At 42.3% G+C, this 72,089-nt stretch overlaps 2 long non-coding RNA genes across 2 annotated transcripts; one reads left to right on the top strand and one right to left on the bottom strand.

The window, feature by feature from the left end:
• The first annotated feature begins 19,858 nt into the window (after positions 1-19,858).
• On the top strand, positions 19,859-21,383 carry LOC134342971 (uncharacterized). The gene is made up of 3 exons (XR_010017142.1): positions 19,859-20,016; positions 20,840-20,914; positions 21,037-21,383. It is a non-coding gene; the product is annotated as an uncharacterized LOC134342971 (long non-coding RNA).
• Positions 21,384-30,793: 9,410 nt separating this feature from the next.
• On the bottom strand, positions 30,794-65,374 carry LOC134342980 (uncharacterized). Its single transcript, XR_010017143.1, has 3 exons — positions 65,346-65,374; positions 35,648-35,727; positions 30,794-30,833 (listed from the first exon to the last, which is right to left on the bottom strand). It is a non-coding gene; the product is annotated as an uncharacterized LOC134342980 (long non-coding RNA).
• Between the last annotated feature and the right edge of the window lie 6,715 nt (positions 65,375-72,089).

The raw sequence follows: 72,089 nt of genomic DNA, 5'->3' as shown, positions 1-72,089 counted from the left end.
TTTCCAGACATCCCCAAAAAATAGGTCCTCTTTCCCCTATAGACATGTTGACACATCTTCTGTGGTTAAATGTGAGTTTATATTTAAGAGTAAAAAAGAGGTGAGAGTAGATATCAGACTGCTGGAAAGTGACACTGGAGAGGTAGTAATGGGGGACCAGTTAGCCTGCCTTTAGTTGTTGAGAAGTTGTTAGAGTCCATTACTAAGGAGGAGGATTGGGGGTATTTGGAGGCACATGATAAAGTAGGCTAAAGTCAGCATGGCTTCCTTAAGTGGAAGTCTTACCTACCAAATCCGTTGGAATTCTTTGAGGAAATAACAGTTAAGATAAACAAAGAAGAGTCATCGGATGTTGTGTACTTGGATTTTTAGAAGGTCTTTGACAAGGTGCCACACACGAGGCTGCTAAACAAGATAAGAGCCCTTGGTATTACAGAGAAGATATTAGCACACATAGAAGATTGGCTAACTGGCAGGAGGCAAAGAGTGGAAAGAGGGCCTTATCTGGTTGGCTGCCAGTGACTAGCAGTGTTCTGCAGCGGTCAGTATTGCCACCACTTCTTTTCATGTTGTTTGTCAATGATTTGGATGACAGGCTTGATTACTTTGCGGCCAAGTTTGCAGATGATATGGAGATAAGTGGAGGGGCAGGTGGTGTTGAGGAAGCAGAGAGACTGCAGAAGGACTTAGACAGATTGGGAGAACGAGTAAATAAGTGGTAGGTGGAATATAGTGTAGGGATGTGTATAATCATGCACTTTGGTAGAAGGAGTAAAGGTGTAGACTATTTTCTAAACAGGGAGACAATTCAAAAATCAGAGGTGCAAAGGGTCTTGAGAGTCTTGTGCAAGATACCTTAAAGGTTAACTTCGAGTTTGAATCAGTAATAATGAAGGTAAATGCAATGCTAGCGTTCATTTCGAGAGGACAAGAATATAAGAGCAAGGATGTGATGCTGAGGCATTATAAGGCATTGCTCAGATCACACTTTGTGTATTGTGAGCAGTTCTGGGTGACTTATCTAAAAAAGGATGTGCTGGCATTGGAGAGGGTCCAGAGGAGGTTCACAAGAATGATTCCAGGAATGAAAGGGTTAACATAGGAGAAGCATTAAGTGGCTCTGCGCTTGTCTTTGCTGGAGTTTAGAAGAATGAGGGGGGATCTTATTGAAAGCTATCAAATATTAAAAAGCCTAGAAAGAATGGGTGTGGGGAGGCTGTTTCCAATTGTGGCGAGGCAAGAACCAAAGGGCACAGTATGAGAATAGAAGGATGTATCTTTAGATCAGAGATGAGGAAGAATTTATTTAGCCAAACGGTTGTGAATCTGTGGAATTCATTGCTATGGATGGCTGTGGAGGCCAAGTCATTAAGTATATTTAAAACAGATGCTGCTAGATTCTTGATTAGTCTGGGTGTTAAAAGTTACAGGAGAAGGTGGGAGAGCGGGGTTGAGAGGGATAATAAATCAGCCATGATGGAATGGCAGAGCAGACTCAGTGGTCTGAATGGCCTACTTCTGCTTTTATGTCTTATGGTCTTCTGGGCATTCCTACTGGTTCCCCACCACTCTTCCCTCATTTTATTCCGTGCTTCCCTTTCCTCTCCTATCAAATTCCATCATCCTCAGTGCATTTTCACTGACGCCTATCACTTCTGATATCATTCCTTCTCTCCCCCACCCCTCTCACCTTGATTCACTTTTCACCTGCCAGCTCTTGCCCTCCACCATTAATACTGACAATCTCCCTGCTCTCTTTCAGTGCAGAGGAAGGGTTTCAACACAAAATGTTATATGTCCATTGCCTCTACAAATGCTTCCTGACCTGTTGAGTTTCTCCAGGATTTGTGTGATTTTCTTGAACAAGTATAGTGTAGTGTTTTTACTTCCTTAAGTTTCCCTTCGATATTACAATTTACTTTCTCTCTTAACAATGTTGACATTTTGATTGTTGGGCTCTATTAAATGTTACAATATCAATAATACCTACCTTGTTTGCTTCCTTCAGCCCTCTGCTCTTTAACAGACTCCCTTATAAATTTTCTAAAGAAGAGAACAGCTTGGTGTATTAACCTGTCTATTACCTCCACAGGGGCAGATTGAGTTACCATAGGTGCTTATAGCTTTTACAATCTTGATCATATTTGAACAAAGTTATGGTCTGGCAAAAATGTACTGAGAAAATAGGGGTACCGGCTGCTAAGAACATGAAAAACATTTATGTGCTGTTAATGTGACTGACACTCATCGAGTCAGAGTCATTGAGTCATAGAAAAGTACAGCACAGAAATACGACCTTCATCCCATCTTGTCTGTGCCGAACCATTTAAAGTGACTACTCCCACCAACCCACTCCGGGACCATAGCCCTCCATACCCCTTCCATTCATGTACCTATCCAAACTTCTCTAAAAGGTTGAAATCGAGCTCATATGCACCACTTGCACTAGCAGCTCATTCCATACTCTCACGACCCTCTGAGTGAAGAAGTTTCCACTCATGTTACCCCTTAAACTTTTCACCTTTCACTTTAACTCCAGTTGTAGTCCCACCCAAGCGGTGGAAAAAGCCTGATTACATTTACCCTGTCTACCCCTCATAATTTTCTATACCTCTATCAAATCTCCTTTCAATCTTCTACATACCAAGGAATAAATTTTTTGTCATTTCATTTTCCCAGTCAATGATTCACATATGTCATTGTAACATTGAGTGCATCTTTCACCTAAATTTCTTTCAGGCTTCTTTTAGTAAAGGTCTATCATTAATCTCTCCAGTAGATTTCTCCTAACCACAATAGCTGGAAGGCAATTTAGTTGTCCCTGTCGCTGAAAAATTTTCACAAGGGAACTTGATGAAGTTGCTGATTCCCAATGACGTTGCTGGCTACAGTTCAATACCATAACAGGTGATTCTCCCCATTTTCTGTATGACATGCTGGAAACCTTCCAGTTTTACCAAGGTTGGCTGTACTCAGAAAATCTGCTCACTTGCACCTGCTACGCAACAACTTCCAAAAGCATTTCTTGACTTCAAATTAATTAGGAATGATTTTAAAAAGGGAGAGGCTCCACCATGAGCTTGTAAATTGAAGCATTTTGTGGAGATTCTGGAGTGTTCTGCACCATTGAACTAACTAGAATGGAGGCACCTTTTTAACAATGCCTGAGTTCCATAGTGGTTAGTATAATGCTTACAGTGTCAGCTGTAAGATTGGGGTTCAATTCCCACTCTATCTGTACAGAGCTTGTAGGTTCTCCCTGTAACCATGTGGCTTTCCTCTGGGTTTCTCCCACTTTCCAAAGATGTATGAGTTAGGGTTAGTAAGTTCTGGTCATGCTAAGTTGGCAGCAGAAGCATGGAGACACTTATGGTCTGTCCACAGAACATCTCAAACTAGGTTGGTCATTGATACAAATAATGGATTTCACTGGATGTTTTGATGTTTCAATGTACACATTGCAAATAAAGTTAATCTAAATATCCATCTTCTTTTCACAGGGTCCTGTGGGGAAATTAAAATTAGTTTGTGCTGTTTTATGGCACAAACCATGACACTTATAGAGTTGGCCCCATTGACACAACTCTGTCTATGCTACTAAATCCTCTCCTATTGCAAAGTGTAAGCCTGGCTTTCAACTCAGCGTACATTGTGCCACTGCAACCAAAGAGTTATTAAAAAGGCGTCCATCCGGGGACCAGCAGGATATCATCGCTTTTAACACTAGCATGAGATTCTCCTTAGCTTGATGAAACAATACAACATGTGGTCAAATCCAGAACTCACAGATAAATTTGCTGGAAATTTTCTCGAGAGCTTCTAGGAATACTACAACACCACTAACACATCGCCCACTTTACTGAAAAGCTTAATGCCTAAGGACATTGCAGATTTGTGGAAATTGTAGATTCCGCATTCATATGAAAGTGATACAAGTGACGATGAACTGGCTGGAGATGTTTCAGCATGCGGTCCTACTCTAAAGCAATCAGTAGGACCTGATGCCAAAGATGGATCAGGTCATGTACTGGGGCCACAATTTCCTCAGTTCAGGGTCAAGAGTCAGCAAAACATTTTCAGTTCTGGGCCATCACTTCCTGGTTCTCATAGAAGATTGTTCTTTTTGACTGAGGAAGAGACACACATGGTTGTTATAGGAGGTACTAGCCAACAAATTACGAAATAGATTTTGAAGTATAAGAAGATTTTTATGTAGTTTAAGCTATTTGCTCCCTTCAGAAACTGATTTGTCTTTTGCAAATTACCAATATTACTAATCCACTTCTCTGTCTATCTTGTGTGCAACTAATTTGTTGGTGTTCCATACCTCTGTTGTCACCTCTCCTCCCCTTCAAACAAAACAGAGAATTCATTTGGATTGTGTGTATCTGTATACTGCTGGGAGACTGTATCATCAATCGCCAGACATTGTTGCCCAGGGTCTTGGGCTATATATAGGTTTATTTTTTTGAGTGAATATGCTTCTTTGCTCGCTATTTTGAATTATGTTACTTGCTATTTTTGTATGTTTGCTTGCTATTTTGAACGTTTTGCACTTTGGCTTCAGCTGTATCTATGTATGGTTTGAATGATAATTAAACTTGATTTGACTTGATTTTGACCATTCACACCACCGCATATTATCCTCCAGCATCTCCTGGTTTCAGCTGACCCTGACTGGGGGGTTAAGCAGTACTACACCTTGCCCAAGGGTGACCAGCAGGCTAGCGGCGGGACGGATTGCCTTATACCTCCTATGGCAGAAACGTATCTCCACCCTACCACCCAGGTGCCACCTTTTCACCCCTCCTTTTTCAACTTCCTCCCAGTCCCCTATTAACCGCTTACATCCCATCCTCCATCTGGTTCAATCTACCCATTACCCCCTTATTCTACATATCGCCTGACTCACCACCTGCTCTCACCTCTTTATACTGGCTGTACACTCTCAGTCTGAAACAGCAGTGATCTCTCTGCCTCAAACACGTTTCAGACTGTTGCACTTGTACCCAAGCTTCATCTGGGTCTTTCTGTTCAAACAAAGATAACATTTAATGAGTATACCTTTCCAGACAACAAGTTAAAATGTGTAGGTTAGCCTCATGGGAGCAGGATGAATTTCCAAGAGTGTTTTAGTGATCTACTCTATGCCACATTGTTTTAAAAGGAATTGATGTCAAGGATCGAATACTTTACTCTCTCCACTCTGGATGTCTGCACTAATTTATGTTCTATGTGTCAGATTTGTTTTGAACAATATTGTAGATTTGATGCTATTACTCCCATAAAGATTATGCCATGTGACAAATTATTCTCTGTTATGCTTGTAGAAAGTTAACTCCCTCATTACTTAAGTGTATCACAGTCCGAGGATTCTGCAACGGACTTCACTGGAGGTTAAAAACCTACTTTGCACACATAAATTTCAATCTGTTTAATAGGATAACATTTATGGAATGTTTGCATATATTGCAGTAATAGAAAATCAGATATGGAATAGAAGGGTAGTGTAAGGGGGAGATTAGAGTGCAGAATGAGCAATCTTTTGTCTTCTGTCCCTCTCCTCCAGTAGTAGTACAAAAATATCATTAGGCATCAATGAAAATCTACAAGAAAACTCATCTTGCATATTCAAGAGTCCACAATGTAACATTGAAATGACAAATAAATTGTCCATTGATAGAAATGAATTAATGACAGGAAAAAAATTGAAAGAAACAGGTGCCTCCGTATTCAGATCCAGCTGATGTAAATTGTCTCCAGAATGGGACCTCATACACTCTATTTCAGTTTCATTGTGCTATCTACTGTAAATATTCATCTTTTATGCCCTTCTTTATCTCATACAGAAAGAAAGGTTAACTGTTGCAGTATTCTTCCAAAGCTCAGCAAATGGCAGGTCTTAATATTGTCCTACAACCCCTGCTATATTTATTAATGAGGCTGCCATCTAAATAAAGGAAAGAATCTTAATTGCTTGATCAAATGGGCCCAATTAAGGTAGCAATATTGGGGAATGCAGTAGGCATTAGTTACTAAGCCATTGTAGAGCTGCATTCACACATTTGCCTCTGTTGAGTGAGTTAAATGACTCCCATATAGAAAAAATATTAAAACAGTTAATATAATGCCTGGTCTTCCTGTTGACATTTGAAAAAAGATCGATATATATCAATACATTAATTGAATACAAATACAAATACACAAATCAGAGACTTTTTATGAACTTATACAGAAATAGGCTTGGTAGAGGTGTGTGTGCTTGTCTGTTAAGCACACATTTTGGAAAGTGAACTGAGGAAAAGAACTTGCAAGCAACTAATGGCTTGAATAGATGTTTCAACTTTTATGTTCGAAAATCTCAGTTTAATAGTGAAGTCTATTAATTGGTCTTTTATTGAAAGAAAGAAGGGTCTGCTCCAATATGGTAATGATGTGATGGAAAGAACTAAAAGTGGCAATATACCCCGATGAATGAATATTTGTTCAAATGTTACCAAGCGACTAAACTTTAATTGCCATTTGTTGCATTTGAGCCACCTTAACATTGCTTATAGCTGTATTTTTGAATGTTTATAAAGCCTTCTCCTGCAGTTCAAGTGAGCCAGTGTAAGATTACAACTATCAACACGTACTATGCAATAAACACTAATAAAAGGAAGTTCTGGAAGAAGATGAAAAAAAGGCAGCTATGACTGAACATGCCTCTGGCAATAACCAGTAAAGTTATCATTCATCTTCACAAAATGTGCCACGTGCCTTGTACACCTGACTGTCTATCTGCAGCTGGCTGAACAAAGCTGGACGAGCTCAGGCAGAGACTAAGGCACATACACTTGTTCTATTGCCGCAGGTGTACGCTATAAGCTTCATGTTTTGTCAGATGCTGGGTGGAGGCTCCTGAGAGTTGCATTTTTTTGCCACATTACCTATGCTGCAGGCCCGTTGTTTTAAACAACATACTTTCATCAAGCAAAATTGGGGAACGATTGCAAACTGGTCCATAAAGTAGGTTAATTTTTATCCCCTCATGTTCTCGATAATGGACATTAGCATTGCCCTGTTTTAAACCATCTGCCGTGATTGCTGATCTGCAGAAAGGACAGATGATATAATCACCTGGGTAAAGCTACTGCAGGTCAGGGCCTGCAATAGCATTAAGTTATTTTTCTCAATGACGGAGGCACTTGCCTGTGGCAGGTGCAGGAGAAGGTAGGGCAATGAATTTTCTTAAAAGCTGCCTACTTGCAGGAGTTGTTGAGACAAGTTTCAAGTCTGGGAAGCTGTTTGTTTTCCAGTCTATCTTTAGAAGAAGCTCAATGCCTATCTAGCATTTTTCTGTCTAAAATGATAAAATAATTTTTGTGAAACCTCTTCTAGAAGTACAACAGCTTACAAAAATAAGACATTCCCTTCACATTTCTCATGATATGTAATCTAAATCAAAGTGTTTTTCCCAGCAAAATAAATGAATTAAAATCTTCTCCATATGAACCCTGGTTAATAAACCTGCGAAATAAAAGTTAACAAGAAATCAAAACTTATAGAATAAATGATTAACAATTCCAAATCATTGCTGGTTAAGGTCTAAATCTGCTTTGAAAGCTTATTGCTGAACACCGAACACTCACGGGGTACTATAAATGGAGGTCTTTACAATATGCCCCAGTATCTATGTAAACAAGCAAGTCAGTTCGTGTCAGAATTGCTGAGCACTAACTCTAATCAAAAAAGAATGGTTCATTGTGAACAAGTTGCACAGGTACTTAAAACAATGAAATAAAATTTCAAATTTAATGAATTCTGTTCTTAAATCCCAGTACTTTTCGCACACATTTTAACCAGAAAATGCCTGTGTTCATTATTTATTGAAAAATTAATATACCAAATGTACTAATGTAGCCTATATATGAGAAGCTATTTGAAAGTGAAGAGCAGTATTTACAGTTTCCGGCTGGTTGGGAGATGAGAAGAGTCACTTGTTTCTGCTGTTGAATTATTTTCTTATTCATTGGTCCTACTGCAAACGTCAGCCTGTTCATTTTAAACACGTCCTTCCTGGATAGTATCAAGAGGCAGCGGCAGCTAACACATGTGGCTGTATTTTTAATGTACTGGAGACATTTTAAAATAGTAGCCACTCTTTATTGATTCCCGTTTAAGTTTTGTTCTATTAGAGCTGCTACCTCACAGCACCAAGAGCTTGGGCGTGACTTTGACTTTGCCTGAGTCTCTATAGAGCTTGTATGTACTACCTCAGAGTCTCCACCAGCTTCCTTTCACATTCCAAGGACACGCACATTGGTAATTTAATTGGCCACTGTAGATATTTCTATTGTGTAGGTGAGTAGTAAAATAGGTGAGGAGCTGATGGAAATCTGGGGAATAGGTGCAAGATAGTTGGCTTGGTGTCATTGTGCTGAAGGACCTGTTCCATGTCAAATCACTCTATGACTCTGAATATATGAATAGGATTCTAATGAAGTCACAAGGCTTAAATTGCTATTTCCTGCAAACTGAAAGGAGAGGAGTTTTTCTCTAGGCTCTACAGGAAAGCATTAGGTGTCCCCTTCTGGCAGCCCAGTCCTCTCAGCTGGGGATCCTTTCCTGCTGCATATCATGGGTGCCAGTGTCAGTCCCCTAGGGTATCATGGGTGACATTATTTTAATGGATGGGTGGCCCTAACCCTTCAACTTGCCAAGTATTTTGGTAAGGGAGTTGGAAAACAGCATGTCTGTTGGACAGGTCTCCCTGCTTACATAACTGGATGGTGGAACAGTTTAAATCTTCCTTTGCCCACTTCCAATCCATAATTAATACTGAGCTCACGTGTTTTTAATCCTTAAGAAACTGATGTAGCAGGCTCCGTGATGGAACAGTACCAAGGGAAGAGACCACAAACTGCTAGTAAGAGGTTAAATGCTTTAATTTTTCTTCAGTCATTTCTACTAAACCTGTATTCTTCTTCATATCCAAAAGAATTTGTTGGTTGGTTGTGTAGCTAGCTATTAATATATAGCATATTTAGTGGTACCTATTGGGGATAAATTTCAAGGTAACATCTAAAATCAAAATGAATTCGATGTTTCTAAAAAATTTTTCATCAATTACAATTCATATAAAGAGATTCCTCCAATATCTAGCTTCACTACCTAAATAATAATTTTAATGTCAGCATCTGCACATGAGCCCCTGGAAATAATTGTTATTGATAGTTTTACAAACCTCCATCAAATTTCCCATGGTCTTTTGAACACAGCTAACAAATTCAGTGATTTTTCTGATTATGTTCGCAGAGAGGTCACAGTCATAAGAAAAAGCTGCTCATTAGTGCAGCAATGACAAAAGTAAGTTTTGTTTCTGAAAAGTCCTGGAGAAGTTACCATTGCAAAATGTAATGGTGACCAGTCTCAATGGAAAGAATAGCAAAAACATGTTTAATATGCATCAGAGCTGCAGAAATCCACATTCAATATCACAAGGCTCTAGGATATCAGATTGGGTACTTCCGGAGTGGAAAGAAGATTGAAGGAGACTTGATCAAGTGAGCATCCTATCTCCTTAGCAGAGGTATCCTTCACGTAGGGCATAGGTTTAGGTTAAGGAGTAAAAGAGTTGAGGGGATTTGATTTTTTTTTCCCACTTTGACCATGGTTGAAATTTGGGCCACGATGCATGGTGGAATGTTAGAGAGAATGACCCTCTGTTTAGAAGTATCTAGATAGGCACTTGAATCACCACAGCTTGGAAAGCACAAGCCAAGTGCAGGAAAATGGAAATGGCATTGAAAGGTACCTGTTGGCAAACATGGACATGGTGGGGTTGCTTTCATGATATATAACTCTATAACTAAGAGGAGAATAATTGGGATTCACAATATTGCTTCTCTTGAAGTTGGCATGGACCCCATGGACCTACTGATCTCATTTTCTGGTGTAATAATTATAAGATTGTCATGGTGAGGATAATCATGCTTAGGCCATTTTTTCTTCTACTGATCATGACCTTCTTCTGACACCATTACTGAATCCTTCAATCAATACTTCCTTAGTGTTTCTTTTCAGTTCCTTGTCTCCACCCCTTCCTTAGCCTGTTGTCCCAGTTTCTATCCTTAAACTTCTACAAGCAACAATAATCATTCTCCCACCCCCGCTGACCTGGACCCTTCTCAAGGTTCTAATTAGTAACAGGCTCCAACTGACTCTCCCAATCTTTTAAGCTGGACTATGTTTTCTCATTTTGATTTCTGATAGTTTTGATTCTGTTAAGTTACTTATTAGGTTTGCTTTGCCATTAGATGAGATTTTCTATAATTTTCTTGTCAACCTGCTTTCTATCCGTTCATCCATTTTGCTCCTCTTAATGTAAACTCTGTTAAGAACCCCACACATTAAATCTCCTTTGCCTCAAAGTGATGTTTGTTGAGACATTAAAGTCTTCCAATCCACTTGACATTGCCTGACTGTATTTAAAACAAGTGCATATGCAGTTTCCTCCTTCTGATTTAAAGTTGTTTAATTCAAATTATTGTGCTGAAGGCAACATTGAATTATCCGAAGTACCCAGCCTGGTATAAATTTCGGGTTTCCATTACCTTTACCCTGAGGACATGTGCCCATATCACCTTCTCTGAGACAAGTTCGTGTCATTCATATTTTCTAGCATCTGTACAGACTCACAGCAAGATTAATTTAGATGTCAGTATGTGAAATCCTGTAACAACCTGCATCAAGCTTATATCCACAGGGAAGTAAATAAAAGTGAAGTTGCAGTTACATTTTTTTCAACATTAATTTGAGTTACTATTTTGCACAGAATCATCATAAAAGTGGCAAATGGATTATTTTTGCATCTTATTAATTTGGGTCCAGTGTAATAGTGGCGTAGATAAACTGACAAAATATGCGCCATTGTAATACCTCATTAATTTATTAGAATGTTACAGCAGTGAAAAGAAAGGAAATTATAGATCAAGCGACTTCGGAAATTGCTTACTGCAGTGTTTAATTTTCTGAGACCTTTACTTTGTTCCACTGGTTGTGTTTGCCAAAAACAATTGAAGGTTCATTATAGGAGTTTGCCCTCCATTAAAAGTGAAGTCATTTGTAATTATGCCGGATCTTCACCAACCCACATAGTATTGTTACTTTTACCTTAAAACAAATACATTGGAACGCCGTGTGTGGCCGCGTGTGTCCGCATGTGTCCTGGCTTACTGTTCCAAGATTGTTTTCTTTTAAAACCCTTATAAGTAATTATAGGAATCTAGTCTATAGAAATTTGGTCATTATATCATTGCTATTTGTGGAAGCGTGCTGCATGTAAATTGTTTCCCACACTTTTTACTTCAAAATACCAAACACACTTCAAAAATGCATCACTGCTTTTGTAACAGATTCTAGTTAATTGAGTTAATCAGGACCAGTACATTTTGGCCCAATTAAGCAAATGCCAAAATTAGCTGAAGTTTCATGGAAATGATTAAAAAGGTATAAAAAAAGACAAATTGTCATTTAACTGAGTAACAAATTATGTATTTAAATGAAATATAAAACAAATTAGAACACTATCAATATCATTACAGTACTATAAGATAAAAGTTTATTTATCTCAAAGGAAATTATTGATGCTAGGTTGTTCAGTCAAAAATATATACATTAAAATACAAAATGAAAGCACTGAGGTATAAAAAAATATAAAATATGATTTAAAAAGTCATAGTGCAAAACACGGATGTGTAATGAAACCACGTACTTGTATACTTAAATTGTGTATTGGTTCCTGATATTTATTGACAGTGGAATTAATTCAGAGTATGCTGGCGTGTTCTTTCAATTGACTGTAAGTGAACAAAATCAGTGCAGACAACTTGTGCGGATAATGGTCTGCCTTCGTACAACACTTTTTGATGTTTTGATGAGCCTCCAACTCTTCATTTTCATTGTAGCATTCAAGATAGTTGTTTATACCTTCAAATTCTTCAGAGTTCCTAACTTGCTAAAGTTGTTTCATTTTCACTCCTGGCCGTTTCTGGCATTTCCTAACCTGAATGCTTGAAACCGCAGTGAGCACACAGCTCTGAATCGTCTTGCTACTTATTTCTTGCCAACTAAAAAACAAACACACAAGTGATGCTGTTAAAATCTGTTCACTCTAAGCACAGTATTGTTTATTATGACCACACGACATGCACATGACTGACGCTAGTTAGAAACTATTTGGCAACAGTCACCTGTCTTAATTAAGCAGCATGGTGTCCCAAATAAATGAAGGGGATCCTGGCTATTTTCTTGATTTGTTTTTGTTGTTTAGGAGTTGTCTAAATGGCTGCCCCAGTTAACTGATGGCCTAATTAACCGGAATAAAATGTACATTGATCAGCAATTGAATATTCTACTCTTATTTTCTGAACTCCATATAGCCATTGAGCTCCTCTTTGACATCTATGCAAATGAAGCCTTCCATATTTCTACTGGAGTAAAGCATCACAATTTTCAAAGAAAACGGAATCCTACTCCAGAGCTGCCCGGTGCATTTACTATATAACACGAGGAGGTCCTTTTTAGCATTGCTGCAATTCCAATTCAATATCCATTGTGAATACAAAAATTAAAATACTGCATTTCTCCTTCCTCATTTCAACACATATGAATTCTCAGCCATTGACAAAAACAAAAGATTTTGTCCCATGTTACTTCTTCAGCTTCTCCCACTTTCTCCAAACCTGAGGGATAGCCATGGGCACTTGCGTGGGCCTCAGCTGTGCCTGCTTCTTTGTTAGTTATGTAGGATAGTCTATGTTCAAAGCCTTCCCCAGTTATACTCCTCAGTTCTTCCTCTGCTGCATTGACAACTGCATTGGCACTGCTTCAAGCACCCATGCTGATCTCCTCAAATTTATTAATTTTGCCTCTAACTTCCACCTTACCCTTAAGTTTACTTGGTCCGTCTCTGACACCTCTCTCTCCTTTCTTGGCCTCTCTGCCTCCATCTTTGGAGACAAACTGTCAAATGTCATCTTAGACCATAAGACCATAAGACAAAGGAGCAGAAGTTGGCCATTCGGCCCATCGAGTCTGCTCCACCATTTTATCATGAGCTGATCCATTCTCCCATTTAATCTCACTCCCCCGCCTTCTCACCATAACCTTTGATGCCCTGGCTACTCAGATACCTATCAATCTCTGCCTTAAATACACCCAATAACTTGACCTCCACTGCTGCCCACAGCAACAAATTCACAGATTCACCACGCTCCGGCTAAAAAAATTTCTTCGCATCTCTGTTTTGCATGGGTGCCCTTCAATCCTTAAATCATGCCCCGTCATACTAGATTCCCCCACCATGGGAAACAACTTTGCCACATCCACTCTGTCCACGCCTTTCAACATTCGAAATGCTTCTATGAGGTCCCCCCTCATTCTTCTAAACTCCAAGGAGTACAGTCCAAGAGCGGTCAAACGTTCCTCATATGTTAACCCTCTCATTCCCGGAATCATCTAGTGAATCTTCTCTGAACCCTCTCCAACATCAGCACATCCTTTCTTAAATAAGGAGACCAAAACTGCACACTGTACTCCGTGAGGTCTTAACAGTGCCTTATAGAGCCTCAACATCACATCCCTGCTCCTATACTCTATTCCTCTAGAAATGAATGCCAACATTGCATTCACCTTCTTCACCACTGACTCAACCTGGAGGTTAACCTTAACGGTATCCTGCACGAGGACTCCCAAGTCCCGTTTCATCTCAGAACTTTGAATTCTCTCCCCATTTAAATAATAGTCTGCCCGTTTATTTCTTCTGCCAAAGTGCATAACCATACACTTTCCAACATTGTATTTCATTTGCCACGTCTTTGCTCATTCTCCCAATCTATCCAAGTCTCTCTGCAGACTCTCTGTTTCCTCAGCACTCCTGGCCCCTCCACCCATCTTCGTATCATCAGCAAACTTAGCCACAAAGCCGTCTATTCCGTAATCCAAATCGTTGATGTACAATGTAAAAAGAAGCAGCCCCAACACGGACCCCTGTGGAACACCACTGGTAATCGGCAGCCAACCAGAATGGGATCACTTTGTTCCCACTCTCTGTTTCCTGCCAATCAGCCAACGCTCTATCCACGTATGTAACTTTCCCATAATTCTATGGGCTCTTATCTTGTTTAGCAGCCTCATGTGCGGCACCTTGTCAAAGGCATTATGAATATCCAAATACACAACATCCACTGCATCTCCCTTGTCTAGCCTATTTGTAATTTCCTCAAAAAATTGCAATGGGTTTGTCAGGAAGGATTTTCCTTTAAGGAAACCATACTGAGTTCTGCCTATCTTGTCATATGCCTCCAGGTACTCTGTAACCTCATCCTTGACAATTGACTCCAACAACTTCCCAACCACCGCTGTCAAGCTAACAGGTCTATAATTTCCTTTTTGCTTCCTTGCCCTCTTCTTAAATAGCGGAATGACATTTGCAATCTTCCAGTCCTCCGGAACCATGCCAAAATCGATTGACTCTTGAAAGATCATCACTAATGCCTCTGCAATCTCCACAGATACTTCCTTCAGAACACGAGGGTGCATTCCATCTGGTCCGGGAGATTTATCTACCCTTAGACCATTCAGCTTCCTGAGTACTTTCTCTGTCATAATTGTGACTGCGCACACTTCTCTTCCCTGACACCCCTGAGTGCTCCGGTACACTGCTGATGTCTTCCTCAGTGAAGACTGATGTAAAATACTTGTTCAGTTCCTCCGCCATCTCCTTATCTCCCATTACAATTTCTCCAGCATCATTTTCTATCGGTCCTATATCTACTCTCACCTGTCTTTTACTCTTTATACACTTGAAAAAGCTTTTAGCATCCCCTTTGATATTATTTGCTAGCTTCCTTTCATAGTTCATCGTTTCCCTCTTAATGAACTTTTTCGTTTCCTTTTATAAGCTTTTAAAAACTTCCCAATCCTCTGTCTTCCCACTAATTTTTGCTTCCCTGTATGCCCTCTCCTTTGCTTTAACTTTGGCTTTGACTTGTCTTGTCAGCCATGGTGCATCCTTTTTCCATTTGAAAATTTCTTCTTTTTTGGAATATATCTGCCTTGCAGTTTCCTCATTTCTTGCATAAACTCCAGCCACTGCTGCTCTGCCGTCTTTCCCGCCAGTGTCTCTTTCCAGTCAACTTTGGCCAGTTCCTCTCTCATGCCACTGTAATTTCCTTCACTCCACTGAAATACTGACACATCGGATTTCAGCTTCTCTTTCTCAAATTTCACAGTGAACTCAATCATGTTTTGATCACTGCCACACACATCAAAGTTGCTGGTGAAGGTGGCAGGCCAGGCAGCATCTTTAGGAAGAGGTACAGGCGACGTTTCGGGCCGAGACCCTTCGTCAGGACTAACTGAAAGATGAGCTAGTAAGAGATTTGAAAATGGGCGGGGGAGGGGGAGGGAGAGGGGGAGATCCATTTTTGTACCTCTTCCTAGAGATGCTGCCTGGCCTGCTGCGTTCACCAGCAACTTTGATGAGTGTGGCTTGAATTTCCAGCATCTGCAGATTTCCTCGTGTTTGCGATGTTATGATCACTGTCTCCTAAGGGTTTCTTCACCTCAATCTCTCTAATCACCTCTGGTTCATTACACAATACCCAATCCAGTACAGCAACAACAACAAGCTGTTCTAAAAAGCCACCTCGTAGACTTTGTACAAATTCTCTCTCTTGAGATCCAGTGCCGACATGATTTTCCTAATCCACTCGCATGCTAAAATCCCCCACAATTATCATAACACTGCCCTTCTGACAAGCCTTTTCTATTTCCTGTTGTGTAACTTGTAGTCCACATCACTGCAGCTCTTTGGAGGCCTGTATATAACTGCCACCAGGGTCCTTTTACCCCTGTGATTTCTTAGCTCAACCCATAAAGATTCTTTACCCTCCAATCCTATGTCACCTCTTTCTAATGATTTAATATCATTTCTTACCAATAAAGCCACACCACTCCCTCTGCCTACCTGTCTATCCTTCCGATACACTGTGTATCGTTGGATATTCAGCTCCCGGAGACATGCATCCTTTAGCCACGTCTCAGTGATGGCCACAATATCATACCTGCCAATCTGTAGCTGTACGACAAGATCATCCACCTTATTCCTTATGCTGCGTGGATTTAAGCATAGCACCTTAAGTCCAGTATTTGGTACTTTTTGCTTTGATTGCGCTGTGACTTTATTGCATCTTGCCTGCCTGTCCATCCTGACATCTTTACTGCTCACTGTCTTAGATTTTTTTCTGTTTTTCCCCCTCCTCCGCTCTATCATTCCATTTCCCATCCCCCTGCCAAATTAGCTTAAACCCTCCCTAACAGATCTATTAAACCTTCCCACCAGGATATTGGTCCCCTTCAGGTTCAGGTGTAACCTGTCCTTTTTGAACAGGTCGTACTTCCCCCAGAAGAAATCCCAATGATCCAAGAATCTGAAGCCCTGCCCCCTACACCAGTCTCTCAGCCACACGTTCATCTGCCTGATCCTACTATTCTTGCCCTCGCTAGTACGTGGCACAGGTAGCAATCCTGAGATTACTACCCTGGAGGTCCTGCTTCTCAGCTTCTTTCCTAACTCCCCGAAATCTCTCTTCAGGACCTCCTCCCTTATCCTATCTATGTCATTGGCACCAACATGTACCAAGACAACTGACTGCTTGCCCTCTCCCTTCAGAATATTCAGGACCCGATCCGAGACATCCCGTAATCTGGCACATGGGAGGCAACACACTAAGTGGGTATCTCCATCAGGCTCACAGAATCTCATGTCTATTCCACTGACTATGGAATCGCCTATGACTACCACATTCCTCTTCTCCCTCCTTCCCTCCTGCACAACAGCGCCAGGCTCAGTGCCAGAGACCTGGTCACCATGGCCATCCCCTGTCAGGACATCCCCCTCAACAGCATCCAAAACAAGATTCCTGTTGCTGACGGGGACAGCCACAGGGGTGCTCTCCACTATCTGGGCATTTTCCTTCCCTCTCCTGATAGTCACCCAGTTTTCTGACCCCTGTAGCCTAGGGATGACTACCTTTCTGTAGCTCCTGTCTATCACCTCTTCACTTTCCCTAATAAGCAGTAGGTCACATGGTGTGAGCAGATTTATCTGCAGCTTAATGTGAAAAAGACTAAGGAGCTGGTGGTAGACCCGAGGAGAGCTAAGGTACTGGTGACCCCTGTTTCCATCCAAGGGGTCAGTGTGATCATGGTGGAGGATTACAATTACCTGGGGATACAAATTGACAATAAACTGGACTGGTCAAAGGACACTGAGGCTGTCTACAAGAAGGGTCAGAGCCATCTCTATTTCCTGAGGAGACTGAGGTCCTTTAACATCTGCCGGATGATGCTGAGGATGTTCTATGAGTCTGTGGTGGCCAATGCTATCATGTTTGCTGTTGTGTGCTGGGGCAGCAGGCTGAGGGTTACAGACACCAACAGAATCTACAAACTCATTCGTAAGGCCAATGATGTTGTGGGGATGGAACTGGACTCTCTCACGGTGGTGTCTGAAAAGAGGATGCTGTCTAAGTTGCATGCCATCTTGGTCAATGTCTCCCATCCACTACATAACGTACTGAGTGGGCACAGGAGTACATTCAGCCAAAGACTCATTCCACCGAGGTGCAGCACAGAGCGCCATAGGAAGTCATTCCTGCCTGTGGCCATCAAACTTTACAACTTCTCCCTTGGAGGGTCAGACACCCTGAGCCAATAGGCTGGTCCTGGACTTATTTCATAATTTACTGGCATAATTTACATATTACTATTTAAATATTTATGGTTCTATTACTATTTATTATTTATGGTGCAACTGTAACGAAAACCATTTTCCCCTGGGATTAATAAAGTATGACTATGACTATGTCATTAAGTTGCAGCTCCAAATCCCTAACATGGTCTCTGAGGAGCTGCATCTCGGTGCACCTGGCGCAGATGTGGCCATCAGGGAGGCTGGAGGTCTCCCAGGATTCCCACATCTGACACCCTGAAGAAAGCACTAACCCTACAGACATGATACCTAATTCTACAGGAATTAAGCAAGGAAAAAATACGTCTACTCACTCACTTAGCTCACCAAATACATGAACTTTTAAAACCCTTAGCTCGTACCGTTACCCTGCTCTTCCTCTGACTGTCTGGGTTGATTCGCCAAGGGGGAAACGAAGAGTTGGTGCCTCGCTCTCGCCTCTTCCCGTTACTGCCTAAGCCTGTTGAGCCAAAGCCCTACACTCTGCTGTCACTCACTGCACTGCCTGCTCCGACTGCTGCCTACTGTATAGGGTGGTCTCCTTTTCAAACACTCCGCGTTGTCCTGACTACATCACGCACCTGTGCAGTCTCATCCTTCTTGTACTCGAAGAAGTTTTTTTAAAAACTGCCTTCCTTCAGATTTTAGCTCTCACACCGCTCTTCTTGTCCCGATCCAAAACACTTTTATAAACCTACTGATTCCCATGGTTATCTCAACTATACCTCTTCCCACTCTATCTCCTGTAAAAATGCTATTCCCTTTTCTCAGTTTTTTCACCTCTGCTGTATTAGTTCCCAGGATGGGGCTTTCAATTCCAGAACATTGAGATGTTCTCCTCCTTTCAAGAATGGGGTTTCTCTCCCTCTAGTATTGATGCTACCCTTACCCACATCTCTTCCATTTCTTGAACATCCATGCTCACCCCATCTTCCCATTGACGTAACAGCGATAGAGTCCCTCTTGTCCTTACCTAAAACCCCATCAGCCTCTGCATCCAACACATTATCCTCCACAACTTCCACCATCTCCAAAGGGATTCTACCACTAAACACATCTTTACCTCACCCTCCTCCGTTTTCTGCACTATTGCTCCCTCTGTAGTTCCCTTGTCCATTCATCCTTCTCTACAAGTTCCACTCAAGTACCTACCCCTGCAAGTGGCCTAAGTGCTACACCTCCCCATACACCTCCTCCCTCCCCTCCATTCAGTGTCCCAAACAAGTCCTTCTAGGTAAGGCAACACCTCAGCTGCGAATTTTCTGTGGTCAACTATTGTGTCTGGTGCTCCCAATGCAGCCTCCTCTATATTGGTGAGGCCCGTTGAAATTGGGAGGACTGCTTCATCAAGCACCTCCACACCATCCACCACAATTGGGACTTCACAGTGGCCAAACATTTTAATTCTCATCCCCATTCCCATTCTGACATGTTGATCCATGGCCTCCTCTTGTGGCAAGATGAGGCCGCCCTCAGGGTGGAGGAGCAACACCTTATATTCTATATGGGTACCCTCCAGCCTGATGCCATGATTATTGATTTCTCCTTCCGGTGGACAAATTACGCCCCTACACCCCGCCTATTCTATTCCCCACTCTGACCTTTCACTTCCTCTCACCCACCAAATACTTCCCCCGGGTCTCCCCTCCTTCCCTTTCTCCTATTGTTCACTCTCCCCTCCTATCAGATTCTTCTCCAGCCCTTGACCTTTCCCTCCCACCTGGCTTCTCTTATCACCTGCCCCAGCTTTTTATTCAGACATCTTCCTCCTTCCTTCTCGGTCCTGATGAAGGGTCTCACCCAAAACGTTGACTGCTTACTCTTTTCCATAGATGCTGCCTGACCTGCTGAACCCCTCCAGCATTTTGCATCTGTTGTTTTTAGCAGATGTGTTTTTTATTAAACATGACATATTCATACTTGTTGAGATACTGCTCTTTCCTTTTAAAAGCTCCTCACATCTGCCAGTAATTAAAACATTTATCAGTGGCTAGATGCCAGGTTTGCTTTCTGTAAATGCAGAGAACATCTGTTCATAAGGCTGGAAATATAGAAAATAAACTTTCACAATGAAGGAAAGAAACTCTGGTGCATTACTTGCTAATGGACATTGCCTGTGAGTTAAGGCACAAGCAAGTCTGTTCGATAAAACCAACGCAACTGGTTTATCCACCCAAAACATCACAGCTGGATATCTTCTCCTTCTTGCTAAAGACGTGGTAAGATTATAATATTCCGAGTGCACTGGAAAGGAACAAATACTATTCACATTGTGTAATTTAGAGATTTATTGCGCAGAGCTTGTACAAGGGCATGAGAATCGTCTCTTGAGTATTTCCGGAGATTTCTCGATCCAAAAACACAATGATTGAGTCATAAAAGTAGAATTCTGTTTGCAACATATTTCAGTGTCATTTGTTTTATTTCTGTCCACCTACCATACACTTTCATAGCAAGCTGACCCTTTGTTAGTCAAGCAAAAGTCAATCAGCAGAGAGTTGTAGACATAAAATGAAAAAAAAAGACTTGCATTTATATGGCAACTCTCATTGTAAACTTTATATCCTTTGCATTATTTTATGTATGTGTATTGCATTCTGAAAATGACCATGTCCCACTTGTGGTTACATTGATTTAAGTGGCCAAGTCATCAAGGATAGCATCTTCTGTTCTTCTTCAACCACCTAAACTGGGATCTGTACCATTCCCTCGAGACAGAAAGCTATGGTTCAGTTTATTGACTCGGCCAAGATACTCCACCTTGAGGTTCAGTACTCCACACAATACTGCCTGAGATGGCTCTCAGATTTTATTTGTTTCTTAAATCTTCAGAGTTAAAACCACAACACACTGACCAATCGATTAAGCATTAGTCAGCAGGTAATTAAGTAGCCATCATTCTTATTCAACTTCTAATCATTATGTTGATACTATGAGGGTGATAAGGGGAAAGAGTCAATGGTAGAGGCACAGTCTTTCCAAAGAAACTAACTTAACTGTTGGGTGTCTCAGTCCAACATTTTGACTTGTTTTGCATTGCAGTCAATCACTTCAGCTGAACTTGCTTCTGAGGCATGGATGAGCATATAATACTATTTCCTGGAGTCTTGGCTAAAAGTAAGTTATGTTTGAAACTTCTCATTTAAGCATACACAGTTTTTAAATAAACTTCTTCCTATGTGGTTGGGGAAATAACAGGAAAGGTTGTTGACAGATTACTTTCTACTGTATCCCTTCAGGACCATGTCTGCAGCCAAGACTTTCTTGCCTGGTGCAGAAAACGAACTGCTGGAGGAACTCAGTGGGTCAGTTTGTGAAGGGAAAGGAATTGTCAGCTATTCAGATTGAGAGTGCATCAGGACCTGCATTATACTCCAGCATCTGCACTCCCTTGCATCTCCGTTTTCTTGCCTGATGACATCTTACCCTGCTTTCTCCTCCGGTTGTGCTGAAGAGAGAATTCATTTTCAATCTCTTCTGATTTATGCTGTTCCTGTAACAGACACTTGACTTGCTACAAAGGATCACTGGTTGAAAAGCACTGCACAAAAGCGTATTACTGCAAATCTGATGTGCAAGCAGGAAACAATGGAAATATTTAATAGATGTAGAGCATTAACATTTGTGGCTCTAATTAAAAATCATTGACAATAAAGTTTACCTCATGATTTTTCTCTACAGGTGCTTAACACTTCCATTATTTTATATTCTCATTTAACAAATACTTTCTCCTTTAAAATTTGTTAACATTTGAACTAATACAGATACAACAGACAACAAACAAGATTCTTCAAAAGTACCTGCCAAGCACCTTGGTTATCGGCTGATGATTGTAATACCGCGGACAGAACCTGCAGTGAGGGAAGTTAATTAGCCCACTTCGTAGTAGGTATGATTGTGTACTATATAGAATGAGTTTCACCTTCAAGAATGGCCGCAGTTTTTAAATGAACAACAAAGCCAACCAGTTAGAAGCAAAGATCAGCCATGTCTCTTTTCTACTAGTGTGTTATTAGATATCAATTTTATCGATGAAGTTTTGTATTCAGCTTGATGTCTTTTCCCCATTGCTCAAACAACTCATAAATTAACGTAACATCCAATTAAGGTTTGATTCTCTGCAATCAAGGAATGTTCCACCTTTAGTTCAGGGCTCTGGCAATACCCTGAAGCTGGTCCCCTTCCAGAGTTCAATGTTTTAAAATATAGTTCATTTTCTAGACCACCATCCTAGCTTATGTGCTCATCGAGAAAGAATTGGCCATGCATGTACAGTATCCCCTCCTCTCCTACAACTCTCTCGGTCATCTTATAATGAATGGTTAGTTGCATTAGGTGCTAGTGGCCTGCCCGTGGCTGTGGATCACACCCCAGTCTGATTCACCGTATTCAAGGGGACAGAAATCTGTTTCAGAAGCTCCATACCAGCAAAGGAACCTTCTCAGGTCCAAAGCAGAAGAAGAAAGTAAACAATAAAGCTTCTTACAATATACAGTATAAACAATGTTTTACAATTGCAAGGTGTTGTATGCAAGCATTTCAAAGGTTCAAAGGTCCAATTCAATGTCAGAGAAATGTATACAATATACATCCTGAAATGCATTCTCTTCGCAAACATCCACAAAAACAGAAATGCCCCAAAGAATGAACGACAGTTAAATGTGAGAACCCCAAAGTCTCCCCCAGCTCCCCCCTCCCGTGTGTAAGCGACAGCAAGCAACAATCCCCTTCCCCCCCAGCAAAAAAAAGCTCACCCGCTACCAAGCACAAGCATAAGCTAGGCTATAGCAAAGACACAGACTTGCAGTTACCCCAAAGAATATCGCATTTCCTCCAGCATTTGACAAACCACAGGTTATCTCTCTCGCTAGTAAGGGAGGGGGAGGTGTTCCCCATTTTCACAGCAAGCGGGAGGCATAACGATAACCTACTGGTTTACAATGTTAAAACATCCGTTTGTTGCTTTTTACAAGCTCTGAGCCTGAAGATTACAAAGATCTCAGGTCTTTGGGCCCACAGCAAAAGATTTTCTGGCCTCCCCGACGACACACGAGTCTCCTGCCATGACACCAACCCTTGATCCACCCGTCTTCAGAGTCCCGGAATCCTAGGCTTTCGAATACGAGCTGGAATCTCAGCCCAAACCTTTGGCGTGCTGAACAACAAAGGCCGTTCCTGAAACCCTGAGAAGGGGTCTCATTCCCGAAAAGAACCGAAGTCAGCGTGTAACTTCAGGTCAGGGTCTTCAAAAGAACCTTGAAAGGGAAAAATAAAGATATTAAAGACAGAAATAGAGCTGTTTCCAATGATGCAAGCAAAGGAGTTGCCGTTTAGCACCATCTTAACTTCGCCTTTCACACTTCATATTTAACACCTTACTGAGAGAGATAGTCAAATTAAAAACAAATGACAGGTAACTATTTCCTCTTCTCCCAACTTTTCCTGTATCTTACAACTGGTTTCTTATGACAATGATAAGTCTCAACCTTTTTCCATTGATTAGCTGCAAGAATGGGCTGTGTCCTGGAAGTTAGGTACTCACCTCCCACAGTCTCTGCCTCAGAGACAGAAGGCACAGTCTCAGAATACAAGGACGTCCCTTTGTAACTGAGATGAGAAGGAATTTCTTTCACAGTAGTGTGGTGAATCCGTGGAATTCATTGTGGAGGCCAAGTTATAGGATATATTTAAAGTGGAGGTTGATATTAGTACAATGGATTCTGGTTAATTGGGCCACCAATTAATCAGGACAGCTGCTTATTTGGGATAATTCTTAAAATTTAATCAATAAAATAGCCAGGCTTCCCTTTCTTTATTTGTGGCACTATGCAGCTTAATTAGGGCAGGTGACTGTTGCTGAACAGTTTCTAATTAGCACCAATCGTGTGCATTTGTGTGGCCATTAGACGCTATACCCTGCTTAGAGTGATCAGTTTTAAAATAGCATCACTTGTATGAGTCTGTGTTAAAAAAGTAGTATTGGTAGTGTTCTAAATTGTTCTGTATTTTATTCAAATGTATAATTTATTACACAATTAAATGGTTGTTTATACCTTTTAACAATTTCCATGAAACTTTGGCTAATTGTGGCAGCAGCTTAACTGAGCCAAAATGTAGTGGTCCCAGTATGTTCCAATGAACTGAAAAATACGCTATACTCATTAGTCAGGATGTCAAAGGTTACAGGAGAAGCAGGTGATCAAGATTGAAAGGAATAATAAATCAGCTATGATGGAATGCTGGAGCAGACTCAATGGACTGAATGGCCTAATTCTGCTCCTATCCTTTATGGTCTTATGGTCATACTGGGTGCACGGTGCTCAAACTATATTAAAATGAGATAGAACACTACACCTGACAAAAATAAGACATCAAGACTTTTATAGCTTAGCATTTAGTATGTGAACAACACACACAAAATGCTGGAGGAACTCAGCAGGACAGGCAGCATCTGTGGAAAAAAGTACAGTCGACATTTCGGGCCGAAACATTGACTGTACTATTTTTTCCATAGATGTTGCATGACCTGCTGAGTTCCTCGAGCATTTTGTGTGTTTTGTTCGAGTTTCCACCATCTCAAGATTTGCTCTTGTTTGTGATTTAGTATGTGAATTTCACTTCCCCTGGTTTTGAAACTATTTTGTCTCCAATACTTTTCAGCGCTGAGAAAAGTTTATTAGCCTGAATCTAAATTTCAATTCAGCAACTACAGGTACTGTGTGACCTGCTAGAAAATTTCAATCCTTTCTGGTCTTATCAGAGTTTTCTGATATCTGCAGAATTTTGCTTTTATGTTACTCTCTTGGTACAGGTCAAAAGCATTAATGTTATGTAGATATGTGCCTGGCTTGAAGTTATGCAAAGACTTGGAGTGTTATCAATGAGTCAGGTCTGAAATTCTTTCTCTACACAAGGTTTTAACTGGGCCAATGAAATTGAAATTTCTTTGAAAATACTTTGAAATTCAGATCCTCAAATTGAATCTCAAAGTTCGAAGTAGATCTATTATCAAAGTTTGTATATTGTATGTCCTCATATACCATGCTGAGATTCCGTTTCCTTTAGGCACTCACAGTTCAAAGTTCAAAGTAAATTTGTTATCAAAATACATATATCTCATCATATACAACCCTTCTTGAGGGCATACTCAATAAATCCATAATTAAATAATAAGCATAATCAGTGAGAGACGCCACAAAAATCGGCATTCAACCAGTATGCAAAAAACAACAAACTTTGTAAATACAAAAAGAAATAAAGAATAATAATCAATAAATAAGCACTAAATATCAAGAACATGAGATGAAGAGTCCCTAAAAGTGAGTCCATAGGTTGTGGGAATGTCTCAATGATGATGCAAGTGATATGGAGTGCAGATAGTCCCTTTGGTTCAAGAGGAGAGGTAATAGGTGACAGATAATGGTTGAGGGATAATAATTATTCCTGAACCTGCTGGTGTGAGCCCTGAGGCTCCTGTATCTTCTTCCTGATGGTAGCAGCATGACATGGGTGGTGGGGGTCCCTGGTGATGGATGCTGCTGTCCTGAAACAACGCTTCATGTAGATGTGCTCAATGCTGGGGAGGGATTTACCTGTGATGGACTGGGCCATATCCACTACGTTTTGCAGGATTTTCCATTCAAGGGCATTGGTGATTCTATACCAGGCTGTGATGCACCCAGTCAATATACACTCCACTACACATCTATCGAAGTTTGTCAAAGTTTTAGATGTCATGCCAGATCTTTGCAAACTCCTAAGGAAGTATAGGGGCTGCTGTGCTTTCTTAGTAATTCCACTTACCGCTGAGCCCAGGACAGGTATAACAACACTGAGGAATTTAAAGTTGCTGACCCTTCCCATCTCTAATCCTCCAATTAGGACTGGATCATGGACCTCTGGTTTCCCTCCCTTGAAGTCAATAATCAGCTCCTTGTATTTGCTGACGTTGAGTAAGAGGTTGTTATAGAAACATAGAAAACCTACAGCACAATACAGGCCCTTCGACCCACAGAGCTGTACCGAACATGTCCCTACCTTAGAACTACCTAGGCTTTACCCATAGCCCTCTATTTTTCTAAGCTCCATGTAGCCATCCAGGACTCTCTTAAAAGACCCTATCGTTTCCGCCTCCACCACCGTTGCCGGCAGCCCATTCCTCGCACTCACCACTCTCTGCGTAAAAAACTTACTCCGACATCTCCTCTCAACCTACTTCCAAGCACCTTAAAACTATGGCCTCTCGTGCTAGCCATTCCAGCCCTGGGGAAAAGCCTCTGAGGACCCACGCGACCTATGCAAACATCCCACCTCTCCCGGAAATTCCGGGAGTCTCCCGCATATTAATAGTGGCTCCCTGATGCCCGCAAAGTATATACAATGTCACAGAAATCAATTTTTTTGAGAGCGAGCGAGAGAGCACGAGAGAGAAAGCAAAAGAGAAAGCACGAGAGTGACCACGAGAGAGTGCGAGAGCAAGCAAGCGAGAGAGAGGGAGGGAGAGAGAGAGAGAGGAAGAGAGCACGAGAGCGAGCACGAGAGAGAGCGAGCGAGAGAGCGAGAGCAAGCAAGCAAGAGCGCGTGAGCGAGAGAAAGCAAGCGAGAGTGAGAGAGAGAAAGTGCGAGAGCGACCACGAGAGAGAGCGAGCGAGAGAGAAAGCAAGCGAAAGCACGAGAGAGAGAGAGAGCGAGAGAGAGAGAGAGAGAAAGAGAGAGACAGAGAGCGAGTGACAGCGCGCCATGGGAGAGTGTTCCAAAAAAAGAAAATATAAAACGTACATCACCCCAGACTACACTAAAGTGTACCCCTGCCTAATAGGGGTCAAAAATAATGACAGTGTTGCTCGCTGCACTGTTTGCAACAGTGACTTTTCTACTGCCCATGGTGGGTTAAGACTGTAAAAGACATGTTGAGGTGAGTTTAACAGGTGTCATTCGTTCATTAGCATAGCGAACGTTATTTAAACTAGCTGGCTAGTTGCTAAGGAGCTACTCTATTGCAGGCATCCCACCTCTCCCTGAAGTCTCCCGCAAATTGATGGTGCTACCTCCCTGAAATGAATTTTTGCAGGGTGGGATGTCTGTCAATGCTTCTCAATATCTTGTACACCTCTATCAGGTCACCTCTCATCCTCCATTGCTCCAAGGAGAAAAGGCTGAGTTCAATCAAACTATTCTCATAAAGCATGCTCCCCAATCCAGGCAACATCCTTGTAAATCTCCTCTGCACCCTTTCTATGGTTTCCACATCTTTCCTGTAGTGAGGTGACCAGAATTGAGCACAGAACTCCAAGTGGGGTCTGACCAGTTCCTATATAGCTGCAATAATACCTCTCAGCTCTTAAACTCAATCCCACGATTGATGAAGGCCAATGCACCGTATACGTTCTTAACCATGGAGTCAACCTGCGTAGCAGCTTTGAGTGTCCTATGGTTTCGGACCCCAAGATACCCGTGATCCTCCACACTGCCAAGAGTCTTACCATTAATGCTATATTCTGCCATCATATTTGATCTACCAAAATGAACCACTTCACACTTATCGGGGTTGAACTCCATCTGCCACTTCTCAGCCCAGTTTTGCATCCTGTTAATGTCCTGTTGTATCCTCTGACAGCCCTCGACACTATCCACAACACCGCCACCACTTAGCCAGATTTTCAATCTTCCTCCTATATCCTGATTCGTAACCAACTTTGATTCAGCCTACAACAGTAGTGTTATCAGTAAACTTGAAAATGGCATTGGCACTTTGCTTAGCCACATAGCCATAAGTGTAAAGCAAGTAGAGCAGGGGGCTAAGCATTGTGTGCACCTGTGCTGATGGAGATCGTGGAGATGTTGTTGCTAATCTGAACTGACTCAAGTGAGGAAATCGAGGATCCTATTGCACAAGAAGGTATTGAAGCTTATTGATTAGTTTATACTTTATACTTTATTGTCATCAAACAATTGATACTAGAGCGTATAATCATCACAGCGATATTTGATTCTGCTCTTCGCGCTCCCTGGAGTACAAATTGGCAGTAAATATTAAAAATTTAAATTATAAATCATAAATAGAAAATAGAAAAGGGAAAGTAAGGTAGTGAAAAAAATACCGAGAGGCAAGTCCGGATATTTGGAAGGTACGGCCCAGATCCGGGTCAGGATCCGTTCAGCAGTCTTATCACAGTTGGAAAGAAGCTGTTCCCAAATCTGACCATATGAGTCTTCAAGCTCCTGAGCCTTCTCCCGGAGGAAAGAGGGATGAAAAGTGTGTTGGCTGGGTGGGTCGTGTCCTTGATTATCCTGGCAGCACTGCTCCGACAGCATGTGGTGTAAAGTGAGTCCAAGGACGGAAGATTGGTTTGTGTGATGCGCTGTGCCGTGTTCACGATCTTCTGCAGCTTCTTCCGGTCTTGGACAGGACAACTTCCATACCAGGTTGTGATGGAAGAATGCTTTCTACGGTGCATCTATAAAAATTAGTGAGGGTTTTAGGGGACAGACCAGATTTCTTTAGTTTTCTCAGGTAGTAAAGGCACTGGTGGGCCTGCTTGTTTGGACCAAGTCAGGTCATTTGTGATATTGAGCCTGAGGAACTTAAAGATTTTGACCTGTTCCACTTGCGCTCCGCCGATGGAAAGTGGGTCGTGCGGTCCGCTGCTCCTTCTGAAGTCAACAACCAATTCCTTCATCTTGTTGACGTTGAGGTTATTGTCTTTGCACCACGCCACCAGGTTCTGAATTTCTCTCTGTACTCAAACTCATCATTACCTGAGATACGGCCTACAATTGTGGTGTCATCAGCAAACTTATACATTGAGTTCGATAGAAACTTGGCTGCACAATCATGGATGTACAGTGAGTACAGCAGGGGGCTGAGTACACAGCCTTGTGGGGCACCAGTGCTCAGAGTGATTGTAGAGGAGAGCTTGTCCCCTACTTTTACAGCCTGGGTCCTGTCTGTGAGGAATGAGTTTTGAGGGGATGGTGGTATTCAATGCCAAGATGTAATCAATAAAGAGCAACCCAGATGTTCCAGGGCTGGGTGAAAAGCCAATGAGATGGTATCTGCTCGGTATCGGCACAACATTGTGGGCCGAAGGGCCTGTACTGTGCTGTACTGTTCTATGTTCTATGTGAACCTGTTGCTCCAATAGGCAAACTGGAACAGATCCAAGTCGCTTCCAGGAAGGAGCTGATAAGTTTCATTACCAGCCAGGCAAAATACTTGATCACTGTGAATATAAATGCTACTGGACAGCAGTCATTGAGGCAGGCTACCATATTCTTCTTAGGCTCCAGTACAATTGATGTCAGCTTGAAGCAGATGGGTACCTCAGACTGCTGAGCAAAATGTTAAAGGTCTCAGTGAACACTCCAGCCAGATGATAAGCACAGGTCTATAGTATGTGGTCAGGTACCCCGTCCAGGCTGGATGCTTTCTGTGGGATCACCCTCCTGAAGGCTTCTTGCACATTGGCCTCAGAGACTGAAATCACAGGATCATTGGGTGATGTGGGAGTTTGTGATGGTTCCTCCATGTTTTGATGGTCAAGGGAAGCATAGAAGGCATTGAGCTCATCTGGAAGCAAAGCCTTGTGTCGCTTCATTTAACCTTAAAACAGAGCAACACAATAGAATCAATAAAAAACCACACACACACACATTGATAACGTTCTAAAAAGACAAACTATGCATATAAAAATAAATTAATAATCAATAAATAAATAATACTGAGAACATGAGTTGTAGGGTCCTTGAAAGTGAGTTCACAGGCTGTGGATCCGTTTAGAGTTGAGGTAAGTGAAGTTATCCATGCTGATTCATGAGCCTGATGGTTGAGGGGTAATAATTGTTCCCGAACCTTGGCCTGGATGGTGGGGGTCCTTGATGAAGGATGCTGCTTTCTTATGGCTGCATTCCTTGATGCTGTCATCAACGTTGGGGAGGTTTCTGCATGTGATGGACTGGGCTGTGATCACAACTTTTTGCAGGCTTTTCCATGCATGGGCATTGGTGTTTCCATACCAGGCCTTCATGCAACTATTCAGGATACCCTGTTATGTTTTTTAACTCCAAAACATAACAAAAACTAATTGAAAGGAAAACAAGGGAGCTGGGAGATAACTCGTGTGTTTGATTTTACTTTTAGCAGGGTGCGTGCATATGACATGGCAGTGTGATGTCGTATGTCATACACGTACTTTTATATATAACTCGTAATGAGTTATTTAGACAACAAATAATGCTTAATCAAATAATATATACAATATTACTCAAATATTATTGAAATATTAAATACACAACACCCTTCCCTGCTTAGATATAAACTCCAATGCAATATGGAATGCATATCATCTTCTATAAATATATATATAAACAGTATATTATATAATACATCTACTATATAGACATCCACAGCACAGTAAATTCTAAATAGTCCCATTCAGGCCTAGAGGTATAATCACTATGGGGTCTTTCTGAGGACGAATGGGACGGAGGATGAGAAGTTGCCTGATAGAGGTGTATAAGGTGGTGAGGGGCATTGATCATATGGATAGCCAGAGGCCTTTTCCCGGAGCTAAAATGACTAACACAAGGGGCATGGTTTTAAGGTGCTTGGAAATAGGTGCCGAGGGGATGTCAGGGGTAGGTTTATCATACAAAGAGTGGTGGGTCTGTGGAATGCACTGCTGGCGGTGGTGGTGGAAGCGGATACAATATGGTCTTTTAAGAGCCTCTTAGATATAGTTACATGGACCTTAGAAAAACAGAGAGCTATGCGTTAGGGAAATTCTAGGCAGTTCCTGGAGTAGGTTACATGGTCGGCACAGCATTGTGGGCAAAAGGGTCTGTAATGTCCTGTACGAGGGGTGATTGATAAGTTCGTGGCCTCGGGTAGAAGGAGTCAATTTTAGAAAACCTAGCACCTTTATTTTTCAACATAGTTTCCTCCTACATGTACACACTTAGTCCAGCGGTCATGGAGCATACGGATCCCTTCTTTGTAGAAGCGGTCCACAGCAGGGGTGATTGATAAGTTTGTGGCCTAAGGTAGAGTAGAAGGAGATGAGTTATTAACTTCAAACTTTCTGCATTTTCACTCAAAGAGTTGAACTGCACGTGCATGTAACGAGAACGCCTTAGACCTCCAGGTGGTCCACAGCAGGGGTGATTGATAAGTTTGTGGCCTAAGGTAGAAGGAGATGAGTTATACAGCTCTCGTTACATGCAAGTGCAGTTCAACTCTATTAGCTTTATGTTTAATGTTCTTCATTTATCCAGTCCAAAGTTCATGTTGATATCTTTCAAAGGTAGTTTTACTACTTGAATTAATTGCTTTAGCTTTACTGATGGAGTATATAATTTCAAATCATTCATGTATAGAAGGTATGTTAAAGTATAGTTCATTTCATTGTTTCTGATTTGATACCTAATTTTCAGCCAATTCAGTAAATTAAACAGCAGGTTTAAAGCTAGATAGAACCATACATGAATACATGATGTTACAATTTTATAAATAGTTTGTAAACAAGTAATAGAATGATATTTTGATGCATCTTTTGTGATTTCCCCCTTTAGGTGAAAGATATGTTTTGCCTTCTGTCAAAAATTCAGGCACTTTTTCAGGATTTTTAAGAAAATTGTTGCAATGCAATAGGTACGGATGAAAGCAAGTAAATTTTTTACACCAATAATTATGAATCTTATCACTGCCAGTACTTTTCCAGTTGTGGGTGCCTTTTTTATAACCTCTTTCAGCACATCCATTGTAACCTCAGGTATTTGCATTTCTTCAATCGTGTGTGTGGTGCTTTTTCCTCCCGAATCCAGCTTGCTTCTTGATTGTGCATCAGCAACCTTGCTTGACCAATTATGAGACCAAAGATTCATTAACTCTGTGTTTGTTGGTAATTCCGTGCTGGGGTTCGTGACATTTTGGTGCGTCGAATTTAGTTTCAATGTCCTATATAAACCTTTTTCAATGTTTCTGAGCTTCGTCATCAGCATTCTGCGGAGGCTCTAGATCTGTGTTGTTGCTGTTAACGCCCGGTTGTGAAGTAGTTGAAATAATTGTATTTTCATCAGTGCTTCGGTGGGTTGCATTTTTATTATTTTCTTGCATGGTATTGTTGCGGTCTTTAGTTTGTTTTCTTCCTAGCTCTTGTGCAACTTCATGCTTTATTTGGTTCAACATGTCTATAGGGATTAAGTTACTTTTTACTATCACTCTACATTGATCTGCTATTCTTTATGCATTTAATTGCATGGAGGGACATTGCACTTAAACTGTTGGTGAAGTTTGTTCCTGTATGCTGTCGTATAAACATAAGAACGTGAGGAATAGGAGCAGGAGTAGGTCATCCGGCCCATTGAGCCTGCCCCGCCATTCAATAAGGTCATGGCTGATCTGTCCGTAAACTCAGCTCCGTCTACCTGTCTTTTACCCATAACCCTTAATACCCCTACTATGTGAAAATCTATATAACTGTATCTTAAATATATTTAGTGAAGAAGCCTCAACTGCTTCCCTGGACAGAGAATTCCACAGATTCACCACACTCTGGGAAAAACAGTTTCTCCTCATCTCCATCCTAAATCTTCTCCACTGAATCTTGAGGTAATGTCCCATAGTTCTAGTCTCACCTACCAATGGAAACAACTTTACTACTTCTATATTATCTATCCTTTTTAAAATTTTGTACGTTTCTATAAGATCCCCTCTCGTTCTTTTGAATTCCAGAGGTTATAGTCCCAGGTGACTCAATCTCTTCTCATAGGTTAACCCTTCATCTCTGGAATCAATCTGGTGAACCTCCTCTGCACTGGCTCCAAAGCCAGTATGGAGTACTGCCTCAAGTATGGAGACCAGAACTGCGCACAGTACTCCAGGTGCGGCCTCACCAGTACCCTGTATAGTTGCAGCACGACCCCCCCCCCCGCTCTTGAGTTCAATCCCCTTAGCAATGAAGGCCAACATTCCATTATACCTGCAAGCCAACTTTTTGCGATTCATGCACAAGCGCTCCCAAGTCCCTCTGCACAACAGCATGCTGCAATTGTTCACCATTTAAATGATAATCTGCTCTTCTATTATTCCTTCCAAAGTGGATGATCTCACATTTACCAACATTGTATTCCATCTGCCAGATCTTGGCCCACTCATCTAACCTATCTATATCCCTCTGCAGACGCTCCACATCCTCTGTACAATTTGCTTTTCCACTCAGTTTAGTGTCATCAGCAAATTTTGCTACACTACACTCAGTCCCCTCTTCCAAATCATCAATGTAAATGGTAAGCAGCTGCGGGCCCAGCACTGATCCCAGCGGCACCCCACTCACCACAGACTGCCAACCGGAGAAACACGCATTTGCACAAACTCTCTGCCTTCTGTTGGTTAACCAACCCACTATCCATGCCAATACACTTCCTCTGACTCCATGCATCTGTATCTTATTTATAAGCCTCTTGTGCGGCATCTTATCGAACGCCTTCTGGAAATCCAAGTATACGACATCCACCTGTTCCCCCCTATCCACTGCACTCATTGTGTCCTCAAAGAACTCCAGTAAGTTTGTCAAACAGGACCTACCCTTTCTGAATCCATGCTGCGTCTGTCTAATGGAACCACTCCTTTTTAAATGTTTCACTACTTCTTCCTCAATGACAGCTAAGTTAACTGGCCTATAGTTGCCCGTCTTTTGCCTACATTCTTTTTTAAAAAGTGGCGTGACATTTGTTGTCTTCCAATCTGCTGGGACCTGCCCAGAGTCTAGGGAATTTTGGTAAATGATTAACAACACATCTACTATAGCCTGTGCCAATTCCCTTAGCACCCTGGGATGCATCCCATCAGGACCAGGGGACTTATCTACCTTCAGGTCCTCTAGTTTTCTCATCATTATCTCTTTAGTGACAGTGATTTTATCAAGGTCCTCACCTCCCATTTCATCCATAACATCATTCTTTGGCACAGTAGACGTGTCCTCCACTGTGAAGACTGACACAAAATAGTTGTTCCATGCCTCAGCCATTTCCTTATCACCCAATATCAATTTCCCCTACTTCTGCTAATGCCACACCTCCCCCTCGTATCCCATCCGTTATTTACTTATATACACACATTCTTTTTCTCTTTCTCCTTTTTCTCCCTCTATCCCTCTCACTATACCCCTTGCCCATCCTCTGGGCTTTTTCCCCCCTCCCCCTTTTCTTTCTCCCTCGGCCTCCTGTCCCATGATCCTCTCATATCCCTTTTGCCAATCAACTGTCCAGCTCTTGACTCCATCCCCTCCCCCCCGCCATCTTCTCCTATCATTTTGGATCTCCCCCTCCCCCCCCACTTTCAAATCTCTTACTAGCTCTTCTTTCAGTTAGTCCTGATGAAGGGCCTCAGCCCGAAACGTCGACTGTGCCTCTTCCTAGAGATGCTGCCTGGCCTGCTACGTTCACCAGCAACTTTTATGTGTGTTGCTTCAATTTCCCCTTATCGTCTTCCAAGGGACCTACGTTGACTTTAGCCATCCTCTTCCGCTTTATATATTTATAAAGACTTTTGCTATCTATTTTTATATTTTGTATTAGTTTACTTTCATACTCTATCTTCCCTTTCCTTATTTCTTGTTTATCTAATATCATGTTAATCTAATGTTCCATTACTCGGTAATATACACACGTTATAAATGTGTTTACTTCTAATGACCATTTCATGCGTGTCTTTCTTCTCTTATCTGCTTGAGTGGTCTCAGTGGTAAGTGGACTGCTCTCCAGAGAAACACTTGCAGCAGTTGCAGCCTGTGGTGTTGGTGGGTTGCTTTGAATGCTGGCTGTATCGTTTCCGGGTTTTCTGGTGCCTGCCCCCCTACTCAGCAATGCACCACTAGTGCTAGCTCCAGGCATGCTTTGGCGATCCCCAGGCAGCGGCCTTATCACACCGTTCCGTAGACATCTCTCCATTTCTAAAGTCAGAAGGTGTTGCTTTTTATACCTACAGCCAGGTTCTAGTTTCAGCAGCCCCCAACATAGCAAACAGGCGCTGACCAGAACACCGCCCAATCAGGGTACAGACGTGTTTGGATATTCCAGAGCTGAGTGAAAAGCCAATGAAATGATTTCTGCTGTTGACCTGTTGTGACTGTAGGCAAATTACAGCTGATCCAAGTCACTCCTCAGGCAGGAGACTGCATGGTTCATGACCAACCTCTCAAAACACTTCATCACAGTGCTACTGGGCGGTAGACATTGAGACAGGTTACCACATTCTTCTTGGGCACTGAAATGATTGAAGCAGATAATACCTTACACTGCCAAAGCAAGAGGTAGCTTGTCTGTTACAAACAATATATTGAGGGCATTGCGAATGATCTTAAAGATTTCCTTTAAGGGCCTCACTCATTTTATTGCATTGGTATTAAGCAGAATGAGCAGAAAACAGTTTGCTTGCTTATTTCTGTTAATCTTTTTAAGGAATATGATATAGCCATTTTCAGTAAAGGTAGTAATCTTTCTTGGGTTTTAGATGGAAGATTCATTGAAAAATACCTTATTATCATGCTTATCCCTACTGATAAAACCTGACACACCATGGAATATTCTCAATGAATCAGTTTTAAGCACTTCATCAGTCTTTAAAGTTTTTCTTCCTTGGAAGAAACAGCTCATTCTGGGATTTCTTTTTTCCAGCGAGATCAGTGACAATTTATTGTAAGCTGAGAAAGCAGCCACTGTCTTCAGTAGTTTTTGTGGTTGATGCTTTCCTCCAGCATTTTACAATAACCACAGGCAAGAAGAAAAGGCACCTAATCATAACATAACCATATGAAAGAACGATTCGGCATGTTCCCAGATGTAACCAAATACCTGAGAGTTGAAATAATTTTGCAAGCTGCCCATGTTTCCCTCGCGTGGTTTACAATATTGTCTGGATCAGTTGTGTTATACTGCTTGGAACAAGGACAGTGTTATTACCATTTATAGGTACAGCCAGTCTAAACAGCCTTAAACATGAATCACAGGTCTTGATTATTGTACTGCACATCTCATGTTACCCTCTTTCTTCTGCATACTTACTGAAGGCTTAGATATTTAAAGATGCACCAAAACTTTAACTTTAGTTTTTGTCCAAGGCAGTTTTCAAACTGCGGAGATGCAAATGTCACGATGGGGACCCACAAGGAACTGAGCAGTATTCCATAACAGCTTAAGAAACCCAAAAGCTTGTGCGACACTGAAAAGAACATAAGAGCATACAGAATAGAAACAGCAACACACATCGGCCTGAAACGTCGACTGTACCTCTTCCTAGGGATGTTGCCTGGCCTGCTGCCTTCACCAGCAACTTTGATGTGTGTGGCTTGAATTTCCAGCATCTGCAGAATTCCTCGTGTTTGAGAATAGAAACAGACTTGGCCATTTGAGTCTCTTTGCCTGCAACACCGTGCAATTAGATCAGAGCTGATTGTTTACTTCAGCACCATTGTTTGTACCATCCTTGTATCCCTTAATTCCCTTGATATCCAAAATTCTACGGGCTGTTTCTTGAGTGTTTATTCGGTGAGTGAACCTCCACAACACCCTTAGGTTGAGATTTCCAATGATTTTCTGAAGAACTTGCTTCTCATGTCAGCACAAAATGCCTGATTCCTTAAATCTGAACTGTGACCTGGTTCCAGACACCTCATTCAGGGGAAAAAAACCATGCTCCCTGCATCTGTGTTGTCAAGTCCAATGTGGATTTTGTTTGTTTCAATGAGATTGCCTCTCTTTTAAAATCTCTAAAGAATACAAGCTTATTTTGCTTGATTTCTCCATATAGAATAATTCCCACTATCTCAGAAATTATTTTGGTTCATTATTGCACCCCTCTGTTACAACATTATCTCTCCTTAGCTTAGGAGACAGGAGACAAATGCGTTCTTCCAGATGCAGTCTCACCAAGGCACCAGGGCTCAATTCAATTCCAGTAATTGCAGATTATTTCTTTTGGACCAAGTCAGAGACAGAAATGGCCAAAAGAGAGCCACAGATAAATCCTGGCCAAAATGTCCAGAAGCTCAGTACAGTGTAAATGACTACCCTGAAACAGGATACCCTGAGATGCCTGAGACACAAAGTGGAAGTTTATCCTCTGTGTGCATAACTATGAGGTGACTGATGACCTTCTGCAAACTGCATTCTCCAATGATCCTGTCCTTTATGCGTAGCTGAAGATATTCAAGTTATATCCTGCCAGCATTCCTAAGGCTTCTGCTGATGTTTCTCATGGACAAGTTTCACGACATATGTCATTGATAATAAACTTGATTCTGATTGTCCTCTAGGTTTCAGACTGTAGCTGATGTGATCATTGAGAATACCAGAGACAGGTAAGCACCTCCAAATCATCTACAAAAAGCACAAACTCCACTACTTTGTTTGCCAAGTTAACTCCAGTAAGTTTCCTAACTACTCACAAAGTGAAGAAGGGCTTTCACAGAGTCACTAAGGGAACTTGTCTCCACAGAAACACAGCAGCAGAAGTCGGCCATTTGGCCACTCAGGCTTGTGCTGCCTTTCAACGTGATCACCACTGATCATCCATATTCCATACCCTGTTCCAGCTCTCTCCCCGTTTCTGACACATTACTCCCCTTGATCAAACTCTCTGCCTCCAGGGATGGAGACAAACTGTCGACCGACATCTTTTATAACCCTTCAGATTCCTATAGTTATCTTGACTATACCTCTTCCCACGCTGTCTCCTGCAAAAATGCTATTCCCTTCTCTCTGTTCCTTCACCTCTGCTGCATCTGTCCCCAGGGTGCAGCTTTCCTTTTCAGGACATCGGAGATGTATTGTGTGCAGTTTTGGGTTTCTTATTTTAGAAAGGATATACTGACATTGGCGAGGGTTCAGAGAATATTCACGGGAATGATTCCAGGAATGAAAGGGTTACCATATGAGGAACATCTGTCAGCTTTTGGGCTGTTTTCCCTGGAGTTCAGGAGAATGAGGGGGGATCTCATTGAAATATTCTGAATGTTAAGAGGCCTGAACAGATTAGATATGGCAAAGTCATGTCCCACGGTAGGGGATTCTAGGACAAGAGGGCACAACTTCAGGATTGAAGGACGTCCTTTTAGAACTGAGTTGCAGAGAAATTACTGTAGTCAGTTCTTACTGTAAATCTACACATTCCAGCCATTTTCAGTTGTTATATAGACCTGAGACAGTGTAGGGTCTTTTCGAATTTCCCTTTGCATCATTTCTGCCATAATAGGGAGTCTTTCAACTTGTATTAGGAAGAATACGTCAAGCAGAGTATCCTCTTTAAAAATTTTTCAGGTATTACCTTTTCTAAGAAAAAACAGGATAATCCACCAACATTTCCATGATTAGTTGCCCTTTTCAATTCGATCTTATAATTGTGCCCTCCAAGAAACAGAGCCCATCTCTGCATTCCTGCTACACACATAAAAGTTGCTGGTGAACGCTGCAGGCCAGGCAGCATTTATAGGATGAGGTACAGTTGACGTTTCGGGAGGAGACCCTTCATCAGGACTAACTGAAAGAAAAGCTAGTAAGAGATTTGAATTCTTACTTTCAAATCTCTCACTAGCTCTTCTTTCAGTTAGACCTGATGAAGGGTCTCGGCCCGAAACGTCGACTGTACCTCTTCCTAGAGATGCTGCCTGGCCTGCTGCATTCACTAGCAACTTTGATGTGTGTTGCTTGAAATTCCAGCATCTGCAGATTTCCTCGTGCTGCTGTATTGGAACACCCTTCTGTGGAATGAAAATGGACACTAATAGTTGATGATCAATAATGAAAGTAAACTTTCTCCCATACAAGTACTGGCTGAAACACTTCAAACCAAATTCAAGAGCTCTCTGCATAATCTTTCTCTGCAGTGGTAAAGGAACGTGACGCAAAGCCTATGGGGCATAAAATTTCATCATTCATAACGTGACATGATGCTCCTCTACCATAAGGCAAGGCCTCCCTGGCAAATTTCACTGGATGATGCGGATCATAATGTGTGAGTACAGTGTCTGATATAATCATTTCCTTTATCTTATGGAAAAACACCTCATACTGCTTCGTCCATTGCCATTTCTTCCCATTCTGTAGAAATAAATTCAAGAAGTGGAGCACAACCGTCAGGTTTGACAAGAACATGTTATAGTAATTGACAAATCCTAAAAAGGACTGCATCTGTGACACGTTTTTTGACCTTGGGCATACACAACTGTTTGAATTTTCTCAGCATTCTTATGTACTCCTTGTGTGTCAATGGTGTGACCACAGTGAGTGATGCTTGGTTTATTTTCTGAGCCAATAATCTTCTAATCTTTCTAAAACAGTCGTGAGATTTTAGACTATTAGTCCATAAGATATAGGAGCAGAAGTAGGCTATTTGGCCCATTGAGTCTGCTCTGCCATTCAATCATGGGCTGGTCCAATTCTTCCAATCATCCCCACTCCCCTGCCTTCTCCCCATACCCTTTGATGCCCTGGCTAATCAAGAACCTATCCCTCTCTGCCTTAAATGCACCTAATGACTTGGCCTCTACAGCCACTCATGGCAACAAATTCCACAGATTTACCACCCTCTGACTAAAGTAATTGCTCTGCATCTCTGTTCTAAATAGACATCCTTTAATCCTGAAGTTGTGCACTCTTGTCCTAGACCCCCCTACCATGGGAAATAACTTTGCCATATCTAATCTATTCAGGCCTTTTAACATTCAGAATGTTTCTATGAGAACTCCCCTCATTCTCCTGAACTCCAGGGAATACAGCCCAAGAGCTGCCCGACGTTCCTCATATGGTAACGCTTTCATTTCTGGAATCATTCTCATGAATCTTCTCTGAACCCTCTCCAATGTCAGTATATCCTTTCTAAACTAAGGAGACCAAAACTGCACATAATACTCCAAGTGTTCCAAATTGCTTCTAGAAATTCCAGACATTGCTGCTCTGCCATCATCACTGCCAGTGTTCTTTTCCAATCAATTCTGGCCAACTCCTCTCTCATCCCTTTGTAATTCCCTTTACTCCACTGTAATACTGATACATCTGATTTTAGCTTCTCCTTTAGGGTAGTATCTCGGGATTGCCGCCTATGCCACATGACAGTGAGGATTAGAATAGAATGAGGCTGCAGATAAATGTGTGGCTGAAGAATTGGATTAGGGGACAGGGATTCAGATTTCTGGATTATTGGGACCTCTTCTGGGGCTGGTGTGACCTATACAAAAGGGAGGGTTTGCACCTGAATCTGAGGGAGACCAATATTCTTGTGGGCATATTTACTGGAGCTGTTGGGAGTGGTTTAAACGAATATGGCAGGGGAGTGGGAACCAATATGATAGAGCTGAGGATGAGCCAGCAGGTTTACACGTAGATGATGGATGTAACATGAATGTAAGTAAGGACAAGCCAATGATTGGTAGAAATACAGACAGAGCAAAAAGTTAAATTGTACCACTGACACAAAACCCAAAAAGGCAAAGAATTATGGACTGAAGGTGCTGTATTAGGTGCTGTGCATAGCATTCAGAATAAGGTGAACAAACTCATGGCACAGTTAGAGATTGGTCGGTATAATGTTTTGAGCATCACAGAGTCATGGCTGAAAGAAGACCATAGTTGGGAGCTTAACATCAAAGGATATACTTTGTATTGAAAGGATTGGTAGGAGCTCATATGTGCTGCTGTGACTTTATTGGTAAGAGATGGAACTACAACTTTAGAGGAGGTGACATAGGGTCAGAGAATGTTGAACCTTTTTTGGGTAAAAAAAATGTTATGGGAATCATATATAAGCCTCCAAATTTCAGCCAAGATATGGGGTTGAGATTGCAAAAGCAGCAGGAAAAGGCATATAAATAGAATAATGTCACAATTGTAATGGGGGGTCTTCAATATGCAATAGGATTGAGAAAATTAGGTTGGTGTCGGATCACAAGAGAGGGAATTTGTTGAATGCCTATGAGATGACTTTTTAGAGCAGCTTGTACTTGAGCTTACTCAAGGAAAGGCTATCTTAGATTGGGTGTTGAGTAATAACCCAGGTCTTATTAGGGAGCTTAATGCAAAGGAACCCTTAGGAGGCAGTGATGATAATATGATTGAATTCAAACTGCAGTTTGAGAGGGAGAAGCATAAGTCAGATGCATCAGTATGGAATAAAGGGAATTAGAGAAGCATGAGAGAGGATCTTGCCCAGCTGCCTCATGTGTGGCAAGGTTTCTGGATGACATGAAGATAGGTGGAGGGGTAGGTAGTGCTGAGGAAGCAATGCAATAGCAGCAGGACTTAGACAAATTGGAAGAATGGGCAAAAAAGTGGCAGATGGAATACAATGTTGGGAAATGTATGATATTGTATTTTGGTAAAAGGAGCAATAGTGTGGGCTAATATCTAAATGGGGGAGAAGGACCAAACATCAGAGGTGCAGAGGGACTTAGGAGTCCTCATGCAAGACTCCCAGAAGGTTAATTTGCAGGTTAGTCTGTGGTAAAGAAGGCAAATGCAGTGTTGGCAATTATTTCAAGGGGAATAGAATATAAAAGCAAGGAGATAATGCTGGGGCTTTATAAGACACTAATCAAGCCACAATTGGAATATTGTCAACAGTTTTGGATCCCATATCTCAGAAAGGATGTGTTGTATTGGAGTGAGTCCAGAGGAGGTTCACAAGGGTGACTCCGGGAATGAAGGGATTAACATATGAGGAGTCTTTGGCAGCTTTGGTCCTGTAGTCATTGGAATTTGGAAGAATGCGGGGAGATCTCATTGAAACCTACTGAATGTTGAAAGGATTGGATAGGGTGGATGTGGAGTGCATGTTTCCTATGGTGGGGGTATCCAGAACTCAAGGGCATAGCCCCAAAATTGAGGAGGTGACCTTTTAGAACAGAGGTAAGGAGGAATATTTTTAGCCAGAGAGTAGTGAATCTACGCAATACTCTGCCAGAGACTGTGGTGGAGGCCAAGTCCGCGGGTATATTTAAGGTAGAAGTTGATAGTTTCCTGATCAGTCAGGGGATCAAGGATATGATGAGGAAGCAGGCATATAGGGTTGAATGGGATCTGGGATCAGCCATACTGTACTGGTGGAGCAGACACGATGGGCTGAATGGCCTGATTCTGTTCCTTTGCCTTATGGTCTTGTCATATAGTCCTCTCAACTTTTAGGGTGAATTTGAACACATTATGGTCACTTGCTTCTTGGTCCTTTTACCCTAAGCTCTCTAATCAATGCTTTTTCATTGCATAACGCCCAATCAGAAAAGTTGATCCCCTAATGGCCTCAACTATGAGCTGCTGTAAAAAGACATTTTGTAAGCATTCAAGAAATTCTCCCTCTTGTAATCCAAGACCAACCTGATTTTCCCAACCTACCTGCATATTGAAATTCCCCATGGCTATTGTAACATTGCCCTTTTGGCATGCATTCTCTATCTCCCATTGTAATTTGTAGAACACATCCTTACTACCGTTTGGGGGTCTGTATACAACTCTCATCAGGGTCTTTTTGCACTTGCAGTTCCTTCGCTCTATCCACAGTGATTCAACACCTTTTGGCTCTATGTCACCGCTTTCTAATGACTTGATTTCATTTTCTACCAACAGAGCAGTGCCACCTCCTTTGCCTTCCTGCCTGTCCTTTTGGACATTAAGCTCCCTGCTATAAACTTCGTTCAATCACGATTCATTGATGCCGACAACATCATACCTGCCAATCTGCAACTGTGCTGCGTTTATCTACCTTATTCCACATACTTTATGCGCTCATTCAAATATGACACCTTCAGTCCTGTGTTCACCCTTTTCAAATTTGCCCATCTTTCACACTGCAACTCATCCTGTTGACTGCAATTCTGGCCTAACAACAGCCTCTCCTCAATACTCATTGCCTTTATTTGTAAACCAGCTAACTCATCTTCAGCACTATCATCCGCCTTTCCTATCATACTTCTTGCATTGAAATATGCACAGCTCAGCACACCATTCACATCATGTTCATCCTTTCGATTCCTAACTTTGTCTGAGGTCTTACCAACATCTGCCTCCACATCTTCTCCATTCACTGTTCTGGCATTCTGGTTCCCATCCCCCTGTAACTCTAGTTTAAACCCCACTGTGCAGCATTAAAAAACCTTCCCACTAGGATAATAGTCCCCCTCAAGTTCAGGCACAAACTGTTCTTTCTGTAAAGGTCTCATCTTCCCTGGAAGAGAGCCTCAATGATCCAAAAATCTTATGCCCTCCATCCTATACCAACTCCTTAGCCACTTATTAACCTGTCTAATCTTCTTAGTTCTGGACTCACTGTCACGTAGCAATACCGCCTGTTCTCATATTGTCATCAAATCCCAACACACACTGTAACTCAGGAAGTCAGGAAATCACTCTCTTGATGTGCTGAAAGCTTGTGAGCAACAATTCAAAAACCTATTAATAAAGAAAATTTGAAGAGATTGCATGATTTCGTAAAAATCAATTTGACGAAATTGTTTCAATCAAAATGCAGTTTAGACATAACGGTAACACACACAAAAAGCTGGAGGATCTTGGATCAGGTAGCATCTATTGGAAATGAATAAAGCGTTGACATTTCAGCCCAAGGTCTGTGGCTGCTTTCAAGGCAGATGTACAAGGGCAGCAGCATCAAAATGAATGCTACTCCAAGAATGAAATGGTTTTCTAAAAGCAAATCTATGCAGGACACTGCAGGTTAACATTGTTCATGACACACAAGCTCAGACCATTTTGAAGAGACTCTTGTAACTTTTGACTCCTGAAAGAACACCTAGTAATTCAGCAATTAAAAAAATGTTCTCATCTATTTAACAGAATTAATATAAGTAATAGCACATTTCTTTGTAGTCCTACAGACAAAGATTAGGAAGAAATTTAAATCAATGGACTAGACATGAAAATGGTAGGATTTGAGAAATTGCCATAATACTGTAGTATGATCCATATCAGAGTTAAAATGTACTGGAAGAAAGAAGCTCTTGGGGTGAATTTTATTTATGACTGGTAGGAGTTAAATCCAAGTAGAGCACACACTTCTCACTTTCAATTCTGCAGCTATTTCACTGCTGTTGATTTCTTGGGTTAAGTCAGCCAATGAGATTCAGAGCCATGTAACTTTTGAATGGTTCTCTCATGCAAAAACACCACACTGAAGTCTTTCATCAGAACTATATGAAAGAATCCACAGGTCATGCAGGGACCTTGAATAATAGAACCAGGACACAGAAGTGCACAAAAGCAAAATGTGGGTAGAATTTCAGAAAATACACAATGGATCATGTAGCGACACTGAAGAAAGAAACCTGTAATATACCAGCATGCTTACACCAGCGAGAGCACTAACTTTTGTAAAAAGGCTGAGTCACATGTCATGGTGCCCGAGGCATCCCATAACCTGTAGTAGTCCACAAGTATGATAAGGCCTCAAGCAATGAACCCTAAGGATTGTCCTCATTTGTGGGTAAGTTATCTAAGTGATCAGATACATACTGTAAGTCCTGACGAAGGGTCTCGGCCTGAAACGTCGACTGTGCCTCTTCCTATAGATGCTGCTTGGCCTGCTGCGTTCACCAGCAACTTTGATGTATGTTGCTTGAATTTCCAGCATCTGCAGAATTCCTGTTGTTTACATACTGTAAGTATTTGGATAGACAGGGACTGATTAGGGATAGACAACATGGCTTTGTGTATGGTAGGTCATGTCTATCTAATTTATAGAGTTTTTCAAGGAAGATACCAGGAAGGTTAATAAAGCAAAGGCAATGGAAGTTGTCTACATGGACCTTAGCAAGGCCTTTGACATTGTTCTGCATTGGAGGTTGATCAATAAGGTTCAGTCGCTTGGCACTTAAGATGAGATAGTAATTTGGATTTGACTTTGGCTTCACAGGAGAAACCAGAGAGTGGTGGTAGATGGTTGCAACTCTGACTGGAGGCCTGTTACTAGTGGTGTGCCACATTGATCAGTGCTGGGTCCATTGGTGCTTGTCATCAATATCAACGATCTGGATGATCAAAAAAAATGAACTGGGGGCACAGTCGATAGTGAGCAAGGCTATCAAGTGAAGCAGCTGGAAAAATGGCAGATGGAATTTCGTACAGACAAGTGTGAGTTGTTGTACTTGGGAGGACTAATCAGGGTAGAACTTACATAGTGAACAGTAGGGCAACAAGGAGTGTGATAGAATAGAGAGATCTGGGAACCATCATCATCATCATCAGGTGCTGTGCTCAGTTTGAGCTTTGACTGCCATGGCCCACACACTCCTGTTTTGGGTCAAGTGGATCAATCCATTGGTATTCATTTACAGTTCTCTGGCTGCTGTCTCCATCATCATTTGTCTTTGTCTTCCTCTTGCTTTCTTCCCTTCAATCTTTCCCATAATTACCGTGCATTCTAACTCCTCTTTCCTAATCACATGTCCAATGAAGTTACGTTGTCTTTTCAAGATCTCATACATTAGTTCTCTTTTTGTGTTTTCTCTGTTCATGACATCCTCGTTAGATATTCGTTTTGTCCATGATATTCTTTGCATCCTCCTCAAAAATCACATCTCTGCTGCTTCAATTCATTTCCTCATGTTCCTAGAGGAATACAGATCTGGGAATACAGATCCATAATTCCTTGAAAGTGGTAACACAGATAATTAGGGTTGTAAAGAGAGCTTTTGGCACATTGGCTTTCATAGATCAAAGTACTGAGTACAGGAATTGGAATATTAGGTTGAAGTTGTATAAGGCATCGGTGAGGCCTAATTTGGAGTTCTGCATGTATTTCTGGTCACTTATCTACAGGAAAGATATCAATAAGGTTGAAAGAGTACAGAGGAAATTTACAGGGATGTTGCTGGCAGTTGAGGCTCTGAGCTATAGGGAATGGTTGAATAGGTTAGGACTTTGTTCCCTGGAGTGTAGGAGAATGAGGGGAGATTTGATAGGGGTACACAAAATTAAGGGGGGATATAGCTATGGTAAATGCAAGCAGGCTTTTTCCACTGGGTGGGACTGGGACTAGAGGTTAAGGGTGAAAGGTGAAATGTTTAAGAGAAACATGAGGGGAAATGTCTTCACTCAGAGGGTGGTAAGAGTGTGGAGGGAGCTGCCAGCGGAAGTGATGGATGCGAGTTTGATTTCAACATTTGAGAGTGGTTAGGATAAGTACCTGGATGGAGTGTATGTAGAGTCCAGGCGCAGGTCCATGGGACTAGACAGAATAATAATTCTGCACAGACTAGATGGGCCAATGGGCCTGTTTCTGTGCTGTGGTATTGTACGACTCCGTGACTCCGATGACTTTTGACAGTTAACTGCAACCAACCCATTTCACTGAATGTTTCAATGTACATTGTTTAGTGTAAAAGAACCTGCTTGGAAAAATTCTTCGATTATGCAGTTAATTTAAAAGTCTGGAAAAGTGAGCAGACAGGAGTACTGAAGAATGAGGTGTTTTCCATTGCCTTTGTTGAGCAGGTTTTCTGCTGAGGCCTTACTGCAGGTCATGGAACTCTGCAGTTCCCTCCACTCTTATCCTAGTAGGTGTGTCTGACAGTACTATTACATTTCAATACAATAGAGGGTGTAAACATCACAGGTCTCCTCTAATTCATTGCTTTCTCATGCCTCAGTGCAGCTGGTATGACCTGCCCACTGTAGCTGGTATATGGGAATAGATGCAAATTATTAAATCCTGTAATTTAAAATCTCATTGCATGGTTTGTAAAACGATAAATTTTTAATCACATCTCATCAATGGGTGAGGCAGGGACCTAAAATGAGATAGCATCAGAGTATATGTAGCATGAGATGCTGCCTGGCCCGCTGTGTTCACCAGCAACTTTGATGTCATTTTGATCCTCTCGTATCCCCTTTTGCCAATCACCTGTCCAGCTCTTGGCTCTATCCCTCCCCCTCCTGTCTTCTCCTATCATTTTGGATCTCCCCCTCCCCCTCCAACTTTCAAATCCCTTACTCACTCTTCCTTCAGTTAGTCCTGACGAAGGGTCTCGGTCTGAAACGTCGACTGCACCTCTTCCTAGAGATGCTGCCTGGCCTGCTGCGTTCACCAGCAACTTTGATGTGTGTTCCTTGAATTTCCAGCATCTGCAGAATTCCTGTTGTTTGATGTGTGTTGCTTGAATTTCCAGCATCTGCAGAATTCCTCGTGTCAGAGTATATGTGCTAGGTTTGTGTCCCGTGATTAACAAACACACTTTTATTCAGTTTGATGGTGCACAAGCTGTGTGATCCAACCCCTTCAACCTCCGTAAGATCTTATAGTGCAGTTAGAGATTCGAGATTGGCAGGTATGATGTTATGGGCATTACTGAGTCGTGGCTGAAAAAGGATCATATTTGGGAGCTTAACATCCAAGGATACACATTGTAGCAAAGGAACAGGCAGGTAGGTGGGGCGGGGGGTGGCTCTCTTGGTAAAAAGTGAAATCAAATCCTTAGAAAGAGGTGGCACAGGATGAGAAGATGTCACCTCTGATGGCAATGATGGGAGAAGTACACATGCCTTCGAACAGGAGCCAGGATGTGAGCTACAAATTACAACGAGAGGTAGAAAATGCAGGTCAAAAGGGCAATGTTACAATGGCCATGGGTGATTTCAATATACAGGTCGATTGGGAAAATCAGGTTGGTGCTGATTTTGGATCTCAAGAGAGAGAATTTGTAGAATTCCTATGAGATGGCTTTTTAGAGCAGCTTGTCTTTGAGCTCACTATGGGATCCGCTATTCTTGATTAGGGTGTTGTGTAATGAACTAGGTCTGATAAGGGAGCTTAAGTCTGCACCGTTTAATTTAAGATAAGCTCATCTTTATGTCTCATCTCTCTCTCTCTTATCTTCTCAAATTCCAATAGAATCCAGCAAATCAACATGTGCAGTTTTGGGCACCTTATCTAAGAAGAGGTGTGCTGGCATTGGAGAGGGTCCAGAGGAAGTTCATGAGAATGATTCCAGGAATAAAAGGGTTAACATATAAGGAACACTTAATGGCTCTGGGCCTGTACTCACTGAAGCTTAAAAGAATGAGGGGGGAATCTCATTGAAACCTATCGAATATTGAAATGCCTCAAAAGAGTGGATGTGGAGAAGATGTTTCCTATAGTGGGGGAGCCTAGGACCAGAGGGCACAGCCTCCGAATAGAGGAACATCCACTTAGAACAGAGGTGAGGAAGAATTTCAAAGTGTGGTGAAACTGTGGAATTCATTACCACAGACAATGAATGTGGATGCCAAGTCATTGGATATATTTAAAGCTAGGTTGATATTTTCTTGATTAGTCAGGGTTTCAAAGGTTATGGGGAGAATGCAAGAGAATGGAGTTGAGAGAGATAATAAATCAGCCATAATTGAATGGCAACACAGACCTGATGGGCCAAATGGTCTAATTCTGCTCCAATGTCTTATGGTCTATTAGACAACACTATTTCTCTGCAACAAACTCTTCTTCCGATCAATCACCAAAAAAAATGTTGATTCCTTCAATTAGAACAGGTCAGGAGATTCTTCCCAGGATAAACACCAAGTTCCACACGTGCACCTAATATGCGTCATTACTTAGGATATTGCTGTTTTATTTTCAGTGCTGGCATCAAGTCCAAATTCCATAAGATTTAAGATCATGATCTGTATCTCCAGCATTTCAAGCACAACCCCCTGCCCCCATGCCTTACTAACCTGGTTGATGGTATGAGTTGTGTTATGATTCACCCAAGAAATTTGAAGTATTTTAGCATGTATATAACCAAAGCAAGTTCTATCCATCCCAACTTTATTGAAATGGTCTCTTTCTTTGATAAATAGCCTGTATGAATTACTATCCAAATTTATGCTACTTTTCAAACTCATCTTCTTCTTTGCTCACATTAACAAAAACAGAAATATTGCGCACTCAAATGAACAATTTCATTCCCACGCTGTCTCTAATTGTTACATACATCTACCTCTTGATCAAACAGGTCTAGTTAGAAACTTCAAGCCAGCCTCATTGCATTCTGAAAAGACAAGGATGCACTTTGTATTTCCTCTCTAGGTTGGAAAACACCCTGCAGGCAAAGTAGGCTTCACTGAGTAAAACTCCCACTGGATGTGACAGATTACTAAAGCTTATTGACACAAAAGCAGTTTAAACTGACAGACAAGAACAACCAAGTACATTTATGAGTAATTGGTGCTTCCATAGTTCTGACTTGAGCAGGTTCCCACAACATTTGCAGTTCAACCATCCTGAGGTTGCAAAAGACAGTAGCCATCAGAGGGCATGGAGGGCTAGTTGTTATTTGGAGTAAAGGCTGTCATTATAATCCTGCATCTGTGAAGCATTATAAAAACCACAGGTGAGAAGATGTTCCACTAGGCCAATCCTCAAGAAATTACTTTATTGCAATACAGGTTGACAATTCCATCATTTACTCCAGGAAAAAAATGAGCTGAGTCTGTGAATTCTCTGTGACTGAGGGAACGTCACAATGCTCTTTGGTAAATCTGTACCTGATCACTTAATCTCCTAATTAACGCCAGGAAGTGTAGCTCTTGGGCATTTATGAGTCCATCAGCAGTATTTTCACATACCTGCTTTTGGAGACTGGTGTATTACCAGTGAACTCCAGAAGCAGAACCATCTCAGTATCTCTCACTTTTCCTTAGTAGAAGAATTAGGAATAACTTTTTGAACTTTTATCTACAACCTTCAGACTTAATATCGGCTGAAGATTAATGGTGCAAATAAGGCTGTTGATTTAAGCCCCAGAACCAGGTTAAATATCACTGGCACATGTCTTAAAGTTGGTATTTTGTGGCAGCAGTACATTGCAGTATATAATAATATAAAAATATAAATTTCAATGAGAAATATATATTAAAAATTAAATAAGTAATGCAAAAAGAGAATGAAAATATTGATGCGATAGGAATCTGAAGACCGAGAAAAGGAAGCTGTTCCTGAAATGTTGAGTGTGTAGCAATGAGAGGGCACGACCTGGGTGACGGGGGTCCTTAATGATGGATGCTGCCTTTTTTAAAGTATTGCTTTTTGAAGGTGTCCTGGATGCTGGGGAGGCTACTGCCCATGAAGGAGCTGGCTGAGTTTACAACTTTCTGCCGCTTTTTCCAATCCTGCGCAGTGGATGCAACCACTCCAAATACTCAAGGACGAGTTCATGAGTTGGACTGAAGTTGGAACTGGTGTGTTGTGAATGAGATGTTAAACACGTGCAAGTGGACTTGGAAGGTGCCACAGCACTGTTTGAGGAAAGGCAGGACCCATCTGGCAAGAGTTTGGGGCTCACTCATTTATGGTGTGCTAAGCATTTACATTTTGGTACTCAGGCACCTTCCAGATCCCTTTCAAAAAGTAAACCAGAGAGACATTTGAAAGAGTGTTAGAGTTTTTTGTGCTTTATACCCAGATTTAGCCCTTGCAGCTTCCCTTTGGGATAGGCTCAGTTTTATGTAGTTGCCACCAACTTTCAGCACAACAATTACAGGAGGGTATCTCCAAGGCAACCAGAGAGCAGCAATTATAACTGCCTTGGAGTTGTAGAGGCTGCAAGGGAGAGAAATTTACTGAGAGGAACATCAGTGAGATTTAGGTCAGTAGGGACGTCTTATGTATCAGGAAAGAAGGATGAGGGTGCAAGAAATCCATCGGGGCTACTAATGGAAGACTATCGCCAGGAAATTGTCTCCTCCAGGAGAGAAATCAATGGACAATGAAATAATATTGGAAGAAATTTCATGATCTCAATGTGAGCTCATATTGCTCACATACACACACACACACACACACACAAGAGTATATTAGTTTGAACGGGAAATGGGATGGATGCAGTGTAGAGCTGTGAGCTCTAATTTATGTCAGCAGTACAAGAAGCATATACTCCAGTGGTCAGGATCAACCATGGATGATGCATCCTAGCTGTGTGTTGATATGCAAGCACAACCAACAACCAGTATGATATAGAAAGAAAACAACAGGAATTCTGCAGATGCTGGAAATTCAAGCAACACACATCAAAGTTGCTGGTGAACGCAGCAGGTCAGGCAGCATCTGTAGGAAGAGGTGCAGTCAACGTTTCAGGCCGAGACCCTTCGTCAGGACTAACTGAAGGAAGAGTGAGTAAGGGATTTGAAAGTTGGAGGGGGAGGGGGAGATCCAAAATGATAGGAGAAGACAGGAGGGGGAGGGATAGAGCCAAGAGCTGGACAGGTGATAGGCAAAAGGGGATACGAGAGGATCATGGGACAGGAGGTCCGGGAAGAAAGACAAGCGGGGGGGCGGGACCCAGAGGATGGGCAAGAGGTATATTCAGAGGGACAGAAGGAGAAAAAGGAGAGTGAGAGAAAGAATGTGTGCATAAAAATAAGTAACAGATGGGGTACGAGGGGGAGGTGGGGCCTTAGTGGAAGTTAGAGAAGTCGATGTTCATGCCATCAGGTTGGAGGCTACCCAGACGGAATATAAGGTGTTGTTCCTCCAACCTGAGTGTGGCTTCATCTTTACAGTAGATAGACATGTCAGAATGGGAATGGGATGTGGAATTAAAATGTGTGGCCACTGGGAGATCCTGCTTTCTCTGGCGGACAGAGCGTAGATGTTCAGCAAAGCGGTCTTCCAGTCTGCGTCGGGTCTCGCCAATATATACAAGGCCACATCGGGAGCACCGGACGCAGTATATCACCCCAGCTGACTCACAGGTAAAGTGTTGCCTCACCTGGAAGGACTGTTTGGGGCCCTGAATGGTGGTAAAGGAGGAAGTGTAAGGGCATGTGTAGTACTTGTTCCGCTTACACGGATAAGTGCCAGGAGGGAGATCAGTGGGGAGGGATGGGGGGGACGAATGGACAAGGGAGTTGCGTAGGGAGCGATCCCTGCGGAATGCAGAGGGGGGGGAGGGCAAGATGTGCTTAGTGGTGGGATCCCGTTGGAGGTGGCAGAAGTTACGGAGAATAATATGTTGGACCTGGAGGCTGGTGGGGTGGTAGGTGAGGACCAGGGGAACCCTATTCCTAGTGGGGTGGCGGGAGGATGGAGTGAGAGCAGATGTACGTGAAATGGGGGAGATGCGTTTAAGAGCAGAGTTGATAGTGGAGGAAGGGAAGCCCCTTTCTTTAAAAAAGGAAGACATCTCCCTTGTCCTAGAATGAAAAGCCTCATCCTGAGAGCAGATGCGGCGGAGACGGAAGAATTGCGAGAAGGGGATGGCATTTTTGCAAGAGACAGGGTGAGAAGAAGAATAGTCCAGATAGCTGTGAGAGTCAGTAGGCTTATAGTAGACATCAGTGGATAAGCTGTCTCCAGAGACAGAGACAAAAAGATCTAGAAAGGGGACGGAGGTGTCGGAAATGGACCAGGTAAACTTGAGGGCAGGGTGAAAGTTGGAGGCAAAGTTAATAAAGTCAACGAGTTCTGCATGCGTGCAGGAAGCAGCGCCAATGCAGTCGTCGATGTAGCGAAGGAAAAGTGGAGGACAGATACCAGAATAGGCACGGAACATAGATTGTTCCACAAACCCAACAAAAAGGCAGCCATAGCTAGGACCCATACGGGTGCCCATAGCTACACCTTTAGTTTGGAGGAAGTGGGAGGAGCCAAAGGAGAAATTATTAAGAGTAAGGACTAATTCCGCTAGATGGAGCAGAGTAGTGGTAGAGAGGAACTGATTAGGTCTGGAATCCAAAAAGAAGCGTAGAGCTTTGAGACCTTCCTGATGGGGGATGGAAGTATATAAGGACTGGACATCCATGGTGAAAATAAAGCAGGGGGGCCAGGGAACTTAAAATCATCGAAAAGTTTAAGAGCGTGAGAAGTGTCACAAACATAGGTCGGAAGGGATTGAACAAGGGGTGATAAAACCGTGTCGAGGTATGCAGAAACGAGTGCGGTGGGGCAGGAGCAGGCTGAGACAATAGGTCGGCCAGGACAGGCAGGTTTGTGGATCTTGGGTAGGAGGTAGAAACGGGAAGTGCGGGGTGTGGGAACTATAAGGTTGGTAGCAGTGGATGGGAGATCCCCTGAGCGGATAAAGCCGGTGATGGTGTGGGAGACAATGGCCTGGTGCTCCTTAGTGGGGTCACGATCGAGGGGTAAATAAGAAGAGGTATCCACGGGTTGTCGCTGTGCCTCAGCAAGGTAGAGGTCAGTACGCCAGACTACAACAGCACCCCCCTTATCAGTGGGTTTAATAATAAGGTTAGGATTAGTGCGGAGGGAGTGGAGAGCAGAGCGTTCCGAAGGAGTGAGGTTGGAATGGGGACAAGGTGCGGTGAAGTCAAGACGGTTGATGTCCCGTCGGCAATTAGTGATAAAGAGATCCAGAGCAGGCAGAAGACCAGATCGGGGTGTCCATGAAGAAGAGGAGGGTTGAAGACGCGAGAAGGGGTCATCGGTGGGGGTGGAAGAGTCCTTGCCGAAGAAGCAGGCTCGGAGACGGAGACGGCGGAAGAACAGTTCCGCATCATGGTGAACACGGAACTCGCTGAGGTGTGGGCGAAGGGGGACAAACGTGAGGCCCTTACTGAGAACAGAGCGTTCTGCCTCCGACAGTTGAAGGTCGTAGGGGATGGTAAAGACCCGGCACAGATGAGAGCTGGGATCAGAGGGGGGAGGGGGGAGGCTGGGGGTGTCAATGGAGAGGGGAAGGTTGGGGTGAGAGGAAGATGGAGCCTCTGAGCGCCCAGGAGTTGACGGTGGGATCTGAGGAAGACGGGGCTGCGGAGTGGTGGTGGGGGAAGGGGAGACGGGAGTCACAATAGCAGCACATAATGACCCGGCCTGGAGTTCAAGGCTGGAGTCGCAGTTGGTGGTTTTCAAGGCTGGAGTCGCACTTGGTGGTTTTCAAGGCTGGAGTCGCAGTTGGTGGTTTCAAGGCTGGAGTCGCAGTTGGTGGTTACATGCCCTTACACTTCCTCCCTTACCACCATTCAGGGCCCCAAACAGTCCTTCCAGGTGAGGCAACACTTCACCTGTGAGTCTACTGGGGTGATATACTGCGTCCGGTGCTCCCGATGTGGCCTTTTATATATTGGCGAGACCCGACACAGACTGGGAGACCGCTTTGCTGAACATCTACGCTCTGTCCGCCAGAGAAAGCAGGATCTCCCAGTGGCCACACATTTTAATTCCACATCCCATTCCCATTCTGACATGTCTATCCACGGCCTCCTCTACTGTAAAGATGAAGCCACACTCAGGTTGGAGGAACAACACCTGATATTCCGTCTGGGTACCCTCCAACCTGATGGCATGAACATCGACTTCTCTAACTTCTTCTAATGCCCCACCTCCCCCTCGTACCCCATCTGTTACTTATTTTTATGCACACATTCTTTCTCTCACTCTCCTTTTTCTCCCTCTGTCCCTCTGAATATACCTCTTGCCCATCCTCTGGGTCCCGCCCCCCCTCCTTGTCTTTCTTCCCGGACCTCCTGTCCCATGATCCTATCGTATCCCCTTTTGCCTATCACCTGTCCAGCTCTTGGCTCCATCCCTCCCCCTCCTGTCTTCTCCTATCATTTTGAATCTCCCCCTCCCCCTCCAACTTTCAAATCCCTTACTCACTCTTCCTTCAGTTAGTCCTAACGAAGGGTCTCGGCCTGAAACATCGACTGCACCTCTTCCTACAGATGCTGCCTGGCCTGCTGCGTTCACCAGCAACTTTGATGTGTGTTGATATAGAAAGAAAGTTGTTCTCCATGCAGCATGCTCCCCCTCTCCATGCAGCCGATGAATCCAAAAGAATGGCAGAGACCGATACAGTTTGAGATCAGCGGTGTCACGGGAGTTGCCAGTCAGCATTGAAATCAACATAGGACTGCCTTAAGGACTCCAGCTCCATATTTTTCCTCAGGGTTTACTCCCAAAGCCTTTTCCATTAGCTTCAAGGCAATGAGATCAGATTTCCTTCTCTCAGAGGAGCTGCCAACCCCCATGGCCAATGAGCCCCACCTGCCCATCTTTCCTTTCATAATTCAGTGTTTTGAAACATTTATAGAATACCTCATGGATATGAGGAGTAATATTTTGCTGCCAGCACTTAAATCTTGGGAAGATATTTTTAATTTTATTATTTGCAATGGCTCATGTCTTCTCCTGAGATTCTCATTCTTCAGCCATCTAAATTCTGCCACAGAGAATGATGTTTGATCTGCAAAAACAATCACTGCTCTTACCTTTTGGGTTTCTTGCCAATGCAAACCAGAGACTAGAAATAGGGATACATACTATGAAAATGTAAACCACTAGTGTTGATACATAAAACTAAGTATCTTCAAAAAACAATTACATAAGAAATAGAAACCATTCATTTGTTGTAAGCACTCACAAAAAGCATTTCTGAGTGAAGTTCACATCTGAATATTTAATACATTTAATATTATCACACTTGATATACTGGGCACTATTTTTAATGAAGTGTTAACAGCTTATTTTATAAATGTTAATATCCACTTTTGAAATTATGTAGACAGAATGCAATGAAATCAAATTGTATTGCTGCATGTACAGAAATTTTATATAAATAAAATTAAACATCATTCAGGTGCAGAGAGAGAAGTCTGAAACTTTACAAACACAGGAACAGAATTCCCAATGTTTGAATGAACTCCATAGATTCAAGCATTTGACATCTGCCCACATCCATCCCCTTCCCCCACCCTCAGTCCCTGAAGTTAAAACTCAGATATCACTTTAAATAATTGGAACATAGAACAGTGCAGGTTATTGCTTAATTGCCCACGAAAAAGTGATTTGATAACAATTTAGCAGCACCTGATCTGTAAACTCAAAGCTACAAGTACACATTTCAAGCATGCAAAGCACTCAGACATAAAATACACTTCAGGCATTGAGCAACGTGAAAAGCAAATGATCTTGTACTGATTCCCAGTCTGTGCTGAATTAGCTGATCTTAGTCAAGCATAAGTTAGGGTGTTAGAATTGGCTTTCCATAACTCAAGGCTCAAAAGGGAAACTGCAGCCAAAGCTCCTCTTCCTGACTGATATTCATGAAGAGTTTTGGAAATTTATCACCTGAAGTTAGAATTGGGCTGCGTAGAGCAGTAATGTCACTTCATTAAGTTAGTTTGTTGATACTTGCACTCGATGTTGGTGAATGACTGCTATGGTCATACTGTTGATTACTTGGTTACGATGGAACTGCACTCTGACATATATTAAAAAATATCTTTAGGAAATGAAACCGTGGAAAAAATACAATAAAGAACCCAAGTGCTTTATTCATTAGTTATTGGAATTGGCACATCTCCGCAGGCTCAACCATGACAGGGTTTATACAAAGAACTTTTATAAAATTATAAGGCCATCAAAACCCTCTTAGAGAACTATTAATCAAAAGGTTAGAGCTCACTCTTACATCTGAGCAATATTTGATGCCCTTTTCAAAGATGCTCCATACATCATATTTTTAGCACAGAACTAGGCCATTCAGATCAAGTGGTCTATGAGAATATTTCCACACCACATAAACTTCTTTTCAGTTCACTCCCAATGAACTCTATCATCTTATAATTTGATGCCTCTCTCTATCATCCCCTTACATAACCTACTCCTAAAGGCATCAGGGATCTCAACTATACCACATGGTAGCAAGTTATACCCATTAATCACAAATAGCATGTACATTATTCACATTGAAATTTGAGAGAGAAAAAGTAAAATCCAATGTGTCAGTATTTCAGTGGAATAAAGGAAATTACAATGGCATGAGAGGGGAATTGGCCGATGTTGACTGGAAAGGGACATTTGCAGGAAAGACAGCAGAGCAGCAATGGTTGGAGTTTCTGCAAAAAAATGAGGGAAATGCAAGAGCGGAAAAGGTTTAAAAAGAAGACCACCATATTCTGCAGGCAGCGTTCGGAGCAGGCAGCAGAGTGACAGGAAGCAGACTGTTAGGGTTTTGGCTCAATGGGCTTAGGTGGTAACGAGGCGAGGTAGGTTTACCTGTGTTAATTGTGGAAAGGAAGTATGTGTGTGAGGCCAGCGTTCTGTGCTCGGTGTCAGATGTGGGAGGTCCTGGAGTCTCCCAGCCTCCTGGACGGCCATATCTGCACCCGGTGTGTCGAGCTGCAGCTCCTAAGGGACTGCATTAGGGAACTGGAGATGCAGCTCAATGACCTTCATCTAGTCAGGGAGACTGAGGAGGTAATAGAAAGGAGTTATAGGCAGGTGGTCATACCAGGGCCATGAGAGACAAACAAGTCAGTAACAGTCAGGAGAAGGAAGGGGACGAGTCAAGTACTAGAGAGTACCCCCGTGACTGTACTCCTTGACAATAAGTACTCCTGTTTGAGTATTGTTTGGGGCGACAGCCTACCTGGGGGAAGCAACAATGGTCGTGCCTCTGGCATAGAGTCCAGCCCTGTGGCTCAGAAGGGTAGGGAAAGGAAGAGGAAGGCAGTAGTGATAGGGATTCTATAGTTAGGGGGTCAGACAGGTGACTCTGTGGATGTAGGAAAGAAACTCGGATGGTAGTTTGCCTCCCAGGTGCCAGGGTCCGAGATGTTTCAGATTGCGTCCACAATACCCTGCAGTGGGAGGGAGAACAGTCGGAGGCCGTGGTACATATTGATACCAATGACATAGGTAGGAAAAGGGAAGAGGTCCTGAAAAAAGACTACAGGGAGTTAGGAAGGAAGTTGAGAAGCAGGACCGCAAAGGTAGTAATCACGTGCCTGTGCCACGTGACAGTGAGTAAAGGAATAGAGTGAGGTGGAGGATAAATGTGTGACTGAGGGATTGGAGCAGGGGACAGGGATTCAGATTTCTGGATCATTGGGACCTCTTTTGGGGCAGCTGTGACCCGTACAAAAAGGACGGGTTGCACTTGAATCCCAGAGAGACCAATATCCTGGCAGGGAGGTTTGCTAAGGTTATTGGGGAGAGTTTAAACTAGAATTGTTGGGGGTGGGAATGGAACTAAAGCGACTGGAGAAGAGGTGGTTGGCTCACAAATAGAGAAATCTTGTAAACAGTGTGTGAGGGAGGATAGGCAGGTGATAAAGAAGGGATGCGCTCAGACAGACGGTTTGGGATGTGTCTATTTTAACACAAGGAGTATTGTGAACAAAGCGGATGAGCTTATAGCGTGGATCTGTACTTGGAGCTATGATGTGGTGGCCATTACAGTGACTTGGATGGCTCAGGGACAGGAATCGTTACTTCAAGTGCCAGGTTTTAGATGTTTCAGAAAGGACAGGGAGGGAGGCAAAAGAGGTGGGGGCGTGGTACTGTTGATCAGAGATAGTGTCACGGCTGCAGAAAAGGTGGACATCATGGAGGAATTGTCTACTGAGGCTCTGTGGGTGGAGGTTAGGAACAGGAAGAGGTCAATAACTCTTCTGGGTGTTTTTTATAGGCCACCCAATAGTAACAGGGATATCAAGGAAAAGATAGGGAAACAGATCCTGGAAAGGTGTAATAATAACAGAGATGTCATGATGGGAGATTTGGGAAATTAATATTGATTCGCATCTCCCTAAAGCAAGGGGTTCAGATGGGGTGGAGTTTGTTAGGTGTGTTCAGGAAGGTTTCTTGACACAATATGTAGATAAGCCTACAAGAGGAGAGACTGTACTTGATTTGGTATTTGGAAATGAACCTGGTCAGGTGTCAGATCTCTCAGCGGGAGAGCACTTTGGAGATAGTGATCATAATTCTATCTCCTTTACAATAGCATTGGAGAGAGTTATGAACAGACAAGTCAGAAAAGTGTTTAATTGGATATCAGGCAGGAAATTGGAAGCTTAAATTGGGAACAGATATTCTCAGGGAAAAGTACGGAAGAAATGTGGCAAATGTTCAGGGAATATTTGTGTAGAGTTCTGCATAGGTACATTCCAATGAGACAGGGAAGTTATGGTAGGGTACAGGAACCGTGGTGTACAAAGGCTGTAGTAGATCTAGTCAAGAGGAAAAGAAAAGCTAACAAAAGGTTCACAGAGCTAAGTAATGTTGGAGATCTAGAAGACAATAAGGCTAACAAGAACAAGCTTAGAAAGGAAATTTGGAGAGCCAGAAGGGACCATGAGAAGGCCTTGGCGGGCAGGATTAAGGAAAACCCCAAGGCATTCTACATGTATGTGAAGAGCAAGAGGATAAGACGTGAAAGAATAGGACCTATCAAGTGCGAAAGTGTGTATGAAACCGGAAGAAATAGCAGAGGTACCTAATGAATACTTTACTTCAGTATTCACTATGGAAAAATATCTTGGTGATTGTAGTGCTGATTTGCAGCAGACTGAAAAGCTTGAGCATGTAGATATTAAGAAAGAGGATGTGCTCCTGATTTTATTCTCACAAGTCAATGAATATGTTGTAAAAAAAAAAGATTACTCCCCACTTTGTACATAGTTTTCTTCATTCGATTGTTTTTTCTTTCCTCTCCTTTCTATAAGTGTATTCCTCAGATAAATATTATGTGGAAATTTGTGACAAATATGTCTATATGATATACAGGTACAGTATCTGAAATAGATCTTATGGAAATGTTTGTTTGATGATGAACTTAAATAAACAATAAATTACAAAAAAAAAGAAAGAGGACATGCTAGAGATTTTGGAAAGCAGCAAGTTGGATAAGTCACCAGGACCGGACACAAGCTACTGTGGGAGGCGAGGGAGAAGATTGCTGAGCCTCTGGCAATGAGCTTTGAATCATCAATGGGGATGGGAGAGGTTCCGGAGGATTGGAGGGTTGTGGATGTTGTTCCTTTATTCAAAAAAGGGAGTAAAGGTAGCCCAGGAAATTATAGACCAGTGAGTCTTACTTCAGTGGTTGGTCAGTTGATGGAGAAGATCCTGAGGGGCAGGATTTATGAACATTTGGAGAGGCATAATATGATTAGGAATAGTCAGCATGGCTTTGTCAAGGGCAGGTCGTGCCTTACCAGCCTGATTGAATTTTTTGAGGATGTGACTAAACACATTGATGAAGGAAGAACAGTAGATGTTGTGTATATGGATTTCAGCAAGGCATTTGATAGGTACCCCATAGAAAATAGAAACATATAAAATATGTGCAGGAGTAGGCCATTTGGCCCTTCAAGCCTGCACTGCCATTCAGTATGATCATGGCTGATCATCCTACTCAGAACCCTGTACCTGCCTTCCCTCCATACCCCCTGATCCCTTTATCCACAAGGGCCATATCTAACTCCCTCTTAAATATAGCCAATGAACTGGCCTCAACTGTTTCCTGTGGCAGAGAATTCCACAGATTTACCACTCTCTGTGTGAAGAAGTTTTTTCCTTATCTCAGTCCTAAAAGGCTTCCCCTTTATCCTTAAACTGTGACCCCTCATTCTGGACTTCCCCAACATCGGGAACAATCTTCCTGCATCTAGCCTGTCCAATCCCTTTAGAATTTTATATGTTTCAATAAGATTACCCCCTCAATCTTCTAAATTCCAGCGAGTATAAGCCTAGTCGATCCAGTCTTTCATCATATGAAAGTCCTGCCATCCCAGGAATCAATCTGCTGAACCTTCTTTGTATTCCCTCTATGGCAAGAATGTCTTTCCTCAGATTAGGGGACCAAAACTGCACACAATACTCCAGGTGTGGTCTCACCAAGGCCTTGTACAACTGCAGTAGAACCCCCCTGCTCCTGTACTCGAATCCCCTTGCTATGAATGCCAGCATACCATTCGCCTTTTTCAACGCCTGCTGTACCTGCCTGCTCACTTTCAATGACTGGTGTATAATGACACCCAGGTCTCGTTGCACCTCCCCTTTTCCTAATCGGCCACCTTTCAGATAATAATCTGTTTTCCTGTTCTTGCCACCAAGGTGGATAACCTCACATTTATAACCTCACATGCAAGGCTTATTGAGAAAGTAAGGAGGCATGGGATCCAAGGGGACATTGCTTTGTGGATCCAGAACTCTCTGGCCCACAGAAGGCAAAGAGCGGTTGCAGACGGGTCATATTCTGCATGGAGGTTGGTGACCAGTGGTGTGCCTTGGGGATCTGTTCTGGGACCCCTACTCTTTGTGATTTTTATAAATGACCTGGACAAGGAAGTGGAGGGATGGGTTAGTAAATTTGCTGACGACACAAAGGTTGGAGGTGTTGTGGATAGTGTGGAGGGCTGTCAGAGGTTACAACGGGACATTGATAGGATGCAAAACTGAGCTGCGAAGTGGCAGATGGAGTTCAATCCAGATAAGTGTGAAGTGGTTCATTTTGGCAGGTCAAATATGATGGCAGAACATAGTATTAATGGTAAGACTCTTGGCAGTGTGGAGGATCAAAGGGATCTTGGAGTCCGAGTCCATAGGACTCTCAAAGCTGCTGTGCAGGTTGACTCTGTGGTTAAGAAGGCATATGGTGCATTGGCCTTCATTAATCATGGAATTGAACTTAGGAGCCGAGAGGTAATGTTGCAGCTATATAGGACCCTGGTCAGACCCCACTTGGAGTACTGTGCTCAGTTCTGGTCGCCTCACTACAGGAAGGATGTGGAAGCCATAGAAAGGATGCAGAGGAGATTTACAAGGATGTTGCCTGGATTGTGGAGTATGCCTTATGAAAGCAGGTTGAGTGAACTCGGCCTTTTCTCCTTGGAGCAACGGAGGATGAGAGGTGACCTGATAGAGGTGTATAAGATGATGAGAGGCATTGATCGTGTGGATAGTTGGAGGCTTTTTTGCAGGGTTGGGATGGTTGCCACAAGAGGACACAGGTTTAAGGTGCTGGGGAATAGGTACAGAGGAGATGTCAGGGGTAAGTTTTTTTTAAGCAGAGAGTGGTGAGTGCGTGGAATGGGCTGCTGGCAACGGTGGTGGAGGCAGATACAATAGGGTCTTTTAAGAGACTTTTGGATAGGTACATGGAGCTTAGAAAAATAGAGGGCTATGGGTAAGCCTAGTAATTTCTAAGGTAGGGACATGTTCGGCACAACTTTGTGGGCTGAAGGGCCTGTATTGTGCTCTAGGTTTTCTATGTTTCTATGTTTCTAAGGCAGATATATTCCAACTAAGAAGAAATTTTCAAAGGGATAAAGGATAATACTGTGGCTGACAAGTGAAGTCAGAGCCAAAGTAAAAGCAAAAGTAAAAGCAAAAGAGAGGACATACAAGGAAGCCAGAGGTAGTGGGAAGATAGAGGATTGGGGAGCTTTTAAAAACTTGCAGAAGGAAACTAAGAAGTTCATTCAGAAGGAAAAGATGAATTATGAGAGGAAGCCAACGACTAATATCAAAGAAGATACTAAAAGCTTTTTTAAGTATAGAAAGGGTAAAAGAGAGTCGGGGGTAGATATCGGACCAATACAAAATGACACTGGAAATACTGTAATGTGAGATGCAGAGATGGCAAAGGAACTGAATGCATATTTTGCATCAGGCTTCACAGTGGATGACGTCTGCAGTATACCGGACATTCAAGAGTGTCAGGGAAGTGAAGTTTGTGCAGTGAAGATTACGACTGAGAAGATGCTCAGGAAGCTTAGTGGTCTGAGGGTGGATAAATCTCCTGGACCTGATGGAATGCACCCTCGGGTTCTGAAGGAAGTAGCTGGAGAGGTTGCGGAGACATTAACAATGATCTTTCAGGAATTCGACTGGAAAATTTCAAATGTTACTCTGCTATTTAAGAAAGGTGGGAGGCAGCAGAAAGGAAACTATAGACTTGTTAGCCTGACATCAGTGGTTGGGAAGTTGTTGGAATCGATTTTTTGGGATGAGATTGTGGAGTACCTGGAGGCATATGACAGGATAAGCCAAAGCCAGCATGGTTTCCTGAAAGGAAAATCTTGCCTGACAAACCTACTGCAATTCTTTGAGGAAATTACAAGCAGGGTAGGCAAATAGATGCAGTAGACATTGTGTACTTGGATTTTCAGAAGGCCTTTGACAAGTTGCCACATGTGAGACTGCTTAGTAAGATAAGAGCCCATGAAATTACAGGGAATTTACTAGTGTGGGTGGAGCATTAACTGGTCGGCAGAAAACAGAGAGTGGGAATAAAGAGATTCTATTCTGGCTGGCTGCTGGTTACCAGTGGAGTTCCTCAGGGGTCGGTGTTGGGATCACTGCTTTTTACGATGTATGTCAATGATTTGGACTACAGTATCAACGGATTTGTGGCAAAATTTGCCGATGATACAAAGATAGGTGGAGGAGCAGGTAGTGTTGAGGAAACAGAGAGCCTGCAGAGAGACGTAGATAGTTTAGGGGAATGGGCAAAGAAGTGGCAAATGAAATACAATGTTGGAAAGTGTATGGTCATGCACTTTGGTGGAAGAAGTAAACGGCAGACTATTATTTAGATGGGGAGAAAATTCAAAATGCAGAAATGCAAAGGGACTTGGGAGTCCTTGTGCAAAATATGCTGAAGGTTAACCTCCCGGTTGAGTCAGTTGTGAAGAAGGCAAATGCAATGTTGGTATTCATTTCTAGAGGTATACAATATAAGAGCAGGGATGTGTTGTTGAGGCTCTATAAGGCACTCATGAGACCACACTTGGAGTATTGTGTGCAGTTTTGGGCTCCTTATTTCAGAAAGGATATACTTATATTGGAGAGGGTTCAGAGAAGATTCATGAAAATGATTCCAGGAATGAAAGGGTTACTGTATGAGGAATGTCCGGCAGCTCTTGGGCTGTATTCCCTGGAGTTCAGGAGAATGAGGGGGGATCTCATGGAAACATTCAGAATGTTAAGAGGCCTAAACAGATTCCATATGACAAAGTTATTTCCCGTGGTAGGGGAGTCTAGGACAGGAGGGCATGACTTCAGGATTGAAAGACATCCTTTTAGAACTGAAATGCGGAGAAATTACTTTCGTCAGAGGGTGGTAAATCTGTGGAATTTGTTGCCACGAGCGGTTGTGGAGGCCAAGTCATTGGATGTACTTAAGGCAGAGATAGACAGGTTCTTGATTAGCCAGGGCATCAAAGGGTATGGGGTGAAGGCAGGGGAATGGGGATGACTGGAAGAATTGGACCAGCCCATGATTGAATGGCAGAGCAGACTCGATGGTCCAAATAACCTACTTCTGCTCCTATTTCTTATGGTCTTATTATTTCTTACTGAATATATATTTGACTTTTATAGCCCCTGATTTTGGATTTTGGACTTTACCACAAATAGAACCTTTTTTTACCTCGTGCAAAAAAATATCTCACATACTTAAAAGAATACTATATTATTATATTAGTCCTGTCAGTGCTGCCTCCTATTAGAGGTAAGTAATGTTATTAAAATTTCTGTAGGTTGTTGAAGTTTTCCCACTTAATCTAATAAAATCCTATAACACATCATAAAAAATTCAATAAAAGTATTGTAGTACCTACTAAAAATTCGTTTACATTAGTATATTTTCTATGTCTCTGTTCCTTTTTTTCATTTGCAGCATTCATAGTTCCTCTTTTCAACAATTTAATGATTCTTATGTCAAATTAAATGAAAATTTCCAGAATGCAGAAGTGGAAACTCTTTATTTCTAAATATGGAACCTTTAAGTCCTTACAGACATCAGTCAGAGATTCACAGATCTTATAAATAGGAAGTTTTCAACTTGGCTGAATTGCTTCAACAAATAGTGTTTCAAATTGTACTTCTAATACAACTTGCTCAGAAGAATAGATCACCCAAATTGCAAGACATTACTTCATGAGATTAAAATGGCAAAGCTGTATCTGTTAATGAGTATAATCTGAATTCCAAACTGCAGTAATTGCCTTAAGATGATCCAACTTTCATTTATACAGGTGACTCAAAGCCTGAAGGTTTGATGAATTGTGCAAGGGATAGTGTTCGACTTCAAACCAATATGTAACGTTGGTAGTGTGGGCTGATGGGCAACTAATGAAACTTAATGCTGATTAGAAAATTAAAAGAGGAAATGTAAACTATACAACACAATTTTAAAAGAAGTACAAAAACAATTTGATCTCAGGATATATGTGTTTAATCTGTTGAATGTGACTGGCAATGTTAAGAAACAAATGGGATCATAGCTTTATTAGTAGAAGCACAGAGAACAAAATAAATGAACTTATGATGAATCTTTATAAGACACTGATTTGGCCACAACTTAAGAAAGAATGTAAAGATTTTGGTGAGAGTGCATCAATTTATCAAAATAGTTCCAAGTATGAGGAACCTCAGGTATGTTGGTAGACTGAGGAGAGTGTGTCTATTCTTCTTCCAACAGGAAAGGTTGCAGGGAGATCTGATAGACTTAAAATCACAAAGAGCATGGATAGAGTTGATGAAGAAACGCTTCCTCTTGATGGTGGGATTACACAGCAGTGAAAGTAGAGTGAAGGTAATGGCAAAACTTCAGAATTGACACGGAATAAATGCAAATGTTCGTCATCTAGAATGGTGGAGGCAGATTCAGCCGTACAGTTTAAAAAGGAGCTGAATAAGTATATAAGCCACAGGGAGAGTTCGATACCACACAGAAACAGCCACTTCAGCCCAGTAACTCACACATACTATTAATTAATCATTTACACAAATCATTTTATTCTCCCCACATTCTGTTCAGCTCACCCTACTTACGCTCCAGAGACAGCTTACAGCAGTCAACTAACCGATCGGCATACACAGCTGTGGGATAAGGGCGGAAACCAGAGCACTCAGAGGAAACCATGCAGTCACATAGAAAATGCGCAAACTCCGAGCAGACCGCAAGCAAGGATTGATCGCAGGTTCTTGATGCTGAAATGCAACAGACTAGATGCTCCAGTATACTGCCCCATCTGACCAAACAAAATTTGTATTTAAGGGGGAAAGGGCAGGAGATCTTCTGTGTGAGAACCATCTCTAATTCTGTTATGTATTGTTCTCTTTTTGATGATAAAGAGGAGCATTGAACGCGTTGTTTTTCTTGGTTGTATTTTTGGAAAGCAGACATAGGAAACAGTCTTTTTACAAGGCATCTGTTAGTCTTGTGAGACCATGGATCTGTGCCTGGAAAGTCTTCACTCTCCAGGGTGCAGTCCTGGGCAAAGTTGTATGGAAGACCAGCAGTTGCCCATGCTGCAAGTCTCCCCTCTCCATGACACCAATGTTGGTGTCCAAGGGAAGGACCCATACAGCTTGGCACCAGTGTCATCACAGAGCAGTGTGTGATTAAGTGCCTTGCTCAAGGACACAACACATGTTGCCTCGGCTGGGGCCCGAACTCACAACCTTCAGGTCGTTAGTCCAATGCCTTAACCACTTGGCCACTTGGCCACACATAGGAAACAGTGACTCTGTGATTTATAAGACATGAATAACATTTTATGGCCTAAGCTAAACAAATGAAAACCTAAAAAACGCAGATGCAGGAAATCTGAAATAAAAATTGAAAATTATGGAATCCCTCAGCAGGACAGGCAGTATCAGAAACAGCTTAAACGTTTCAGGTGTGGAAATCTTCAAAAGAACTCTGAAAAAGAGAAAACAAGTTAGAATGTAAAAGGAGAGGAGGCAAGGGAGGGGTAGCTAAAATCAAGGGAATATGACCGATAGGATGAGAACAAATGAATTAATAGCATTTAGTTTATTAGCTGGATTCAGATTAGTCTTCTATGTCTCTGTAATGCATTACTAATTGCAAGGTCGCAGAGTAAAACTACTAGTGCATAGTATGGCAAGTGAAAACCAAGATCCTGTGATAATTTTAACAATTCATACAAACAACCTTCTGAAGAGATCTGAAGATCTAATTACAATCTATCCAGAAGAAGTGTAGGAGCAGCTGAGGTATGGTTGGTCAGCACGCAATTCAGGCACCACCTACAAAGTGCTGTAGGAACTCAGCAGGCTAATCAGCAACTATGGAAAAGAGTACAATCGATGTTTTGGGGTGAGGTCCTTTGTCCTGCTGAAGGGTCTCTGCCCAAAACGTCGACTGTACTCTTTTCCGTAGATGCTGCCTGACCTGCTGAGTTCCTCCAGCATTATGTGTGTGATGCTCAGATTTCCAGTATCTGCACTCTTTCTCTTATTTGCGGCGCAGAATTCAGTATCAGTTTTGACCACCACACCATATTAACATAGAACGTAGAGCAATACAGCACAGGAACAGGACATCGTTCTACAATATTTTGCCAAACCAATTAAATTAGTAATCAAATAGCTAACTAAATTAATCTCTTCTGCCTGCAAAATGTCCATATTCTTCTATTTTCCTCTCAGTCATGTGCCTCTCTAAGCGTCTTTTAAAAGTCTCTAAAGTGTGTGTTCTACTCCCACCCCAGACAGTGCATCCCAGGTGCCCACCACTCTTAGTGTAAAAAAACTTACCCCTCACAACTCCTTTGAAATTACTCCCTATCACCTTAAAAGCATGTCCTCTGGTATACAGCATTTCAACCTTTGGAAAAATATGTATTGTCTTTCTACTCTATCTATGCCTCTCATAATCTTATAAACCTCTATCAGATCTCCTCTCAGCTGCTGGTGCTCCAGAGAAAACATCACAAGTTTTTTCAGTCTCTCGTAATACCACACAGCCTGTAATCCAGGCAATTTACTGGTAAACCTCTTCTGCACCCTCTCCAAAGTCCCAACACCCTTCCTTTAATGGGGAGATTAGAACTGTATGCAATACTCCAGATGCAGCCTAACTAGAGTTTTATAAAGCTGCAACATAATTTCCTGACTTTTGAATGCATTGCCGTGACTAATAAAGCAAGCATGCCATAAGCCTCCTTAACCACCCTATCAACCTGTATAGCCACCTTCAGGGGGCTATGAACTTGGACCTCAAGATTCCTCTGCTCATCAGCACTGCTCAGGATCTTAACTTTAACAGTGTACTATCTCTTTGCATTTGACCTACAAATGTGTGCAACACTTCACATTTGGCTGGGTTAAACTCCATCTGCCATTTCTCCGCCCATTTTCTACGTCATCTCAGAAAATGTTAATACATTCAATGCACCATTGCATTGCAGATACATCAATGTCAGTCACAGAAGCCTGAAGAATCCAAGCCAGCTGGCCTTTTGGCTAAGAAATTAACCACTGCTATTTTCTTCTGAGCTAGGGGAACATTGGCAATACAATACTTGGACAAGTCACTCATATCTAATCCTTAAGGAAATAAAGACCTCAAGATTACACACAAAGGAACATTCCAAGTTCTAAACATTTCACGCAGTCAACTACTCAATAAAATTATGTTTGTGGAATTTGCCAACAAATCCTGCCATTTTAGAGTTAGTAATTTAAGGTAAAGTATCTTAAGGCATTTAGTGTGTTATGTTGCAAGACCGCAACTTCAGGGCTCTTTTTCTTTGATTCCATAAGATATTTATAACAAAATCTCAATAAATTATCTTTATTTTCCTTTTACTTTAGTCCTGATCCCACTGATACTGCGATACATTCTGTACCAGGAGAGCATACTGAGAGCCGGTTCACAGGGCTTGCAAATGGTTTTCGTAAATTTTTGGTTTGAAGGCAGCAAGTCATTGCTAGTTGGTGTGCTCCTTAAATTTTACATATTCCTGCTGGGAAGACAGTCTCCTTCATAATCCTCAATATTCACGATTCAGCATTTCAATCCGCCAGTATATATCCCCACATTTGAATCCAATAATAGGAGACCAAATGGCTTCCTTCACGTTCAGAAAGCTAATTGAAAAAATATTGCTTTCCTCTCCTCCTTTAATCTTCCTCAACACTGATCAGAAACGCAACAACTAATCAGGCAATGCAAATTGGAATTTTATTCAACTCATTCGTTACTCAGCTTCATGAGTTTCATTAGTAAGGCATATTCCAGAACTGGCTATTATTTTAATACAGCTTTGTTAACCAAGTAATTTCTGCAGAATCATTGTGCATTTTATTTGTGCTTGTGAAGATTAAAAATTTTTTATTTACTTGTACCGCATTTTTGAAGTTAGCCTTAAATTAATGATACTGAATGTACTAGGGAATTTTTTTGTGACAGAAAACATGCTGCTGCACTTTCAGGTGGAAAATCAGTCCGGGATTAAGTACCTTTGCTAAAGCCATAAATCAGTTCTCATAATTCTTACAGCATGTTGAAACATATCACACAGAACAATTTGTGTTTTTGGAGCTCTGTGAGTGATCTGAAGACACAATATCACAAAGCTTAGCCTCTACTGGAGGCTTCATTACCAGGCACGTATCACACCTATGTGTAGGTAAGGCCCACCTGAAGCATGACGTGTTTTGGCAGGTTGGTGTCTGGCAGAGAAACATGCACCTGTTTACAATTAGCTGCCACAGATTTTTTCTCAAAATTCCTTTTGCTACACCAAAAAGATCCAGTTTCATGGGAGTGCTTCCAGTTTGTTTATGATCAGCTTGTGATTCTATAGTGTTAGTGCCATATCTTCACACAGCTAGGAGGTTACTCATTGGTCGGTGGCACTCGTTGGAAAGGAGAGCTTTGCAAGCATTCGGTGTCATTACAGTGGTCCAATCAGTGGTGGGAGCAGCATGGAGAGAAACAAATAAAAGTACAGAAGGGACAAACTGAGCGGTCATTGTTGGGAGAGGGCTAGTGGTGAGAGTGGGAGTGTCAGGCTTTGGCCCAAAGGAGGCTCCGGCTCAGAAGAGGCGATGGCTTTGGCTAAGTTGTCCAGGAAAGTTTCTGTTAAGTTTCCCTTTTTTGCTTACTGTGTCGGGGGTGCTTAGTGAGGTTTAAATGGCCATTGTGTGTTCTTCATGCTGGATGTTGGAGAGTCTCCCAGGAAACTACATCCGTGTGAAGTGCAGCTGGCTGCAGCTCCTTGAAGTCTGTGTTAGGGATCTGGAGCAGCAGCTGGATGACCTTCAGCTTGTACGGGAGATACAGGGATATAGTCACCCCTAAGTTGCAGGAGGCAGATAGCTGGGTGACTGTGAGGAGAAGGTATGGGAAGGTGAATAGGTAGTTAGCATGGAACACCCCTGTGTCCATTCCATTCAATAGTAAGCGCACTGTTTTGTATAGTATTGTGGGGATGACCTACCATAGGAATGCCAAGTTACTGGCACTGAGCATGGGTCCGTGGCGTGGATGGGAAAGAGGGAGAAGAGGGGAACAGTAGTGACAGGGGACTCTATTGAGTCAGAAGAACAGACAGGATGTTCTGTGGACGTGAATGGGACACCCGGATGGAATATTGCCTCCCAGGTGCCAGGGTCAGGGATGTCTTCGATTGCATCCACAGCATTTTGGAGAGGGAAGGAGAGCAACCGGATGTCTTGGTATACATTGGTACTAATGATATAAGAAGGAAAAGCAAAGAGGTCCTAAAGAGAGAATTTAGAGAGTTAGTTAGAAAGCTGAAAAGCAGGACCTCCACAGCAGTAATTTCTAGATTGCTACCTATGTCATGCGCCAGTGAGAGAAGAAACAGAATGATTTGGCAGATAAATGCGTGGCTGAGAAGCTGGTGCAGGGGGCAAGGCTTCAGTTTCTTGGATCATTGGGATCTCGTCTAGGGGAGATATAACCTGTACAAAAAGGAAAGGTTGCACCTGAACCTGAGGGGGACCAATATTCCAGTGGGCAGGTTTGTTAGAGCTGTTGGGGAGGGTTTAAGCTAACTTGGCAGTGTTATGGGAACCGGAGTGAAGGCACTCAGGATAGGATGGATGGTAAAAAAGCAAAGATGCATGAAGTCAGACTGTCAGGAAGGGCAGGCAGATGATAGGCCAAAATTGCAGCCAGCAGGGTGAATACCAGTACATTAGGGATGCAGAATCAAAAAGGGTAGCAAATACAGTACTCAAAGTGTTATATCTCAAAGCATGGAGTATAAGAAATAAGGTGGATGATCTTGTTGCATTATTGCAGATTGTCAGGTATGATGTTGTGACCATTACTAAATTGTGGCTGAAGGATATTTGTAGTTGGGAGCTGAATCTCCAAGGTTAAATGTTGTATTGGAGGGATAGGGAAGTAGGCAGTGGGGTGGCGTGTCTCTGTTGGTAAAGAATGTCAACAAAGCATTAGGAAGATGTGACCTAGGATTGGAAGATGTTGAATCCTTATGGGTTGAGTTAAGGAACTGCAAGGGTAAAAGGACCCTGATGACAGTTATATACAGGCCTCCCAACAGTAGCTGGGATGCGGACCAAAGATTACACTGGGAAATAGAAAAGCTGTGTCAAAAGGGCAATGTTATGATAGTCATGAGAGATTTCAACATGCAGGTCAGTTGGAAAAATCAAGAGAGTGAGTTTGTTCAATGCCTATGAGATGGCCCTAGCCTACTAGGGGATCAGCTGTACTGGATTGGGTGTTATGTAATGAACCAGAGGTGATTAGGAGCTTAAGGTAAAAGAGCCCCTAGGAGCCAGTGATCACAATATGATTGAGTTCAACTTGAAATTTGATGGGGACAAGGTAAAGTCTGATACAGCAGTATTTCACTGGAGTAAAGGATATTACAATGGTATGAGAAAGGAGTTGGCCAAAGTAAATTGACCAGAAGACCATAAGACATAGGAGCAGAATTAAGACATCTGGCCCACCGAGTCTGCTCTGCCATTCAATCATGGCTGATCCTTTTTTTCCCTCCTCCTTAACCCCATTTCCCAACTTCCTCCCTGTAGCTATTGATGCCTTGTCCAATCTAGAACATCAATCTCTGCCTTAAATACACCCAACAACCTGACCTCCACAGCTGCATGTGGCAACGAATTCCACAAATTCACCACCCTCTGGCTAAAGAAATTTCTCCACATCTCTATCTTGAATAGATGCCGCTCTATCCTGAGGCTGTACCCTCTTGTCCTAGACTCTCCCACCATGGGAAACATCGTTTTTATATCTACTCTGCCCAGGCCTTTCAACATTTGAAAGGTTTCAATGAGATCCCCCCTCATCCTTCTAAATTCCAGCAAGTACAGACCCAGAGCCATCAAACATTCCTAGTATGATAACCCTTTCATTCCTGGAATCATGTGAACCTCTTCCGGGCCCTCTCCAAAGCCAGTACGTCTCTTCTACGATGAGGAGCCCAAAACTGTACACAATACTCAAAGTGAGGCCTCACCAGTGCCTTATAAAGCCTCAGCATCACATCTCTGTTCTTGTATTCTAGACCTATTGAAATGAATGCTAACATTGAATTTGTGTTCGTCACCACCGAATCTACCTGCAATTTAACCTTTAGGGTGTTCCACACAAGTACACCCAAATCCCTTTGCATCTCAGAGTTTTGGATTTTCTCCCCGTTTAGAAAATAATCAGTACATTTATTTCTACCACCTAAGTGCATGATCATGCATTTTCCAACATTATAATTCATTTGCCACATTCTTGCCCATTCT

The sequence above is a fragment of the Mobula hypostoma genome, chromosome 1, assembly GCF_963921235.1.
Source record: "Mobula hypostoma chromosome 1, sMobHyp1.1, whole genome shotgun sequence".
NCBI lineage: Eukaryota > Metazoa > Chordata > Chondrichthyes > Myliobatiformes > Myliobatidae > Mobula > Mobula hypostoma.
This window is presented reverse-complemented; position numbering and strand designations above follow the sequence as displayed.